This window comes from Drosophila innubila, chromosome X (genome assembly GCF_004354385.1).
Source record: "Drosophila innubila isolate TH190305 chromosome X, UK_Dinn_1.0, whole genome shotgun sequence".
In the NCBI taxonomy this organism is placed as follows: Eukaryota; Metazoa; Arthropoda; class Insecta; order Diptera; family Drosophilidae; genus Drosophila; species Drosophila innubila.
Genome location: NC_047626.1, coordinates 6506867 through 6573320, shown reverse-complemented (window position 1 = coordinate 6573320; position 66454 = coordinate 6506867). Strand labels below are relative to the sequence as shown.

At 34.9% G+C, this 66454-nt stretch overlaps 5 protein-coding genes across 6 annotated transcripts; 2 read left to right on the top strand and 3 right to left on the bottom strand.

Moving 5' to 3' along the window:
* Positions 1-11140: 11140 nt before the first annotated feature.
* Positions 11141-12273, top strand: LOC117790934 (metaxin-2). The gene has a single exon (XM_034630553.1). It carries the CDS (start codon positions 11258-11260, stop codon positions 12161-12163), a length of 906 nt encoding a protein of 301 aa, XP_034486444.1. The 5' UTR covers positions 11141-11257; the 3' UTR covers positions 12164-12273.
* A 24220-nt stretch (positions 12274-36493) lies between these two features.
* Positions 36494-38793, bottom strand: LOC117789061. 2 transcript variants are annotated; one of them, XM_034628088.1, is made up of 2 exons: positions 38432-38793; positions 36494-37057 (listed from the first exon to the last, which is right to left on the bottom strand). In XM_034628088.1, the coding sequence occupies exon 2, from the start codon at positions 37021-37023 to the stop codon at positions 36694-36696; it is 330 nt and encodes a 109-aa protein (XP_034483979.1). In that variant the 5' UTR covers positions 37024-37057; positions 38432-38793; the 3' UTR covers positions 36494-36693. The 2 variants fall into 2 exon arrangements, with proteins under 2 accessions (XP_034483979.1, XP_034483969.1); XM_034628078.1 differs by having other exon boundaries at positions 38443-38793.
* Positions 38794-42013: 3220 nt separating this feature from the next.
* Positions 42014-43175, bottom strand: LOC117785344. The gene is made up of 2 exons (XM_034623305.1): positions 43143-43175; positions 42014-43066 (listed from the first exon to the last, which is right to left on the bottom strand). Exons 1-2 carry the CDS (start codon positions 43173-43175, stop codon positions 42014-42016), a joined length of 1086 nt encoding a protein of 361 aa, XP_034479196.1.
* A 13691-nt stretch (positions 43176-56866) lies between these two features.
* LOC117793480 lies at positions 56867-57400 on the bottom strand. The gene is made up of 2 exons (XM_034633800.1): positions 57194-57400; positions 56867-57119 (listed from the first exon to the last, which is right to left on the bottom strand). The coding sequence occupies exons 1-2, from the start codon at positions 57302-57304 to the stop codon at positions 56898-56900; spliced, it is 333 nt and encodes a 110-aa protein (XP_034489691.1). The 5' UTR covers positions 57305-57400; the 3' UTR covers positions 56867-56897.
* A 7329-nt stretch (positions 57401-64729) lies between these two features.
* Positions 64730-65983, top strand: LOC117785327. The gene is made up of 3 exons (XM_034623283.1): positions 64730-64999; positions 65202-65312; positions 65567-65983. The coding sequence occupies exons 1-3, from the start codon at positions 64730-64732 to the stop codon at positions 65981-65983; spliced, it is 798 nt and encodes a 265-aa protein (XP_034479174.1).
* Positions 65984-66454: the final 471 nt, after the last annotated feature.

Below are 66454 nucleotides of genomic sequence, written 5' to 3'. Positions count from 1 at the left end.
AATTATGGAAATGTAAATTTGCTTAGCACTTCACGCGTTAGTCGCACAGTACAGTTAAATTCCTCACACCCCCTCACACCCCTTTACACCCTCGGATACTCTCCACCCCTTCCCTTACGCAGCACCTGCCGTCCAGCGTCAGCGAAATTTCATATTTAGTTTTTGCCTTCGCGCCATTAATTTTCAATTAACACGACGCCAGCTGCAGACATTGTTAGTGGACAGCACTTGGGGTGACTGTACCATGGTGCACAGTGGTACTACATATTTCTTATATTTTTAATAAATTAATATGTTAATTGTTTCTTTAATGAATTTTAATATAAACAATTTAAAATCTACATATTTAAAAAAAAAAGCGAAATACATTCAATATACACCTACATACACTAATAAAAAAGATGTTCTAAAATCAAGATTTTGGTCTCAAAATTAAGAATTAAATTAATTAAAATTAACATTATATTTTGGAGTTTTTTTTATAAAAACAAAATGTTCTTAAATTCAAATGAACAAATAATGAACAAATAAAAATAAGAAATATTTTTAAAATTATAATTTATTTATTATATTATTTTATTTATTATATTTATTTTTATATATTTAAACTTTTTTCTGACTTGGTATTTTTTATAAATATTTCTTTCCTATGTTTCCATGGAAAAAATTGGTTGCAAAGTAAACTTAGTGCGCGCTAGATACTAATTTTGCACCACTGTGCGTAGGGTTGTATGTACCGTTCTAGGGCACTGTTAGTGGTAACTGGAGTATTGTGCTCGGGGCAGGGGTGGGGTGGGACTGGGCCACGCCTTTCACTTGCCTGCCGCCTCATTAGCGTAGTGTAAATGTAATGCATAAGCAAAATGGCGCACAATTAACGCCCTATCAGCCCCTACACACTACCCCCTAAGCTACCTACCCTATCCCATCCTATAATACCCTATCCTATCCTAAGTCTATGTCTGACCTCTTTCTTGTTTGGCTTAGTTTAATGCCGTCTCCATCTTTTGTTTATTATACGCAAAATGCTTTCATTTGCAGCCAATTTGGCTCCTTCCGCTTTCAACCCCCTACACTGAAAAAAAAGACCAACTTCTAAAATCAAGAACTTTCATCTTAAATATGTTGTTCTTAAAATAAGATTCTTTTAAAACCAAATTACTAAATCTAGGATTATTAATCTACAAAATCTTAAACTCTTAATGGATGAAAAAAAATCTTAAATTGTTAGGAAAGTATAAATAGGTACTATTTCGAATCAAACAAATAGTGGCACAGTTATGTGAAGCAGTAGGCGGCGGTTCGAATCCCACTCCTAACAAATTTAAATAACATTTATAAAATTACTAAAACAGAATAAAATGTAAATTAATCAAATTTATTTTTTTTATTTTTTGAATTGAATTTTAAGAACATTAATTCTTAAAATATGAACTTGGTCTTATTTAAAATTTTATTAATATCAAGATGTGTTCTCCTAATTTAAGAATTTTATGTTCTCGACGCAGTTTTTAGACCAAAAATCTTAGTTCTGAGACCAAAACCTCTATTTTAGAACTTTTTTTTTTTTAAAGTGTACCATTCCCTTTCCATTCCCCTTTCCCTACCCCTTCCTCTCTCCACCCCAACCCCTGGGTCAACGTCTGTGGCTGTTTGGCTGCAGTTCATTTCATTATTTGCCACCTGCCTCAAGTTCAATCATTTTTCTGCTTTTGCTTTTGCTTTTGCTTTTGCTCTTGCTTTTCCGTTCTTCGTTTCTACTTTGTTTTTCTCCACTTTTTTTTTTTTTTGAAGCTGTGCATCAGCTTTTGGGGTCAGTCATTGTTTGGGGGCTGTCATTTTATTGGGTCAGTTCTGAGTGCCTTCGTTATTTTAGCAGCTGCCTGCTTTTTGTCCCAGGTCTCAAGACGACTTGCTTTTAATTGTATTAAAAGCGTGTCCTCTGATACTCCTAGACTTCTTTCCCATTCCCCCCGGTTTTGTTGTGTGTGTAAGAGCTTTTCACATAGTTGACGCTGATGTCCCGTTACTCTCTCTCTCTCTCTCTTTGGGCCAATTCGGCTAAGTGATTTTCATTAGCCGTTATCTGCGCCTGGTGCCAGCCATTTGCCCAGCAATAACAACAACACATTTTGGCCATCCTTGGCTTATGGTTTAATTAAGAACAACAACAACAACAACAATGTTGATGTCCAACGAGTTTTGTCCTTGAACTGCAGAATGTTTGATTTCTCCAGCAGCTGTTGGATGTTTCTGTTTTCCTGTCCATTCTCAAAGAGCTTTAACATTTGCTCCTCGACTCTTAGAAAGTCTTCGAGCTAAGACATAACACAAACATAAATAGAACTTCCTCCTTAGCTAAGTTAAAGAGATGCCTAGACTCTTAAAAAACACCCCAAGTGTGATTGGAATTGCAGAGAGGGGCAAGAACCTGTTCATGGGTTAAATCAAAATGCGTAGAGAAACGAACTCCACATCAGCGGACGTCTTATTCTTAAAAGCTAAAACATTAAGATCACTTCATTTATAACTCAAAATATTTCCTGGATTTAAAGCATAACAAGAGTTTAAAAGAGAAAATTTACGATAAGAAAAAAGAAAAGAAGAAGAACTGGATGTTTCCAGCTATGACCTAACTATAAAAAATATCCTACAAAAAGTGATCACCTTGTGTAATAAACCTTACATTCTTTCTTCCTTCTTTTCGATCTTTTTTTTCCTTCTTCCGATTTTCTGTTTTTAATTAAAGTCAGGAAATACCTGGTAACATCTGGATGTTGCTACTTGAAATCTTCAGGTACATTTTTTTCTCCCTTTCTTCCATTCTTCCCTTCTTAATTTCATCCTTTCTATCTTTCTATCTTTCCTTTCTTCTTTCTTTGTTTATTTCTTTCTTTTTTCCTTTCTTTCTGTCTTTTCTTCTTTCCTTCTTTCTTTCATTCTTTCTTTCTTCTTTATTTCCATTCTTCCTTTCTTCCTATCTTCCTTTTTTTCATTCTACCTTTCTTAATTTCTTCCTTTCATTCTTTCCTTCCTTCTTTCTTTCTTCTATCTCCCTTTCTTCCTATCCTTTTTCCTATCTCCTTTTCTTCTTCCATCTCTATTCCTTCTATCTTTCTTCTTCTTCTTCCTATGATCTCGACTTTGATCTTAGCGACTGGATTGAGCTCCACACTTGTTCGTTATTCTCTAGGACATTTACCGAGTACCAAAGAGAAATGTAGGTTCCTTCAATGAGTGCTGACATTTCAGGCTGGAATGGAGGGAAAAGCGTCTGTTTCAGCTTTGCTTTTAACCTTGATGGCCGCTGTTACATATTTTGCGGCTGTCGCTTTTCTTCACTTGGCCTTAATGTGCGTTGAAGCCATTCATTGCCTTCCTCCTCATTCTCCATACCTTTTTTTTTCCCACCCTCTCAGCGCCACTTTTCTCCACATCATTTGCCATTTTGCGTCTATTTTATGGCCTTTGGCATTCCTGAAATGTGCTCCACAGGTAAAGGAGACAACCCGCTGACATTTTCCTTGTCTTGCATACGCTGCCACATTCCTGGGGATTCTCAGCTTAAATTCCCCTCTCTCTCTCTCTCTCTCTTTGTCTCTCACTCTCTGTCGCTGCTTTCGATGAAAGCTTGTCGCTAACTTTGTGAATGTTAATTAAGCATCATTTACGCATTGAGGCCGCCATAATTTGCAGAGACAACAACAACAACAGCAACAACGACAACGAAAATGACAATGACAACAACAAGCACAATAACAACACTCTGACAACACTGAGAACAACGCCACAATGTCGCGACAAGTTCGACAAGTCCCTCGACAATCTCTGACAAGACCCTTCTCCCTCTTATAGTCAGCTTCTATCCTCATACCCCTCCTCATTCCCAATCCCAATCCCATTCGCATTCCCTTTTGGAATGGCCACCAAAATTAACCATTTTGCATACCGAGAACATTCGAAGATTAACCCAAAGCATTCCTTTGGACAAGTTCGTCTATTAAGCCAGTATTACGTTTATCTAAACTCTTCATAACTTAAGTTGGCTAACTGAAAACTTGACTTGCTAAGCTTAAATTAATTCTATGTTTTTTTCTGCTCTTCATTTCTCTCATTTTCTATATATTTCGTTTCTCTTTTTGTCTGCCATTTTAATCATCCTGTACATTTCGTTTCTTCACTCTCTCTCCTTCACTTTGTCGGTCTATCTGTTTCACTCTCTTCGATCATCTCCTTCTGACTGCCTTCATTGTTTTCTTTTCCTACTCGTTTGTCTATATTTCTGAATATCCATCTTCTTTTCTTTTAGTATTAACATAGTTCCTGTTCCTTTCTGAGAGTTCCAGCAATCTGTTGCTATCTCTCTCTGCCCTCTCTTTCTCTCCCCATTTATTTATTACTCCGAACACCCTTCTATCATAGAATACTCTTTCTCTCACTTTCCAACTCTCTCTTCCTAGCTATTAATCTCTTCTCTATAACTCTCAATCTAACTCTGATCTCGTTAGGTCCATTTCCATCTGTCACTTTTCAATCTAATTCTTCCTAATGACTTCCTTTATTTGTTTCGATAAAATAATATTTCTATCTTTCTTTTCTCTACATCTTTGTATCGTTTTTGCCTATCCTACATCTCCCTCGTTTTTACTTATATTTTTACCTCTATTACTTTTGCTCCCTCTCACTCCTTAGCTCGCTTTCTCTCACTCTCTCTCACGCGCAATCTCTTTCTTTTTCCTTTTCCTTTTCAAATGCTTTAATGATGCTTTAAATTCGTAACATTGAGTTTCAATGCAATTCTTTGAAGTGACTTTGAATACTCTTAAAAGTCATATTGAGACACCTATAAAATATTTGTGTATCCTAAAAAATACAGCCAATCTCTCTCATTTTCTTTTCTTTAAAAGCTCGTAAAAAGTAACTGAAAAAAGAAATGTTTTCAAACAGCAATTAAATTAAGTAGATTCATCTTGTTTATCACAGATATATATTGTTATCATAGCAAGTAGCTTTTGTCTTACATGGATGCAACATAAAGGTAATAAAGACAGAAGGGAGGAAGGTAGGGAGCATTCGCACAATGCTGCCAGACTGCTTTAAATTTCGTATAAGCTTTGAAAACAGTTATTTAGAGGTATTTGCCAGTGCAAAAGCAGCCAAAATGTGGCCACAAAGCGGCCGGAAAATGCGCCCAACAGCTGGCCAACAAATCCAGCAACAGCAACAACAACATGGCCAATGGCCAGCCAAAAGTACGAAGGCCACAAAAGCAACAAATCGCCCAACGGTAGACAACAGCAAATGGCCCAAATGGTCCAAAATGCTCCAAATGGCCAAATAGCAAATGAAATGGCAAAACAAAGATGAAAAGTCGGCAAAAGAAATAAAGCGCAATGGGCCAGGACATTGACAATGGTTGACAACGGCTTGCAAATGCCCTGCACACCCTGTATTGGCACCTACACACCCTGTTTGACAGTTCTTAATATTTAATTAAATCATACAAAAGCTGTATGGCATAGAAAATAATGAAAATGAGTCAGATAAAGAAGATGAAAAAAAAAGCTGAGTGCTATATAACTTAAAAAAAATACAGTTCAGTTTTAAATGGAATTTAAGTGCGATCAAAATTCTAATTTAGATAAAACAGCAAATCTAAAATATAGTTTAAAATATTTAAAAATAAAACTAATATTTGAATGTATATTAAAAAAAACTTAAGATGTCATTACCATCAAAAGCTGATTGTTAAGTTAGTTTAGCAAAAATACAACTGATTGTTCTGACCCTTAAAGGACAAACTAATCATAGAGTTAATATAACATATTTTAATAAATAATTTCTAATGCATTTTAATATATAAATATTATTAATTATGTTAAATGCTTAAAAACAAAGTGAACTGATGTTATGAAATACTGATAAAATTATTTACATTTTGAAGCAAAAAGTAAAGATTTGAAGGCTGTCAAAAGCTGATTGTTACACGTACGCATATAGCTTTCAATTTATAGATTGCAAGAGTTTTAAACAAAAACTATGCTCCTGCATGTGATTAAAATTGCTTGCTGTCAGAGACTGATAGCTACAACACTTTTCAGTGGGGTATGCAAATGACATGTAGGGTAGATGGACGAAATAGACGCATTTTGTGACTTGAAAACCAACTCGAAATGCAAATAAAACGTCGACTTTGAATTAAAATGGAAGTTGAAGCTGAGCAAGGAATAAGAATAGGAATAGGAATTGCCAAATAAAATGGCAGCATGAAATTTTGGTTGTTTTGCCACTTCGGTGCTTCAATTTACCGCCCCTCCTTCCCTCTCCTCCCCTCCCCCTAACACAGCAATCTCACACTTTCTCCCATATTTCCACCATATTTCTGCTCACATTTCCCCTAAATCTCTTTCTCCTGACAGCGTGCCCTGGTGCCCGACTGCCTGAGTCGTAATTCTTTCACACACACACAGAGACACACACACACACACAGACACACACACACACACATATAGACGGTGCTGCTTGTCGACATTTTGGTAATAAATTGAGTTTTATGGCAGTCATATTATTCTTTATTAGTGGCTAAGAATTGTTGCCTTTTGTTGGCTTTGTGCAAACGACGTCTCAACCAGGCAAATACCTTCCCCTCTCTCTCTCTCTCTCTTTCCCTCTCTCTCTCTGTCTGTCTCTAGTGGAGCAGTCACCTGCTTTGCCACATTTACATTCCCACATTCACAATTACACATTCACATTCCCTTACACAACATTCCCAGCTTTGTTGCCAGCGTCTCTCTAATTAATTCGACCCACACAATGAACTTTGTCAATGTTCAACAGCCCAAGAAAAAGCAGTTAGAAGCAAAGACCTTGCCCACCAACCTCCCTTGCCACCAAAATCTCTGTAGCCTTTGAGACAAATCAATCAAAGTGACACAGACATAAAGGCAAGGACATCTGGGAAAAAGGGGTGAGGGAAAACCTTCTGAGCCTCTCGCTACTAATTAAACATTAAATTAGCTACGAAAAGTTAAAACCAGCCGACTGAAAATGATATATGTTCTCCTTCAACGATGGTAAAAATATGCAATAAATTTAAAGAGTTCGATAAGTTTTTCTGGGAACGTTATTTTGTACAGGTTTGTAACTACCGATTTATTTAAATTTAATCTGAAACTTTTCCTTCTTTTCTTCTTTAAATATGATAATGAGACGTTACTCTGTTTTGTAAAAAATAATGCCAAATTGAACAAATATGTTGACTTGTATAGTTGCCATGGGTAGAGTCGGACCAACTTCAAAGTTGCATAACTTTGTCAAAACTGTACCGATTTTCAAGCGGAATGTCATTTTGATCTTGGTTTGGCCTTTTAATTCATTCTGCATTCAAATTTAATTAATTTTGTAAAAAAAATTATTTTCCTCCAGATCATGGATTCGATGCTAAGGGTCCCCCCTTTGAAATTTTGAAAATTAAAAATTTTAAATCTCAAGTTTTCACTTTTAATCTGATTCTGAGACCTTTCATTTTTCTGTAAAAAATCATGTCAAATCGGACAATAATTTTGACTTGTAAAGTAGATAGGTCAAAGGTTGGACCAACTTCAAACTGTCATAACTTGGCCAAATCTGAGCCGATTTTCAAACGGAATGTCATTTTGTTCATAATTTGGCCTTAAAATTTATTCTGCATTCAAATTTAATTAATTTAAAAAAAAAATTATATTTCCCTAAATCATGGGTTCAATGCTAAGAGTCCCCCCTTTGAAATTTTGAAAATTGAAAATTTTAAATCTTAAGCTTTCACTTTTAATCAACTCCTTATATCGTAATTAGTATAAAACAACACTTTAAACTTAATTCTGAGACCTTTCATTTTTCTGTAAAAAATCATGTCAAATCTGACAAAAATTTTGACTTGTAAATTAGCTAGGTCAAAGGTTGGACCAACTTCAAACTGTCATAACTTGGCCAAATCTGAGCCGATTTTCAAACGGAATGTCATTTTGTTCATAATTTGGCCTTAAAATTTATTCTGCATTCAAATTTAATTAATTTAAAAAAAAAATTATATTTCCCTAAATCATGGGTTCAATGCTAAGAGTCCCCCCTTTGAAATTTTGAAAATTGAAAATTTTAAATCTTAAGTTTTCACTTTTAATCAACTCCTTATATCGTAATTAGTATAAAACAACACTTTAAACTTGATTCTGAGACCTTTCATTTTTCTGTAAAAAATCATGTCAAATCTGACAAAAATTTTGACTTGTAAAGTAGCTAGACCCAAAGTCTGACCAACTTCAAACTATCATAACTTGGCCAAATGTAAGCCGATTTTCAAACGGAATGTCATTTTGTTCATGGTTTGGCCTTAAAATTTATTCTGCATTCAAATTTTATTAATTAAAAAAAATAAATTATTATCTTCTAGATCAGCGCTTCGATGGTAAGGGTCCCCCCTTTGAAATTTTAAAAGTTGTAAATTTTAAATCTCAAGTTTACACTTTTAATCAACTCCTTATATCGTACTTAGTATAAACCAACAATTTAAACTCGATTCTGAGACCTTTCATTTTTCTGTAAAAAATCATGTCAAATCGGACAATAATTTTGACTTGTAAAGTTGCTAGGTCAAAGGTTCGATCAACTTCAAACATACATAACTTTGTCAAAACTGTACCGATTTTCAAGCGGAATGTCGTTTTAATCATGGTTTGGCTTCTTAATCGATTCTGCGCTCAAATTTAATTCAATTTCGCTAAGAAATATATTTCATCGAGTTGGGAATTACAAACTTCAGTCACTTTAAGGACTTAATGAAGCAATTTAAAGTAATTTTAGGTAAAAATCAAATAAAATATTCAAAAATTTAAGAGTTGCAAGCTTACTTTAAGATATTTTGGTATAAAAAAAGGAAACCTGATAGCAAACGGAAACAGATGATCCTTGAACCTGGGCATGTCAAAACCGCCAACAGTAAGTGGAAAACTTGCATTTTATACACACATATGAGTTGGGTTTTCATCAGGCAAGGGGGTGAATCGATGAGGTGGAGTGGGGAAGGGGGAGAGGAAATTCTGAAATGTTCCGCTTGTGTAATTTATCATCTTCAAGTTCAGGCAGAAAGAGAGCAAGCTTAGGAGTGGAATGGGGATGGGGAGGGGGAAAGGGAATGGATGTAGAGAGATAGTTGAAGCTTTTAGGCAAAAGTTGCGCAACAGCGCCGGCAGGTGGCGCGTTTAATGATTAATTGACAAATTGGAGCAGAAAATTTATAAAATGTTCAACAGCAACTACCTTTGAAGCATCTCAACCTTATTCTCTTAAGCCCCTCTCTTTCTCTCTCTCTCTATCTCTCTGTTGACAGCTACAGCGACAGCGTTGACAACGTGACACTTCTCACTTGGGGGCAGGTAAAGTCCGAGAGGCCGAGAGGCGTTGACAGTAACAATTCTTGGTCTCTGCCTCAAGCACACGAATTTACCATCTAATTGTCAAACTCAAACATTCCCCCCCCCCCCCCCTCCCACCCCCTCTTTAACCTGGCTAATTGAACCCCAACGATAACACTTGGAATATTTAATGTTGACCTTGAGGCGCACTCTATTGTTTCTCCCAAGTGTATTTTCTCTGTCTCTTATCAATAAATTGAAACAAGTTGGCAGCTCGCAGTCCAGATACAATTGTAGATATCAATTGGAATATTTTATATTTACCTTGGGGACACACTTTTCTTTGTTCTTACAGCACTATTCATGTAAATAAACACAAGTTGGCAGCTCCACAGAACAATAAAACTCTTCAGAGACGCTATTAATGGCAATTCTAATATAAATTCACATTGAGGTGTTTCTTTATTCTTATTTCTGTGCCTGTTATTTAAATAATACTGTATCTAGTTGGCAGTCCTAAAACTAAATCAAAGATAAGCAAAAATTTAGAAAACAGTGTAAAATTTGGATGAATAAAGCTTTATCATATAGCTGTCATAGGAAATCTTTCGAAAATCAAAGTTAAGTTGGAGACATTTAAACTAATCATATAATATGGTTCTATACGTCCGGATGAAATTTGGTTCAAATCGAAGCACGTTTGCAAAGTTACCCTTAAATTGAAAACGTTTTTAAGTTTTCGAGAAATTTCAACTTATCTTACAGAGTATTCACGATATCATATATACATACCATAGAAACGATGTTTCGAATTTAATAATTAGGTATGGTAATTTTTGTTATTTCTTGATATGCGTCGAATTAAATAATTTTTTGATCCCGTACCTAAAAAAAGTACAGGGGTCTATTGGGTTTGTTTTAACGAATATGTGCGTAACAGGCAGAAGGAGGCGTGACAGATCCTATAAAGTATATATATTCTTAATCGGCATTAAAAGCCAAGTCGATGTAGCAAAGGCCGTCTGTCCGGCTGTCTGTCCGTCTGTATGAGCGCATAGATCTTAGAGACTTTAAGAGCTAGAGACACCAAACTTGGTATGTAGGTTCCTCTATATTGCAAACAGATTAAGTTTGTTTCAAAATTCGGCCACGCCCCCTTTATCGCCCACAAATCGAAAAAAAATTTCATATCCAAATTATACGAACAATTTAAAAGCTAGAGACACCAAATTTGGTTTGTAGATTCCTCTATATTGCCGGCAGGTCAAGTTTGCTTCTTTTTTGAATCGGACCACTTTATCATATAGCGCCCATAGGAACAATCGGTCGAAAACCAAGTTTTAGTATGAAAAACTTTTTTGTTTAATGAGATATCGCAACCAAACTGATTTAATATGCATAACAATGGGTTTAATATATCCTGTCCAAAGTTGGTTCAAATCGGAACACTATATCATATAGATGTCATAGGAACAATCGGTCGGAAATCAAGTCTGAGTATGAAAATCTTTTATGTTTTATGAGACATTGTAAACAATATGATAGAGTATGCATTTAAGTTGACTAAATATTTTTTAATTTTTTCCATTATTAGTTTTTGCCATAGTAAGTACGGGGTCTCCGACAGTCGAGTATGCTCGACTGTAGCACCGGCCGACTAGTTTATAATAATTTTGTTATTTCTTGAGACTTGGAATCGTATTTGGAGTTACCTTGTACATGCTGAACAGATTGTGTCTAAAATCGGAGTACTCTACATTTGGAATAGAAAAGTAGGCTATTAGAAACGGCTCTCAATTTGTTCATGTCAAACACAAATTCATTGAACTTGAATACCAAATTTTCGAGATAAGAGAAGCCCGAGAAAAATGGAGACAGGACTGGCAGCTGCGTTGACCACGGACCAGATGAAGGATTCCTCGACCGAGACTGGGAATCAGAAGGAGATGAAGAAGGAGATGGAGTTGGAGATGGAGAAGGAGTTGTGGCCAAAGGATGTGAAGTTGTATCAGCCACCGGAGGAGGATCAGATATTGCTGCCGGAGCGTGCTAGTTGCCTGGCGGTGAAAACCTATCTGCGGATGTGCAATTTACCGTTCACGGAGCGCAGCTGTGTGAATGCCGAGTTCATGTCGACGGAGGGACGTCTCAGTCGGTTGCCATTGCTGCGGCTGGGCGGCAAACTGTTGACGGAATTTGAGCCAATTGTGGGTCATGTGGAGCAGATGCTGGGCGGCAAGGGGCTGAGCAGCTGGCTGGATGAGGAGGAGCGCGAGGATATGCGCAGCCTGGTCACCTACATGGAGAACACCTGCACTCTCACCGAGTTCCATACGTGCTTTCTCGAGGAGAAGGTCTACGATGATCACACCCGTCTGCGCAATGGAGCTGCCCATCCCTGGCCATTGAGCACGTGGCGTCGCCATGACAAGCGACAGGAGGCACTGCGTCTGCTCCATGTCTATCAATGGGATGAGCTAAGCGGCGATCGGGCCAACCTAAAGCTCAACGAATGTCTGCAGCTCCTCGACGACATGCTGAAGGAGAAGCAGGACAGCTTGGAGCATGCCTTGACCATCCAGTCGTTCATCTATGGCAAGCAGCTCTGTGAACTGGATGCCCTCATCTATGGACACTTGACGGCCATCCTGACCACCGTGCTGCCCAATCCCTTGCTCGCCCTAACGGTACGCAAGTTTCCACGACTTGTCACCTATTGTCGTCGCATCGACGAGCAGTTCCATGGGGGCAAACACTTCGCTGGAGAGGATTAACTGGAGAATAGCAGCAGCATAATTCAGTCGACAGTATTTTTAAGTCTATTTCTTATTGTTTTGCCGTCTTCTATTCTTTGTTTTTACGTTATTCGCACGGTGGTGGTGTGTGGAGGGGAGGGGGGAGGGGGGAGCCAATCAAAAATATGCAAAACATTTACAATAAAACACATTTGGGGCAGATAAGATGCGTATCCTGTCGCGTATTCCAAGGATTTGGGCTTTCAATTTAACTTTTTGACTTGCAGGTTGAATTACTCATCCACCCTCCCCTCCCCACCCCACCCCCCTGCTCTTAACCATCCCCCCTGCACATAAAAAAGAATGTCAGTTCAATTTTATGAGTTGCCCAAAGGGCCAACCATCTCCGGTCTCTTTCTCTCGCTCTCTCCCTCTTTCTTACTCATTCTTCGCTTCTATGAATCAGTCTGGCAACCCCTAGCTTAAGCCTTATTCCTTTTCTTTCCTTTCCTTTTCTTTCTCCTTCCACAACCTCGTCATCAGCTTTTTCCTGCTTGCGTCCAGCTGAACTTTTGGATTCTACACTCTGCCTTTTGCTTTGCAATCAGAAACTCATCATGGCCTATTGATGTTTGTCTTCCTTCGGTTTTTTTTTTTCTTTTTATACCCCTTAACTCTCAAATACAAGGGCATATTGTATAAGTTGCAATGTAGGTAATGGAATACAATTTCTGTCGGTCTGTCTTATCTATGTTGTGTCGAAATTTTAGTCGCCTACCTCAAACGGTTTGGGTTGCCTGTGATTCATTATAATATATTTATATATATATAAATATATAAATTAACTCCAAAACTTAGCCAATTTTCTTGTGGAATATCTACTTCATAATGGTCAAATTCGTTGTTTATTTTTTGAATCAACACCTGGATTTAAAATTGTTCCCAGAAAGTTCGTTTCAAATTTCTTTTAGCCCAGAAAATTCAATAAAGTCTAACACTAATACTTTTTAAAATCGATGAGGAATCGCATTTTATCCTAAGAAGCATTACTATTTAAATCAGGGACCGTAACAGTTATAAGTTTTAAAAATAAAAATTGCAACTTAACAATTATTTTCAAACTTTTATTTGAAAGTTACAAAACAATAATTTTTTAATAAAAATAAAAAAAAATTTTAAATGATTTTTATAACTTTTTTTATCGGAAATAAAAGTTTTTAGTTTAGAACGCTAATTACGACAAAAATACGAAATTTTGATGTATTGCATGTTATCCTAACATAATTCTATCCGATTGATTAAGTTAGTTAAAATTTGCTAACATAACACTTAATTACGGTCCCTGATTTAAATTAAATTTTTTTTTGTAGTGGGGAATATTGCATTTAATTTTTGTCATGATCGGTTAAATATTGCAGTAGTTATGTTTTAATTAAGTAATAAGTATCTTTTAGTCGGCGATTCGATTATAGCGTTCTGAGTTGATTATTTTTACTTTTTATTTATTTTTCTCGCAGGGTTTGTGTTTTGTTTCACTGGCTTTTGGCTTAGTTCTCTGTTCTGGTAATTTATTGGAATTTGCCAAAAGGATTAAGTACGCCAATAAGCGTTGCTCAACGTCAATAAGCGTGTCTACCCTCTGCCCTGTACCCTATACCCTATGTTGTACCCTGTAGCAACCCACACTTGTCCCTACATTTCCCCTATCCTATGCAATTCTGAAAAATACGTGCTTCGCTTATCAGCTTCATCGTTCCCGCTGTTATCACGCTGGCAGCCCTTTGCTCTATATCCGTTTCCGTTTCCGCCACAGACCCGTTACCTACCCCAACCCTTACTCCTTATAAATGCTGCTCGTGTCGAATGATTTTGGCTGCTGTTGCTGCAAGTTGCCTGATTTGTATGGCTTAATATTTCAATTTTGGGTGATGCTGCCAATACATGAGTGTATAGAGTGTATATACTTCCTTCCAGCCACCATACATTAGGGGTATTCCTGAACTTGCAATTTAAGTTGTGAGCGTAATAATCAAAGTTGAATGAACAAGAATTATACTAATAATGTAAATGTACTAAATTGTATAATGTTAACTGCTGGATTCGAGAAGCTTTTTTAATTCACCCAAAGCTTAAATGTGCTTTTAAAGCTTTAATCATAATTTATCGGCAGTTTTGCATTGTACGCAAACAATTATATTTGCTTAAAAGCTGAGCTTTCACCTTTAATTAAAGCTTTAAAAAACTCATCTTCATAAAAATATTCACCAACATATTTTCACTTAAAGCTTTAATGTGCATTTAACACTCTTTCGATAAAGAAGCTAGTTTTATTAGGACAAAATGAACAAATTCATATAACAAGTTTAAATGTGCTTTTAAAGCTTCACTCTTTACTTGAAGAACGACAAGATATTTCAAGTTCGTTTCAAAATATAATCAAGGTTGAGCTTTTACATTATGCAAAGCTTTTTATGAAGAATGCTACATAGAATATTATATTAAACTAAAGATAGCTTTAATGTGCTTTATATGCTTAAAATAATTATTTTTTGTAAAGCCTCTTCAGTTTTTCGGTAGTTTTATCTATGTTAAGGTATACTGAAGCGTATTTACAGAGTATTTGGACCCACTCCAACTTGCATATTAGCTATAATCAATAATATTATTTTTATATTCCGTTAAAGTTGAGCTTGAATACCCCTAATGTAATGGCTGCACGAGTATAGTGCACAATTTGTTTTCATTTTGTGCTCTTACTTGTACTACGAATTTGTTGTTACGTATTTTGTTGTTATAGTTGTTGTTGTTGTTGTTGTTGTTATTGTTGTTGTTGGTGCTTTAGCGACTTTTCTCAACAGCCGCTGGCTTCAAGTTTTCAACGCTTTATCTTTTTGGCTATATCTGTTGCAAGGTTCGAGGTTCGAGGTTTGAGCTTCGAGCTTCGCTTTTCACAAAACCCAGTTTCCGCTATGAATCTGACTCTTTGCTCTCCCTCTCTCTCTGTCTCTCGCACACTCTCTCTCTCTCTGTCTCCAGCTCTTCTCTGCTGTCAACTTAACCGCTGCCACTTGCCATTGTTGCTGTTTATTTTAGCTGTGCAGAGGGGGGGGGTTAAACTTTGCCACATGCCACGCCCATACAGCCAGTTGGGGCAACAAGCAAAGTCTGTGTCGCTTTCTCTTGGTCTCTGTAGAAAACTTTCTATAGCCTACAAATTTTCTTTTGGCCCCAAATTTGACCAAATGGACGGGGCAAAACTTTTACTTGCGGCTACTTTCACCGCTCAGTTGCCACCTGCCCTCCTCGTTGCCACACTTGCCCCAAATACCCCACCCTACTGCTGGTCTTCCTGATCCGGACACGTACATGTCCTTGGTATAAATTCCCACGCCACAAACTTCGACAGCTCAGCTTCAGCTCTCCCCGAGCAGTGATTAGGCAATATTTTTAAGAAAGAAAGAAAGAAAAGCCAGCAGAAATGTAAGTAGGAAAAGAATGGGAAGGAAAGAAAGGAAAGTGGAGGAAACCACATGAATTTGGCGTGTCATTGAACAACTCAATTCTTTTGGCCAGGGTTTTTACTAATATGACAGCAAATACCACACACAATCCACTTTGCACCACACAATGAAATACTTTGGCGATTGTTAAGCAAATCATGAAAATTTCTCTAAACGAATTACATTCAAATTATCGGTGGAAAAAAAGCGAAAAAAGCGTCTAAAGGGAAAAACCGGAATAAACCCAAAACCAACATCTTTTGTGCTCTTTGAGCTTTTCTAAAGAAACGGAAAATGTGAGCAAAATCTAATCTAGACTAGATGGAAAGAGTGTGTGTGAGAGAGAGAGAGAGCAGGAAAAAAGGAAGAGCTTTAAATAAATATTAACACGATGGGTTCTTAAGCTACCCTTTAAATCCCAACCAATACGCACCCGCACCGCCTTCTGAACCACTCCGCACCACTCCGCACCACTCGGCACCACACACATCCTCATCATCACCACCTGGTGGAGGGCTTTGTAGGCTTAAGTCGAAAATTGCATTGTTGTAATTTATATGAAAAGTTTCTTGAATTGAGTTTTATGAATTTCGAAATCATCTCAATGGGGTAGCGTCAAAATCCCCCATAAAACCATATTAAGCTTAAGGTTCCTTATGAAGTATCGAATAAAGAGTGTGATTCGAGTCTGGGAAATTAGTCAGCTGCTTGAAAATGACACAGCTTGCTAAAAAAAAAATGATTAAAGTGTTATATAGGCACCCAGTAATATTTTTGAGTTTTATTTTAAGCGAAAAAAACTAAAATCATTTTTGATCATCATTTTTGATTTTTTTTATCAATAATAATGATTATTTTTTGATTTTAATTGTTTTTGATCATAAATTATGATTGTTTTTGATTTTTATTTTTTTTGATCAAAAATAAGTTTTATTAAATTACTCAAAACTAAAGATAATTCTTGATGAAAAACATACAAAAATTTAAATATAATCATTACCAATTAATTTTTATAATATAACTTATAATGATTACGGTCCCTGCTTATTATCTATTAAATTTTAATTTAAAAGTAAGCAATAGTTTTTTTAATTAAACTTCAGTAATTTTCTTACTGACGTAAGGTCAGTATTATATAAACACAAACAATGTCAATAAAATAACCTGCAATTTTTTAAAAGTTTTAAAAGTTTTCGTGTACTGTTAAAGTTTATAAGGAGCCCTATTATTATTTTATTTCAGCTTTATTTAAAATCAGTAGTAAACTTATCTGGTGTGTTCCACAAATCTCTAGAGTTTTTAAAGAGAATTGATTTTGAAAACAACCAATTGAAATGTAGGTGTTCCTTAAATTCCAGAGATTTAGTACTTTTGAACATATTTTCGAACTTAAAAAATCGACTTACTTCCAGTTTCAACAACATTTTTAGACTTAGGAATATTTTGTATAATTAACAAAATTAAAAAAAATATATTTTATGTTTTTTTATTCAATTTAAAAATTAATTTAATTAAATTGAATAAATATTTCATTTTGTCAAATCACTCAACAATTTTTTAGACATTTGAAAGCAATGCTTGTTTTTTTTCAGGAACTCCAACGAATTATTTTGGGTTGTTTTGGCGCTGTTAGAGGTTTGTAGAACAGCTCCGTATGATACTATTTTTACTTTTAATAAATATTTGTGACTTAAAAAATCAAGCGATAATGTTGAGTTAGGTGGTTTAATAATTATTTGAGAGATATTTTGAAGTAAAATCTATTCTATTCTTGTCACTTTTAAAAACTTTATGTTGAAACTTAACTGTCCTATAAAAAAATTTGTTGAGAGTGAAATAAAATTGGAAAAAATTCGTAGTCAATTGTTGAATAATGTTCAACTGTGATAAGACTTATCTGGGACATATATAAAAAATGAAGTCAATTACAATTTAACGGGATCGAAACACAGCGAAGGCATTGCTCACAGTTAAAGCTAAAAGTTTTGGCAAATGAAGCACAGCAACAACAGCAACAACAACAGCAATATGTCAGGATGGCAGGAGGTGGCACTAAATCAAAACAATGACAGCTTAACTCAACTATGCCACATGCCTCATGCCACCTGACAACTGCCAGCTGCAAGTTGCTAGTTGCTAGTTGCAACAACAGAGTAGCCTGCAACCAGAAGCAAATCGCACTGACAGCATTCAACATTCAACATTTCACATTTCCACGTGCAACATGGCCTAATCCAAGCGGACGTTGTTGTTGCTGTTGCTGTTGCTGTTGCTGTTGCTGCCACAGGCAGAGATAAGCTGCAACTGTTGTGCACTCAGAGCTAAAGCTTTTGGGGGCAAGGGTTACAGGGGGTTACGGGGGGCTTAAAAGGTTAGGTCTATGCCCCAAACGGATGATTGGTCCGACAGGCGTTGACAAAGTCGCTGCCTGACCCAGTTTTTGGTCCAGAGTTATGGTCATAAGCATCAAGTCCGTTCTGGCCATTCGAGCATGAGTGAGAAAAATGCACACACACACACACACACACACACACACACACACACACAAGCACACTTGCACATTTTAAATGCATCCCTCCCTCTCTCTGATCGATGTTTATCGATGTTTATCTGCTGCCACTAAATTTCGATAACAATAAAATATGATTTCTTTTGGCAACAGCAACAACAACAACACCAACGACAACAAACAAGCTAACAAAACACACACAAAAAGAAATTAAGGAACTGCTCGAACCCGTCGACCCTTCGACCACCTCCCTCTCCCTCTCCCTTCCCCATTCCGACCTTACCAACCGGCTCTACCCTTGGCCCTACCGAGCCAAAACCCTAACGGCAAAAACAAACAACGGCGCAAAAATCCAACAAAGCGCTGAGTAAATATTACAAAAATGTATTTCTATACACACACACACTCTCACACACACACACACTCTCACACACACACACACACACATACCCAAGGCAAGGCAACAAAAAATATATAAATAAATGGCAGACGTGACAAAAATGCTTAAGTGAAAAGTTACGAGCGATAGAGAGCCAAGAACAACATACGCAAAGTGCAAGAGAGAGACAAAGAAAACATCAGAAAGAAAAAGAGAAAATGAAAGAGAGAGAGAGAGGCACGGGCAGAGGCAAAGGGAGAGAGAGAGAGATACTCTAGCGAGCCGCTGCGGAAATCACTTTTTCACCCGCACAAAAATCAAAAAAAAAAAAAAATATATAAAAAAAACAGCAACACTGCTGAAATACCCTGAAATAAATTCATGTAAATAATGGATATATAGTGAGCTGATAATAATTTAATTCTGTGTAGAAACTTAGTAGTAACTAATTCAGTCAATCATTCTCTCAGTCGGTCTGTCATAAAGTCAATCAATCAATTTGACATGCAATCACTTGCTCAATCAGTCAGTAAATCATTCTCTGCATCAGTCAGCTAATCAATCACACTCTCAATCAGTCAATCACTGTCTCAATCATTCATTTAATTAGCCAACCTCACATTTAATTAATCATTCAATCAGTCACTCAGTCAGTTTGCAGTAAGTCAGTAAATCAGTCAGTCAATTGGTCGGTCAATCACGCATTCAGTCTATGAGTCATAGAATCAGTCAGTTAGGTTTAATCATTCAATCAGTCAAATTTTCTACCAATCAGTTAGATATTTACACAGTCTATCAGTCAGTCAGTCAATCACTCTCTATATCAGTTTGTCAATAATCTATGCATCAATCACCCATTCAATCAGGCAGTCAGTCAGTCAATCACTCCTTCAATCAGTCGAACCATCAGTCTTTTATTCACAGTCACTCAATCAGCCAGTCAATGATTCAATCAGTCAAATTTTCTACCAATCAGTTAGTTAATTACACAGTCAATCAGTCAATCAGTCAGTCAATCACTCTCTATGTCAGTTTGTCAATTATCCATTCATCAATCACCCATCTAATCAGGCAGTCAGTCAGTCAATCACTCCATCAATCAGTCGAACAATCAGTCTTTTATTTGCAGTTACTCAATCAGCCAGTCAATCAACATAACTGTTTCTTTATCTAGAGCCTATTTTTGTTACAAAGCTCTCATTAAAATTATAATACCCTTTGCCAAGGTCTACAAAAAAGCAGCGAAAAAAGTAAAGAAACTTTTCTTCGCGTGCCGTTTTTATGCGTTCTCTTCATGCCGCCAACTTCCACTTGCCACTTCCACTTGCCACTTGCACTTCCTCTTGCTCCTTTTGGACTCACACACTTGCTTTGCTTTCGTTTCTGGTTCTGTTCCTTTCTCGTTTTTGGCTGTGTTTTATGTTGTTTTCTTTTGTTTTGTTTTGTTTTCGTCTCTGGCAGCGCTGCTTAATATTTTCTTGTTTACGCTTTGTATGGCACAGCCGTTGTTTATCATCCACAGTCGCATTTCCCCCCCACACCCCAGTCTGTTTCCGCACCTCCTTTTCCCATCTTTTTCCTTGGCTGTCGAGAACTTTTCATGCACGCTCGCAACCGGCAAGCGATTTCCCGGCACGGGTTGAGCCGCGCACCAAATCGATTTCCGCTTCATTACCTTACTTTGCTTCCCCTCTCTCTCTCTCTCTCTCTGTTAGTCATTTCCCTTTCCCTTTGCCGCCTACTCTTGCCGCATTTCTGCCGGCTCTTTCAGCCGTATCAATCATCTTTTCAGGCAGCAAAAATAAGATGTATGCTCCAGTTTCTTTTGTCCCTGACCCTCCCACTACATTTCTCCTCCCCCTCCCCCTCCCCCTCCTCCTGCTCTCTGTCACACCCGAAGCTCCACTCATATGTCAAGGACAGGGTCTACGCAAATTGTTTGTTTCTCTGTTTTGTTTCGATTCATTTCATTTTGTTGTGTTTACTTTGCCTGCCCTCTGCACCACTTCAAATGTCCTTAACCACCCCCTGCACCCTCTTCCCCTCTCACTCCTCAACAGTCTGTCCCCTGCCTTCCATCGTGTTCATGTCATTTCTCAAGTTTACACAACATATTTCAAGTGTTTGATGTCTTTCGCACCCAACGCGCATCAATTTCTTGACTCACAGCCATATTTTCATTTCTATCTTCTTCTCTTTTTACTTTTTCTCTTTTTACTTTTTTCTTTGTGTTGTTGTCGTTGTTGTTCTTGTTGTTTCTCATCATCGTTGGCGGCAACTCAATTAAAATGTAAGCCAAACCGCAAAGCGAACGCGTAAAAAATATATATAAATATTGCGCATACGCCCCGTAAATCCATAATTGCATTTGTTTGACATCGCTTGAGCCGTGAACTGAGCCACCAACAGCAACACCACCATCACCAACACAAACAACAACAACAACAACCCCAAAATAAAAAAGAGCACATCATACATATTGTATATATATCGTTTATATATTTATATGACGCACATGCGTCTCTCCGAAAACTCTTTCGTCGCCATTTCGCCAACAATTTTTCAAATTCACCTAAAAGCCACAACAGCGGCAACTTTTTTATTAGATTTGCGAGTTTTAATAGCAATTCAATGGCCTATTGAAATGTGTGCCAGACAGCAGACAACAACGATATTCTGCCAAATATTACGCTGCAAATTTAATCTCAAGCGCAAAAATATTGCCTACTTTTAGGCGTCATTTGGCATAGTCAATATGACACTTAAATGAAAATTTAATATTTATATAACATAAAAAAACATAATATAATTGAATAATGTTTTTTCAGCTCGAAAAATAAGCTACATTTTTTATTTGATTTAGTAAAATGTCAAATAGTAATTTTTATTTCATAAATTTTTCTTTTAAAATAATAATTAATACGATCACTGAAGTAAACATTCTAAAACCTGATTTGTTAGATGATATTTTTAGTATGGAAAATTATCACAATATTATTTGCTTACTGCTAAAATCCTAAAATAGTTTCTTATGTTTTTTTTAGTTTGTTTTATTCATGCTGGAAAAAGTGTATTAATTTTATTTGTGTTGGCAGAGTTGAAATTAATTTTGTTTCGACCAAATTCTTTAAATTGTTGTGCAGATAATAAAAGAGTTAAGTTGATTTTGTACTGCTTAAAAGGGCATAATATTATATATTTATTTAGGTAGAGTTGTAAAAAAGTGTAATAATTTATTTGTAATAACGAAAATAATTGAACAACTTATTATAAAAAACTTCTACTTGTGTAAAAAAGTGTATTAATTTATTTGTAATAACGAAAATAATTGAACAACTTATTATAAAAAACTTCTACTTGTGTACAAAAATGTATTAATTTATTTGTAATACAGAAAATAATTGTACAACTTATAATAAATACCTTCTACTTGTAAGCCATAATCCATTCAAAAATCTATGTGATTTTTCGAAAAGGTTTTCTGGCGATTTTCGGGCGAAAGCGATATTGAAGCAAACAAATCTTTTGAGAGAGATTTCATATGCAGACGCGACTCGTGTTTTTTTTTTTTTGTATGTGGATTTTCGGTGCAGCATTTGCACTTCAATTTGAACGTGCAATGTATTTTTAAGCACTCAAGCGGGTCAGCATGTTGGCCTGAGTGTTGTTGTTGCTGTTGCTGCTGTGGCAACAATTGCCAGTTGCAGCTGCAGCTGCAATAACGATGATCACTAGCAGATGATGATTGCCACTTGAGCGCATTTTTCTGTTTGCTTGCATTGAGTGTGTGTTATGCATGTGTATGTGTGTGTGTGTGTGTGTGTGTGTGTGTGTGTGTGTGGGAGAGTGCTCAATTATTTGTTGCTACTTTATAAACTGCGCCTTGTTGTACGTTAGACAGAGAACTAGTGAAAGTTTCCACAGCAATAATAACAGCAGCGCATAAATTGACCGGAAAGCTAAGGGCAGCCACGCCCACTTTGCCACTACGTGCATTGCATTGTGGGCGTGGCAGCTGAACTCAGTCAAGCTGTCACTTGTTGTCAGACTCGACTACCCATTAAAAATATTCAAACAGGGTCAATATAACTGCAACACAAGGCAAATCTTGGCAGTCTGGCAACTCTATTACATAAAGTTCCCTATGGGAAGTACTATAATAACTAGAGTAACGTAACTTTGTCTCATACCAATAAAGTACTTTATCTAAATATTCTGAAAATTTCATAATAAATTATTAATACATAAAAAAGTTTATCAACAAACTAATTTAGATTCAATCAATTTGACTGCTAGTTTTATTTGTTTTTCATAAGGTGAAAACTATAAGAGCTGCCATTACAAAATTTAAACTAAGCATTCTTAAATATATTTTTTAAATATTCGAAAAATTTTAGAATAGTCGTTTAACAAATAAAAATGTTATAGCATAAGCAAACTTAGCTTTAATCTACCATAAACTTTAAGTCATCTTATCATAAACTTTAAGTCATTAACAAGTCATCTTTTGTATCCCTTTATTTTCTTACTACTTACAGGGAATTTTCTAGTCGAGCAAACTCGATTCGAAGGCAATTGGCTTGTTTTTGAGCTTTTATTATTGCTTGTATCAGCTTGTTGCTCGCAGAACTTTCTAAATCGCAACCAAATTGAATGCATTGTTTAGTCCAGAACGCAAGGGAGCTGAAAATGATGATACTGTACTGTACAGGACAGTGGTTATTCTAGTTGGATAATTGTAATAGGAAACTGCCATATTCAAACAAACGATAGACCGAGCAATTAACTCAACGAACTTGAATTCCATACAGACTACTATAATGATAGGAATAGGACTCACAAGAGAACATTTAAGGTAGGACTTCTTGGACTGAAACCTGCGACTCGAGATCGAATACAAATCGGAGCGGCTTTTTAAATAAAGATTTGTTTTGTAAACAATTAATTACTTGCATTTATATATTTATATTTCTATTCAACAAAGTAATTGTGTTTAATAGAATTTAAAATTGTTATATTAATAAAGACTAAGAATATAAAAAAAACAAAGGGGGCTCCGCCCATTGCTCGCTTCGCTCGCCTACCCCCTGCTCACTTCGCTCGCGGTGAGGTGCGGCTGCAGTCGAGCATGCTCGACAGTTGGACACCCTGAGCCCATGTACTCTTTCATAAAAATTGATTTTCGTCCAATTGTTCCTATGGCAATTATATCTCAACAAACAAAAAACTTTTTCATACTAAAACTTCATTTTCGAAGTATTGTTTTTATGACAGCTATATGATATAGGGGTCCGATCTAAAAATAAAAACAACCTTATTTGCCTATGGTATCCAGAAACCTACATACCAAGTTTAAAGTCTCTAGCTTTTATGGTTTCTGAAATCGACGCGTTCAAAAAGACAGACGGACAGACAGACAAACGGACAGACAGTCGGACATGGCTCAATCGACTCGGCTGTTGATCTTGATCAAAAATATACACACTTTGGGAGGTCTGCCACGCCCCCTTTTGCCTGTTACATACATTCTGCCAAACACATTATTCCCTTTTTTGCCCGTTTTCAATGGGCTCAGGGTATAACTAGCAAGTATCAGTATCTAATCATGGATTCAAGTGTAAAAAATAGCACTTTTTAATATTATTTAACTATTAGTCTCAGTTGCAGTTTAAAGGATTTCTACTAAATACTTTTTGAGTTCAGAACTAGGCTCTTTGCTTTAATGCCAACACTGAAATGTAGACTTAAAAGTGGTAGAGTCTTAAGATCAATCTTTTAATGCCAACCATGAGTTATGTGTACACTGGGGCGAAAAGCAATTTAGCCATCAATTGTATAAACTTGGTAAATTGCAACACTCGACAGAGAAATAGAGGGAGAGTGAGAGTAAGAGTGAGAGTGAGAGTGAGAGAAAGAGGAAGAGAAAGCCCTTGGGCCAATTGAGCAAAGCACAAATCATAGGCATTAGGAGCGTGTCATATACGTGGCTGAGGCATCAACACCTTTGGGTAGCATAAATTGCGGTAACAAGTATGGCAGTTAAGTGGCTAAAACAAAAGCCGGCAATAGATCAAACCGCTGGAGTTTATTAAACCAACAGAACGGCATGTGGCCAAATGAGAGGCTTTTGGTATTTTCTATTAACTGGCAGGCGTTTAATTTACAGCCAACAGCAGCAGGGAGAAGGAAGTGGAATGAATGCAGGGGGCAAACAATAAATTACACAGGGCGACAAGAGCGGAAATGAGTGCCAGTCTGCCCGTCAGTTGGTCGGATGTGGCTGCCTTAGGGTTAATGGTGGTGAGGCAGGGTTAGATATAGGCAGACTTCACTGTATCGCACTGTGTACTCTGCCTGTTCACTGACATGTCAAACGATGCGCATTCTAATTAAATTTTAATTGTTTACACTTTTCGACAACTAACGGAAATGGGCCCAAGAAATTGCCCAACAGCTGCTTCAGAGAGTGAGAAAGTGGGCCAGATACTTTGCCGATTTCTTAAACAACTTGTGGCAAGTCCAGTTTCAGGTCCAGCTATTGTTTTTTCTGTTCCATTTTCAGTTCCATTAGCCTAAACATTGCTGTCGTGACCGGCGCGTTTAATTGTCTCTTGGCCTGATTTACATGGCCAAACACCCAAAAAGTTTACAACACAAACAGTCTCTCTTTGTCTCTCTGCCTCTGTCTCCCCCTCTCTGTCTCTCTCGCTCTCTCTGTCTTTACTCCCACTTCTGCTCTTGCTCGTCTGTTCGAACGTGACTCGCATGAAAATTGAATGCTTATCAAAGTGTATAAAATTCATAGAAATTATGACGCGCTTGCAAAGACGTTCGACATTCGAGACAAAAGTCTCCCCCTCTTGCTTTCTCTCTCTCTCGCTCTCTCTCCCTCCCTCTTGCTTTCTCTGCTAAGCCCGGTCACTGGCACTGTGTGCTTAAGCATTTTATTGTCTTTAAGCTTCATTAAGTCAAATGGTGCAAACGTTTAAGTCAACGCCAACGTCAACGCCAACGCGGCGTATGAGCAACGTCACGCATTAAGCATACGCATTAAGTATACGCAGCGTTGACTATGGACAGCGACAAGCATAATTCGCTTCTCTATAGAATAGACACTATCCCTTCTGTTTATTATCTCTTTCTCTCTCTGTGCCTCTCTTTCTCTCGGAATACTATTACAGCTCATATTTTACACCCATTAAATCTATATATTATATTTTTTTTATTCTCATTGAACTCTCAGATTCATTTAAGTCAGATTTATAAAGTTTTGTATATTAACATATTAACTCGACTTAATTTAAATTAAAGATAACAAATTTTTTGTATCACTTTTGCTATTTTTTAAAGTGTTTTGTGCATTTAATAATTATTTTAAAAAAAGTAACAATTTGATTTTAAAATAAAAATGGCAATATAAATTCTATATTAATTTTTTCTCATTGAACTCTCAGATTTATGAAGTTTTGTATATTGACATATTAACCCGACTTTATTTAAATTAAAGCTAACAAATTTTTTGTATCACTTTTGCTATTCTTTAAAATGTTTTGTGCATTTAATAATTATTTTAAAAATCAAATATTTTTTCACAATTTTTATAGCTACCAAAAAAAAAGTAACAATTTGATTTTAAAATAAAAATGTTAATATGAATATTGTATTGATTTTCTTTTTTTTTAAATAAAACATAAGAAATTAATAAAGGTGAATAAATACAAAATGTATATTAATCTACACAAGTCCATCTGAAAATATCAGAAATTTTCCCATTAATTCAGTATATAATTTACCACTTTAATTGTGTTCTACTCATAATTTTCAGCTTTTGCTGACTCTAAACCAGACTACAGGGTATTTCAGAGTCTATCCGAATCGTTGCTGAGTTGACTGATTAGCCAGAGACTTTAATTAGGATTACGCGTCTACTTAATGAACTCGGTTTGAAATTATGGTTACCCAGACGTATAACCTATATAGGAGTTGAAAAGCGAGAGAGAGCGAGAAGCAAAGAGTGAGAGAGAGAATCAAGTGTAAGAACACACCACATGTGCACTACCTGGCAATTAAAAAGTTGTGACGCCGCTAAACGGTAATTCTTGAAACAGAATCGAGTTAAGATTCTAAAGCAAATTAAATTAAACACAAAACGTGGGCAATAGACGAACTGAAGAATGCAGAAGGTGACAGATGATAAAGAAAAGTAAGAGGATGAAGAAAGCAGGGTAAAACGTGAATTTAAAAGTCGAGTGCGAAAATTGTGGTCGCTTATATCGTTTATTAAGTTTAGCAACTTTAAGCTGCGGGCACAAAAGTCAAAACCTCCGTTGTAGTAAATTAGAAAAGGGGCGTGGCTAGACAAGGTGATGGCTTGAAAATTTCCAGAGTAATTAAAATTGAATTAATATTGCCAGACAGTCACAAAAACTTGGCAAAAAAACAGCTTAAAAAAACTGATGCTCAGCTTAACTTGAAATATTTACTTTAAAAAGTTGAAAATCTTTTAAAAAAAAAACAATTTAAAAGGCATAAAGAAGATTTAAAAAAATTGAAAGCAATTGAGAAATAAAAATTTATTGATATTGACGTTGATTTTATATTTAAGAAAAGTTTCAGCTAATTATTTTTTAAAAATTAACTGTTTTAAATACTTGAGTATTGGATGTTTAGAATATTTACAGAGCTATAGATTTTAATCAATGCTCAGAGATGTTTCATACTTATACACTGAAAAAAAGATGCTCTGGTCAGAGAGGCCGCTTCAGTTGTGAAGCAGCAGGCGGCGGTTCGAATCCCACTCGTAACAAATTAATATAACATTTAAAAAAATTACTAATACAGAATAAAATGCAAATAAATCAAAATTTAAAAAAAAAAATATATCAAAAATAATTTTTTTTAAATTTTACTTGTTTTAATTTTAATTTTAAGAACATTTGTTTTTAAAATAAGAACTTGGTCTTATTTGAAATGTTCTCTTAATTTAAGAATTTTATGTTCTCGACGCATTTTTTAGACCAAAAATCTTCTTAACTTGATTTTAGAACATTTTCCTTATCAGTATATTCATTAAACAACAATAAATGAGAAAGAGAGTAAATTCTAAAGCATAGATTTGAGACAAATTTAACATTACATTCATGTATTTATCAGACAGAAATAAACAACTGTTAAATGCTCTTACTATAATTTCTATAGAAATTAAGCTGACAAATGGATGAGGTTTGAGTTGAGACTCAAATTGAGAGTTGAGTCGATTTAGTTATTTGTTGCGATCTGAGAAGCTGGAAGGAGTCTGGCCAAAGGATTATAGAAGCCATTGACCATAACGCCGTGACACGAGTAGCCAGAAGATGATGAAGAGGAAGAGGAAGATGATAATGATAAAGAAGATGATGAAGATGATGATGATGATGAGGGTTTTACTTGCTCCTTGTGTTTCTTGTGTCATTTGCGGTTGCTGCTGGTTTGCTACATTGGTTTTTGATTGTGTTTGGCTGCTTTATTTATTTATAGCTGAGAAATCGAAGCTGGGAAATGGGAAAACTGGCTTGCTTTCATAAAATATTATATCTTGTTTTACGCCTCACTCTTTTTTTTTCTTTTTCAGTCTGCCTGACGCACTTATAAGTACGACAACTTCAACTCATGTCGAGTTTCAGCTGCTGGCAAAGTTAAATTGCAAACAACAGCAACAACAACAACAACAACATTAGTTGCAACAAGCAATAAGGAGCAAAGAATTCTTGTGGCAGCAGCAGTTCGCTGGCTTTTTGTATAACTTTTGATTAATAGAGCAAGTAAGTTAAAGAGCGGCGTAAGGGCCAAGGCAGGGGGAGTGGCAGTCAGTCAGTCTGTCAGTCAGTCAGTCAGTGGTAACTGGAGTCAAGTAGAGTCGACTCCTGCCATAATTGCGCCACATGCACCAAAAACAAAGAGCCAAACTGTGGCAAGCCAAACTCTGCAAACACCAAACCCAAAACCGAACCAAACCGAACCGAACAAAACCCGAAAAACCCTAAAATCCAACTTCAAGTCCAAAAGTCCCCAGGTTCTTCAGTCCTTGGGTCCTTGAGCTGATGTTGCTCCTGCTGCTCCGACTTCGACTGTTTCTGCACATGACAAGCAAACTGAGCAGAAAGAAAAAAAGTAAGAACTCTAAAGTAAAGTTCCCGACTATAAAGATACCCGTTACACAATGTAAATTTAATTATGCGTCTGGCATATTTCTTAATCATGGAATTTTCTATTTTAGACTCCACAACTTTTATTAGTACAACAAAACATATCTTAAAAGGCTTTCAAACTAAAAAAAAAACAATTAAAACCAAAAAAAAAAAAATAATAATAATTAAAATTAAGATATTGAATAGTTAAAAAAAAAAAATTTGAAAAAAAAAAATGATAAAAAACACCCGATATATTTAACTGAGCTTAACAAAACCATATAAAACCAAAAAAAAAATATTAATAATTAAATTTAAATTATTTAATAGTTAAAAAAAATGTTGCAAGAAAATGTTAAAAGCAACCGTTATATTTAACTGATCCTGATGCGATTAAGTTAGATGACTAATTATAATGAAAGGGAACGTTTAAAGTCGCTATAAAAGTATGTATAGAACTAAGATTTTCAACTGTGATGTTCTAGAATATAATTCACGACTGTCCACAGATTTTAGAGTCTCTAGCTCTTGAGTCATAGTGGCAAAAATTAAAAAAAAAAATGTAATATCGATTCGCATATTTATTTGTTCCAGCTTTTATAATCTCTGAGATCCAGATATACTTTTTGGAGTATACCACCTTATTCTTCCTATTGTATATAATGCAACGAATAGAATATACCCTTGTACTCTACTTGTATCGGGTATAACAAACTTCTTACGCTAAATTGATTCCGTTGAAAACAAGTGCTTGGTAGTGCCGAACAGAGGATAGCAGCAGGCTCTGGGGAAGTGCAAAGGGGGTAACAAGCAGGGGTAGGGGTGGCCAGGGGTGGTGGGTGGCTAGGGGAGGAATAGGCGCCCTGCTTCGCGGTCTTGTTGGCATTGGCGTGAAACAAATGCTTGCCAGGATAACAGACAAATGCACTTATGCAACAGCTTTGCATTATTTAATTTCACTTCATCAAAAAACCGACAAAAAGAGCAAAGAAAAAAGCCCAACGACTAGCAGATACCCTTTGAATTAAAAACAAAATATTACTTTATTTCTGACTCAAATTTAGAGTTTAAAACATGATATAATTGTGATTACGCATGATTTTTGTCAAGTGTTGCATAGTGTGCCAGCAAAGCATTATACCCGCATTCTAGCTAGCAAAAGGGTATCTTTTTTTTGGCTCCTGTAACCGTTTGTTCCACAATGGTTTGCCATATGCCAAATCCAGCAATGGCACCAAAAAGAGAGCTATAGGAAATTTGACTGAGCACTGTAAGAAAAAACTATAAATCTACACCTGCCAAAAAATTCGCTTACAACCCAAAACCGAATTCAAAGCTTCGGGCAGACAGCCAAATACTTTGGCATAAATTAACTTCTCGGCGATGTTGGAATGCATTAAAAAAGGTGTTTTGTTTTCTTTTTTTCGGAGCTGTATGGTGATTTAACTATCACAGCCACAACTGTTTAATACAACAAAAAATATCAGCGACTGTTACTGTGAATACAGTCTTTTTTTATAATAAATCTATTTTTATTTGAAATTTTTATTTTGAGGTATTTTAAAATTTTTATTTATTTTTGGTACTCTTCCTAATTAATAGCTTTAATTTTAATTTAAAAAAAAAAAATGCATTGCTTATATTTTAAGTATTTATAACAAAAAGCAATTTATTAAATTAATTTTCATTTTATATAAATAATATGTACATATATTATTTTCCTAGTTTTTAAATAAAATAAAAAAAAATTTTTTTTTTTAATTTAATATTGAAAAAACTTTTATATATTTGAATCTTTTGCTAAAATATTTTTACTTTTACCATTAACGAATCGTTCAACAAAGAATCGATATGAGGGATTTTGTTTTTATTTAATACGAATTTTTAGTTACTGAAAGACTTAAAATAATTAATTATGCTGCTTAATTAAAGCTTTATTGCAAAGATTTTGGAATTTATAACAAAAAAATACAATTTACTAAATTAATTTTGATTTATTATAAATAATATGTACACATATTATTTTCTTAGTTATTGAATAAAATAAAAAACTAATTTTTTTTAAATTTTAAGATACAAAAAACTTGCATATATTTGAAAAGTTATAATCTTTTGCTAAAATATATATACATATACCCTTAGTATTTTGTTTTGATTTAATACGAATTTCTAGTTACTGAAAAACATAAAACAAATAATTATGCTGCTTAATGAAAGCTTTATTGCAAAGATTTTAGTATTAATAACAAAAAAAAAAACAATTTACTAAATTAATTTTGATTTAAGATAAATAATATGTACATATATTATTTTCTTAATTTTTGAATAAAATAAAAAACTATTTTTTTTTTAAATTTTAAGTTTTAAAAATTTTTTATATATTTCAAAAGTTATAATCTTTTGCTTGAATATATTTACATTTATCATTAACGAATCGTTCAACAAAAAATCGATATGTGGGATTTTGTTTTGATTTAATACGAATTTTCAGTTACTGAAAAACATAAAACAAATAATTATGCTGCTTAATTAAAGCTTTATTGCAAAGATTTTGGAATTTATAACAAAAAAAAAACAATTTTATAAATTAATTAATTTCAATATAAATAATTTGTACACATATTATTTTCTTAGTTTTTGAATAAAATAAAAATCGAATTTTTTTTTTAATTTTAAGATAGAAAAAGCTTGCATATATTTTAAAAGTTATAATCTTTTGCTAAAATATATATACATATACCCTTAGGATTTTGTTTTGATTTAATACGAATTTCCAGTTGCTGAAAGACATAAAACAAATAATTATGCTGCTTAATTAAAGCATTATTGCATAGAAATTGAAATTGAGAACATGTCCTTTTGTTTGATAAAGTACATTGATTGACAGACTGACTCATTTCAAACTGTGTCAAATGATATCATTTACAATGTCTAAAGCACGAGTTGAGATTCCCGGTTGACAGTCAGGAAGATTAACATTAAAATGCTCATCAGATTTCTCCATTTGATGTCTGACATTTTAATTGGTAATGGGTTGCCTTGGTGCCGAGTCAAGCTCATTCAGATACCTGGATACACAAGTTGGGATCAAAATTAAAGCAGTGCCCTAATAAATTATCCGTAGATGCATGCCGAGTGCGATTACGAGTAGTTATACTCGTACTCATACTTGTGCATATGTATAGTATGTAGATGTAGATGTATACTAACATAGATAGTTGGAAATACGTAAACTCGTATCTAACTGGAGTACACATTCCGTAATGCATGCACACTTAAGCCCTCAAGAGTGCCCAACCAAATGGCATGACAGAGATGGATACAGCCAGATACTAACGTATGTATAGTGTACACTCTACATACATGGAACAGCTTACCCACCCCCCAACCCCTATCCACCCCTACCACTTCAGGTAGAGGGTAGATGCCAATGCAAGTGCAAGACACGAACGAGAAGCTTAGCAAAATACTTTCATAATAATCTTTATGCCACCATGTTTCGAAGGAGGCCGAAAAAAAAAAAAAATAATAAAATAAGATATGCAGACTCTTTCACCCTTTCACCAAAAAAAAGTAGAGTACGTCAGCATTTGTCAAATAGTTGCAACCTACAAATACCCTATAACTAAATAAATTATGCCAGCTCGTATCTTTACTAATTTTTACGTAACTATTTTTATTTCTTCTTGAATGCTTTTTTAATCCTTAACATCAGCATATAACTTTAATGTCTAGAAGTATTCCAAATTTCAGCATTGTAATTAGTAAAATTTCAGGAAAATTTTATAGTAAATAAAGCAATTAAAAAAATTATAAGGTCTTTATTTGAGAATGTTTGATTTAGACATGGTATAAATGTGATACACAATGTCTACAGGGTATATTTAGTGGCATAAACTAATACAGAAGTAAAGAACTTCCTTAAGTTATGCACTGATATAAAAAACCGGTAAGTGAAATAACCTAAAAAATTTGATTTTTAAAATAAGACAACTTGAGGAGAAATGTAGAAAATATAAAAAAATGATATATAGTCTAGCAAACAGATTTTTTTCTCAAATCTCAAAACAAAATTTGTTAAAAATTTGTTATTTAATCTATATTAAGACTGCTGTTCTTTTTTTTTTTATTTTATTTATGCACGACTAAAAGCACTCGGCAAAGAAAAAATTACCAAGTATAAAAATTAAGTTAAATATTAAAAATAAAAATTAAATAAAATACTAATTATGAACTGTAAAGAAAAAAATTAAAATTAGAATTAGATTAGAATTTTCAACTACTGTCTGTTTCAAAATTAGTTACAAGCCTGACATACCCCATGTAGCCATATTTTTATTTACAGGGTATCGACGAAAAAACTGAAAACACGAAAAGAAACAGCTAAGCGAGCATAAACTGAAGGGTTCAGGCAGCTGGGACTTTTCCTGTGAGGTGGAGAAAAGGGGTAAACGGGTTAAGGGGTAAAGGAGTAAGGGCGAAAGGGGGCGTGGCGCGCACAGGTTGACGTTGTTAAGTACACTGTGATTTTGTTGTTGTTGCTGTTGCTGTTGCTTAAGTTGTTGCATGTCCCGTTATTTTTCTGCCTCCTTTCTTTTCTTGTCTTTCCTTTTTATTAAGTCAATGTCGGCTCACAGTTTGCGCCTTATTTTTTCTTTTGTTTGTTGCAAAAAGATGGCCAAAAACAGCTTCTGGCCCAGGATAAAAGACGGTGAGCAATGATGGAGCATTAGGGATTAGAGATTGGAGCTGATAGGTATTACTTAGAGCCAAACAAACAAAACTCAACTTATGTGGCAAAGGAACCTTCCAGATTTTTCCTTTAGGTTGCAATCGATTTAAATTGTGATAACAAATAAAAAAAAAAATATTGACGAATTCATAATGTTAATATTTTTAATGGAATTATTTATAATTATGCTTGTGTAGAATTTATACTTAACAAGTGATTTTATAAATATTATATTATTTATAAATACATCATTCAAATCAATGCATATTTTTTCTAATATTTTCAAAGAGTCTTCATGAAGAGCTAGCTCAAAATAATTTTGAAACTCTTACATAATTTTTCAACGTATTGCAAAATATTATTTTAAAGTAATTAAGGAAGCATTTCTCTTAACTGATTCCTTACGAATAAAATAATTACGAGTGTTGCTCTTAACTAAATCTTTCTCATTCCCGTAAAGCTCTCAACCAAAATTGTTTAAGGAAAACAACATTTTGATAGACAAACGCCATAAAATTCCAACTCAATTAATGATACCTCAACGTAAGCGCATTAGGAAACCATTTTCAATAAATACTTAACGAATTATTTAGTTTTTTTCATAAAATTCCAATTCACTTCAACTCATTTGACTTTAAGTTAAGCTCTTTAAGAAACCATTTTCAGCATTTTCTAAGAATTATACAGCTGGAGAATGCGCCAAAGCCCATTTCCATTTATCTGGAAAAACTCATCTTTCATTCCTTGAGAGTTTCATTGTTCAATAACGTTCATACCATTTTCATTTCGCTTATCTTGAGATATTTTCATATCTATCTTCGATATGCCTCGGTCAGTATGAGTCATGAGTTGGGTCATGTATTTTGTTTTTGTTTTTGTTTTTGCTGTTGTTTTTGCTGTTGTTGACGTTGGTCGAAAAACTCTTTTAGCTCCTCGCAGGCATTTTGCTTGCTCCTCTCTTACTCATTTTCCTCCTGTTTTTTTTTTTGCAACATTTTTCACTACGTTTTTGGGTGGGGAATGCTAAAAGCAATGTTGGATTATTGGTATATGCCCCCATGTGGACGAGTGTGTGAGTGTGTGTACAAAGATAGTACAAATCTTTAGCAGGCAATGGAGTGCGTATATCTGTGGGCGGCACACACACACACACACACACACACATACGCCCAAAAGTTTATTGCTCCCCCTTTTGGTCCAACGGCATTTACAGCCTCCTCTCTCCTACCTCCTCTGTCCTTCCTTCTCTCAGTCTATTGCTCTCACTCGCTCACTAGCCAGGTGAGTTTTATATGCAATAATTTTTCTTTCTATACCCTGTACTCATTGAAATTTTAAGAAAGGGTATGATAAACACAAAATTTTAATTTATTGAGTTGCAACAGGAGCTTATGTAATGAAACAAGCCATATGTATCCCCTGTACTTCTCATTGTAAAGAGAGACTTACAAAAATTGCTCTCATTATGTCACTTTTTGACAAAACCTCTACATACATATACCCTGTATTTACAAAATTTGGTAAGTATGTTAAATTTGTAGGGTATCTTGTGGCTGTGCTTGTTCACTTTCGAATAAATTTACAGAGTATCTCTTTGCTGTGCATACACACAAATACTTGTACACCTAATCGGTATTACGAAAAAAATAAAGGAAACTTGGTAAATGATAAACTATGTTATTCCATTTTAAGGGTATTTCATAAAACCTTTAAACATTATATGTAAAACGAATCAAATTAAGCTAGGTTTATATATCAGACAAAAGTTCAGGGTATTTAACGTTTGCACATATGTATGCATACACATTCAAATATTTATAGATTAAATTATACAAAAAATAAGTATTAATGATAAATAAATAAATAAATACATACTACAATATATGTAAAGATAATTAACTGTTAAATTTACAGGGTATTTGTTCACTTATACACATACAGTTGTTCAATAATTTATAAATTTATAATTTATTTATTTTACTATTGATAATTTATAAATATTTCAGCTTTATTTTAAAACAGTGCAAAAATAATAATAATATCAATATCTCAAGTTAAATTCTTAAAAAAAAATTAAAAGTTTATTATTAAATAATTGTATGTCAAAAAAAAAAAATATATATATATAAGTATTTTACCATGCATAATTTTTAAATATTTCAGCTTTACTTTAAAACAGTGCAAAAATAATAATAATATTAATATCCCAAGCAAAATTCTTTAAAAAAAAATTAGAAGTTTTTTATAAATAAATTGTATGTAAAAAAAAAAATCTGAAAAAATATAAAAACAATGGAAAATATTAAAAAAGTTGTTTGTTAGAAAATTTAAGCAATATTCAAACCAAAAAGTCGGGTTTAAAAGTTACGGATATATTTTCAGACTTGATAAGAACTGTTGGAATTTTGGAAGATAAATTCGCAGGGTATCTCATGGTTGTGCCAACTTGTCAAATTGTTTTCAGCATTTTTGGAAAGTTTTCGGGGCGACTGTGCTGGATTTAATAAATTCTAATGTTTGCTTACCATGGCCAAAAGGCTTTCAACCTGAAACCGCACACACACATGCACACATGCCTATGATGGGAGTGTGTGATGAATGTGTGTGTGTGTGTGGTGGGTGGGGGAGTGGGAGTGGAGAAGGTGAAGGAGGGGAATATATCAGCTTTCAGCTGCCACAGGAGCTGTGTTAGCTGTGCAGCTGCAGCAGATTTACTTTTATTGCAAATTGCAAGCAGCACAAGGCAGACAGGATGCAACCAGGTCCTTGCCACACACTACACACACACACATAGACACACTCATATAGAGGCAGAGGAAAGAGAGTGAAGAAGAGAAGCAGCAGCTGGCAGATGATGTAGACATTCAAATAAATGAATAGAGAGTACAACTTTGGAAGCCAACTTGCAGCATTCAGCCAAAAACTGGCCGCGGGGCAAGTTTGTGTAGCATGCAACTTGCCCGAGTGCTGCACAAATATTTAGCTTGCATTTTGCTACCTTTTCCTTAACTGATTTTCTTCTCTCTTTCTATATTTTTTTTGGTTTTTTTTAGATTTTTGGCTAAGTAGCAAACATGCAACTCCAAGTTGATGCGGCGAGACGCCGTCTGTTTAATTAGTAAAACGATTTATCCATGGGGCAAGAGTCAAATGGGGCATGCACCACATACCAAGTGGTGTTGCCAGCAATTTTGATAGTGCGTCGCATATGTGAGGGTGCGGGTGCGGGGGGAATTGTGAGAGAATTGTGTTGGAAATTGCTTTTAAAATTTGATTCGAGGCCTTAACGCAGCCAAGTCCATGGCTTTAACCAGCTGCGTGTGCGTCGCACTTCCTTGGCAACGTTGACCGTTGGCAACGCGATGGCTTGTGGCGCCACCTGTGGTGGCACCACCGGCAGCAGTTGTGGATTCAGTCGCGCCTCCTGCTCGGCCATCTGATCGACATACGTCTGTGTGGCACGTCCCACGCATTGGCGATACTCCTCCATCACGTTGAAGCACATGTACGACTCCTGATGATGTTGCCGCAGACAGCGCAACAATTTATCAGCCACCTTGGTGCACGGCATATGCGTCTCATCCCCGAAATGACGACCCGTGTGCTCCACCATGCGATCGAACTCCTGCACAATGGCATCCGGTGACCTGTTCAACAACAAAAAAACTCAGTTAATTTTCAATTTCTTAATATTAAAGAAAAAATTGAGTTGTCGATCAATCGGCAAATAAAACATCGTGTTACATAAATACAGTTTCCCAAACACACGTTTTTTAAAAGGATAAAAACATCAAAGAGATAGACAGTGATGGAAAATAATAGAAATTTTAATGCAGAATCAAGTTAAAGGTCCAATAATGATAAAATTGACATTCCCCAAACGGATCGGTTAAGATTTGTCCAAGTTATAGCAGTTTGAAGTTTAAAAAAAAAAGTGTCAAGCAAAAATGTGGACAATCGGAAATCGTTTAATTTTTAACAGAGTTATGACAGTTTAAAGTTTTTGAAAATGCGTCAAGGGAAAATAAAGAAAAAAATGGATAGTAATGAAAAAAAAATTAGTTTTCCAAATTTGATGCAGAATCAAAATAGAGGCCAAATGATGAAAAAATTGACATTCCGCAAGGAAATCGGTTAATATTTGACCAAGTTATGACAGTTTGAAGTTTTTGAAAATGCGTCGAGGGGAAAGTATGGAAAAAAATGGACAGTGATGAAAAAAAAATTAGTTTTCCAAATTTGATGCAGACTCAAAATAGAGGCAAAATGATGAAAAAATTGACATTCCGCGAGGAAATCGGTTCATTTTTGACAGAGTTATGACAGTTTAAAGTTTTTCAAAATGCGTCAAGGGGAAAATATGGGGAAAAAAATGTACAGAGATGAAAAAAAAATTAGTTTTCCAAATTTGATGCAGACTTAAAATAGAGGCAAAATGATGAAAAAACTGACATTCCACAAGGAAATCGGCTAATTTTTGACCAAGTTATGACACTTTGAAGTTTTTGAAAATGCGCCAAGGGAAAGTATGGAAAAAAAATGGATAGTAATGAAAAAAAAATTAGTTTTCCAAATTTGATGCAAAATCAAAATAGAGGTCAAATGATGCAAAAATTGACATTCCGCAAGGAAATCGGTTAATTTTTGACCAAGTTATGATAGTTTGAAGTTTTAAAAATGCGTAAAAGGAAAAGTATGGAAAGAAATGGACAGTGATGAAAAAAAAATTAGTTTTCCAAATTTGATGCAAAATCAAAATAGAGGTCAAATGATGAAAAAATTGACATTCCGCAAGGAAATCGGTTGGTTTTTGACAAAGTTATGAGAATTTGAAGTTTCGATTTTGTCGATTTTGTATGTATTTTAACTTCACTACTTTTAAGTAATGAATGAAATTAAATAAAAAGTATAATCAATATTAAAGAGTGTGGAAAAAAAAAGTATTGTAATATTATTATATACTTTTTTATAAATATTATATACTATCGGATTTATAAATATATTTTGAGAACAATAATAACCTTGTACTCACATGCGCTGTATATCCTCAACGGCGCTCAATAAGCTGCCCTTTTTCACCTTTGCCTGCATTTGATGCGACTGGTTCTGGTTCTGGGATTGAGATTGCGATTGAGATTGCGATTGCGACTTCATCTTCTGCCCAGCTAAATGCTGGGGTGCTTCATTTGGTGCCATCAACTACCATCAACGTTAGTGCTTCCTCTTTTTATATATTTATTTTTTTAGATTTAAAAGTACACGTTATTTTTTTAAATATGGCCAGAAAACAAATTAAAAATTTTTTATATCTTTGTGTTTGATTTTCTGAGATTTGTGTCTAACGAATGCCATTTAAATTGAGAAAGTCGTTGCTACCCTTGGACTTAACAGTCAATATTTGATTCAACAGACTTACAACAGAATCAGAGGCAACCCAGACCAGTTATCGGGATACAGGCACCTTAAATAGAGTTTATCCTTAGAAAATATAATCAAGTTTTGGTCTTAAAAAGTAAGTATAGTATAAAGTTTACAATTCAATTAATACGCCCCACTTTTATTAGGTGCTCTCTACAGAAAAAGTAAAGCTTTAAGATACTACTTTATATTTCGAAATATTTACAAAAAAAATTTTGAAAAACTATATATGTATCGATGGTTTGTCAAGTAATTGTTTAGACAAAATTAAAAAATACACATATATTTTTTTAGACAAAGAAGAATAAGATTTGATTATAGTAAAGCTTCTAGAACAGGTTAAACAAAATTAAATAAGACAGCTATTGGATTTAACTATTTTTGAAAAAAATAAATAAAAAAAAAAAAATAATCTGCAGTATTTTTCAGAACAATTAATTGACTATCTAATATCTAAACTTTAGAGATCTTCTTTTCCGCAGATTCTAAAGTTTCTAAACTGACGAGTACAAATATCATATGAATTCTAATACTTTGAAAACTTTCTTAAAGTTCAATAAAACTTATTGCAAACTCTGAATATTTATGTCAGCTCTAGGAAATTGCTAAATATCTGAACGGAAAAATATAAACAGTCTTCTGATACTTTGCTGTTGCTTTTTTTCTAGCCAGCTAAGAGCAAAGACATATATTAATTTTATATTTTGTGGTTTTCTTTGAAATGACGAAAGTTTTTGTTTTTGTGGGGAAATAATAAAAATTTGCATTAGCTGCATATGATGTTTTATTTAGGTGTTTTCCACAGTGCCAGCTGTTTTTATTTTCAGCAATTCTCCAGTTTTTTGCTGTTTTTTAGCCCAAGTCTTGAACCTGTGTCTGTCCTGCTCCAGTTTGTGTTCTCGTTGCCTGGCAGTGTCAAAGTTTTGAATTTAAAATTTTGGTTTAATTGCGCGTTTAGATGCAAAGTTTTGCGCAAATGAAGCGCAAAAGTTGAGCCACAATTTGAGCAATTTGAGCCGAGACTGAGCCGCTGTCAATTGCAGGCTGCACTTCATCAAAAATTGTTGGCCAAAAGGCGCTGCGTAGTTTGTACCTGGCCAACAACTTTTCTATGGCCGAGCATAAGAATGGGGAATGAGAAGAGCGAAAGAAAAGAAGTTTGTTTGCTCATTGTTGTTGGAATTTCGTTATTGGAATTTTCATTGGCCACAAAAATACTTTTTCGATTAAACTTTAACGGCGCGTGAAATGCCCCGGAAAATGCGGCAACAATGGCTGGACAGAATGGCCCACTCCCTCTCTCTCTCTTCCTCTTACTCCCCTTCATCCACTGCGTTTGGCAAATCAGAAAATGATTAATTACAAAATTGGGCACAGAATCCCGAACTTGACCTCGTCCTTTGCTCAAATGCCAAATGCCAATTAGCGCAAATATTTCTTTGCCCTATCGTTAATGGATATAAATTTGTATCGTTTCTCAGCACACAACCAAGTCTCTGGAATGTGCAACATCAAAGGGGCATGTGCCACAACCTTAATACCATCTAACAATTCCCATATCTGCTACACTCCGGGGGCAAATTGTAAAACCAACGCGCCGAAAAAATAGAATTGGTCATTTTGTCTTGCTTCTAATGCTTCGACGGTGTGGCAACTGCATGTGGCAGCTTCAGATTGCCCCAAGAGAACGGCACTAAAAAAAAATGAAGCTCCAGTTAACGTAACCTCAAATAGAACAAATGCTGCAAATGAGTTTTATAGTTGCAATTCGAGAAATTTGATTCTCTGCGGACATGTTTTTTCATGTGCCTGTCAATAGTTAACATGCAGTCTAACATGTAGCTAAAATTGTTAGTAGCTTAAGTTAAATTAACAAAATTTAATTACACAATTTGATCCTATCTATGATCCTAGAAATATATAAAATAAGAACAAAAGCCAATGAGTTAGGAATAAATAAGCATGTTATTAAAATGGATTAGATTGTATTACAATATTATTAAAACAGGCTGTGCATATTATAAGTAAAAAAAATAAAAGTAAGCATTTAATAGGGTTTTAATACAATATGAAAGATTAAAGTTAATTGACTTGAGTTTAAATTATTACAGACAGTTTTGGGTTATAGAGAATTAAGCAGTTTATAATGAATGGCTATTATGTTAATTAGTATTAGATGTTAATAATCCATTGAAAGATCTATTGATTAATTGCTTGGTTAATTGAGTGATTGACAGATTGATAAGTCTGCTTACGATCAGGGCATTTCTTGCATATAATGACTGATTGAATGGTTGATTGACTGGATTGTTAGTGAATTGATTGATTGATTGGTTGAATGATTGATTGAATTAGTACGTTGTCAAAGACTTAAATGTCTTTAAGCCTCAAAAATTGGTGTTCATATTGATTGATTGACTGGATTGTTAGTTAATTGATTGATTGGTTGAATGATTGATTGAATTTGTTCGTTTTCAAAGACTTGAATGTTTTTAAGCCTATACAATTAGTGCTCCTATTGATTGATTTAATGATTGATAGATTGAATGGTTGATTGATTAAATTTTTAATGAATTCATTGATTGGTTAATAATTGTATGAATTATTTTGTTGTCACAGACTTGAATGTCTTTAAGCCTCTAAAATTAGTGCTCCTATTGATTGATTCAATGATTGATTGATTGAATGGTTGATTGACTGAATTTATAATGAATTCATTGATTGGTTGAATGATTGATTGAGTTAGTTTGTCGTCACAGTGTCATTAGTGCTCTTATTGATTGATTCAATGATTGATTGATTCAATGATTGATTGATTGAATGGTTGATTGACTGAATTCTTTAATTAATTGATTGATTGGTTGAATGATTGCTTGAATTAGTTTGTTGTCACAGACTTGAATGTCTTTAAGCCTCTAAAATTAGTGCTCCTATTGATTGATTCAATGATTGATTGATTGAATGGTTGATTGACTGAATTCTTTAATTAATTCATTGATTGCTTGAATGATTGATTGAATTAGTTTGTTGTCACCTCTAAAATTAGTGCTCCTATTGATTGATTCAATGATTGATTGATTGAATTATTGTTTGATTGACTGATTGACGAGTCTCTGATTACCTGCAGACCACTCTTCGTGGCTTTTGAATGATTGAATGGCATACTGCTTGATTGATTGACTGATTCAATTAGAAGCAAGTCTCCGAGGGTTGCCCAACTTGGGAAAGCGTCGGCACACCTCGTGTCGGCAACTGTGCATATAGGGATTCAGCTGATGGCGATTGCACCAATGAAGACTCGGAGCCGCACGCAGCACCCGCTGAAAGTCCATAAACTGATCGAGAGTGATAAAGTTGCGTCTGGGACAGTGGGCATCATGATGGTATTGACACTGCGGATCATAAATCCAGATGCGGCGATTGCAATACCGAATATTGTTGTTCAGCGATGGAGCACGCTTCAAGAACATCTCAAACTCCGGACGGAACAGCAGCTGTGTCAGCGGACTGAGTGGGCAATGATCACGGAATTGAAGCAGCGCCTCGAACGGAATGCTATCGAAGCGTACACAGTCCAACAGTTCCATGGTGTGGGTATGACGGGATCGATAGTCGTGAAAGAGCCACAACACGGTGGCAATCAGCACCTCCATCTCCGAGTTCACGCAAATGTTTGTCGAGCTGAGCAATTTGACCAATACATTCGGCCACAAGTGCAGATACTCCGAAGTGCCGATCATGGTGAGGAAGAACCGATTCACCGATAGAATCTTGCGAACTGGCACATACAGATTCATCGCATGCAGACCGCAGAACATATAGAAACCGATCTCTTCACGTGCCGTGCGCGGATCTCGAAACTTTTCATTAAACTGCTCCAGCAGTACCTTAATATTCAGATAGATTGCCGCACGATAGACGCCCATCAATAGCTTTGGCGGCACCACCTGACTTGGCCTCGCCATCCACTTGTAGATGGTGATGAAGGACTCGAGGCTGACGTGACAAGCGGGCAATCCATATGCCATCCCTGGTTTACCGCGCACAAAGAACTTCGTTGCCCGCTGCAACAAATCCAGATCACATGGCAACTCTGTCGGCCCAATCACAATGGTCACCACACTCTTGGGCCGTGGACTCAACTGACGGGCCGTTGCCAAGGCCTTTTGTTGATCCACCAATCGCTTGCGACGCTCCTCCAAATTTGCCGGTTCCACGTCTATATACAGACGTAGCACCTAATATTTTAATTACAAAACAATTCACATTTAGTTTTGTCGAAATCTTCTATATATACTTTATAATACAACTAACCCGTCTATTGCCATTGCCATTGCCACTTGCCATGCTTGAATATTATAAATTTTAATGCAAACGAATTTACTTTTAAATTCAATTATTCAGCAAATAAATTAATAATTTCAAGCAAAATTACTCCTAAGCTGCCAGAGAGCACAGGCACAAAAGGCTGAAAAGCTCTATGCCAGGGCTACACTACACTTCTGTCAAAGTGCTGCCAATAAAGTGATAATTATCGAAATCATATCGATAGGCTGCAACTCTATAATTGTAAGCCAATCAAACAACAAAACTAAAAATATATTAATAAAAATGTTCAAGTGCTTCAATTTAATATACGATCAATACACTTCAACTATAACTAAATTATGATTTAAGTAAGTTTGTTTCCACTGTAGTATTTAGCAAGAAGCAAGATTTTTTTTTTTGACAAATGGATTTCATTATTCTGCCTGAAATTCACTTTTGTGGATGTATTATTTTAAATAAGGTGTTGCCTCAGATTGTAAATAGATGTTTCAAAAATTGTATAATTTATTAAATATATTTAATATTTTTTGTCCATTGTGAAATTGAACTTATGGCTAAAAATACAACGGCTCTTTGCGATTTTTTGAAAATACGAAAAAACGTCTTTACAAAAATTGTTTTGGGATAAAATATCGTTTACTTTAATTTTACCAGGGAATCAATTCAAAAAAAATATTGGTTCCGACATCGGTACGTCCCGAAACAACTACTCTATTCGCTTTTGTTCTTTTGATTTCGGTATTTCGGTAAAATACCATTTTTTAAAAACTAAAACATTAAAAAACAATAATATATTTAATTACAAAATTGGTATAGTTCAGAAAACCCGTTGTAAAAATGTACCGTAACCGTATCGTTTCTTAAGAAAAGATATATTTCATATTGTGTACTAAAAATGAAGCGGTTATTTTCGGATAACGGTTGCGTATCCGGTATAATTGCTTGCATTGAAATATTTGTGATTTATATGGTGAAAATAACGGCCATCTTTAACTCTGAATGTAGACACTTTGCAGCCCTTTCGATCAATGCTAAATATAAAGATTATAATCAACATGAAAATGAAGCGGTTAAACTTTTGCTGTACCGTTTCAACCCCCACATAATCCCTAACCGTTTCTCATCTGGAATTGTGTTGCATGGAGCAGCTGGGGAAAAGTCACAGCAGGAGCGGAAAAGTGCAGCCAAAGACACGTTCAACATTTCGAGTGGCACGCGAAACCGCACAAAATGTTGTAACTCCCACAACGCCGTCTGATCTGATTCCCACTTCTATCTCTATCTCTCTCTCTCTCTCTTTGTCTCTTTGCCTTTCATTCTATTTCTATGCTCGACGAATTTTTCACACATTCTTTTACGCTTTTTATAGTTTTTTTTTTTTTTTGTTTCCGGTTGCAGCATATAAATTTTCGTTTAAGCTGAAAAGTTTCACATACTCCTGTCACGTAATGCATGACGTTGGAGGCGTTTACACCAGCAGCGAGAGTGAGTGAGATAGAGCGACAAAGAGCGAGTGAGGGAAGGGTGGTAAGGTGAGGTATGGGGGGGAGGGTGTTGCATGAAGTTGCATGGCGTGCAAGTTGCTAATTTATGGCTGACATTAGAATGCAATCATATTCACTTAAAAAACTGCATAACTTTTAGCTTTTCACTGTCTGCGCTTCTCTAACTTCTTCTTTCTCTTATCTCTTTCTGCTTTATTTTTTTGTTTACAATTTGTTGTAGTGACTTGCGTTTAATTGCTGCAATTGGCGATTTGTAAAATGTTAGGTACACACTGGCTTCAAAGCCACCATAATCTCATGCAGCGTTGCCAGACTGCTGCATTTAATTTAAAACGCCTGCGCGTGCAACTTAAACATGCAGAGTTTTAAAATGCCGAATTTTAATAAAAATATGCTGTTCTTAATATTCTTTTTGCATTTAATCATTCACAACCACTTGCCATTTAAAAAAAAATCAGAATGCGCTACAAAATAAAGAAACATTACAGCAAAAAAAATGTATATAATTTATAAAAATTTTATTCATTCTTTAACACATGTATTTTGTTAGATAACTCAAAAATTATATTTGTTATACGTATGACTGGAAAAAGTTAAAAGCTGAGTCAACTTTACATAAACTTTGTAGTGATAAAATTAAACATGTATAAAAAATTATGGAAAAGAAGAATTAATAAAATTATGAAAACGAGTTAAGCAATCCCATTATAATTACTATTTGTGTATAATTATTGATGTGTGCTTCAGAAACTCTTTTAACTTTTAAGATTAATAAATTTTTTTTTTGCGTTTCAACACATTTATTTCCATTCAAAATAATGTACATTTGTTGGATAAGAAATTTAATTTAGATAAAATAAATGTATAAGATAGCACCATTATGTATATATATAAATATTAAGTTTCAAAAGACTTATTGTATTTCATAATAGTTTTAATCCATTACTAGCGCTTTAATGCCAAGTGTGGCAGTCGTGTTTACAGGCTACAGCAGCGTTGCCAGACTGTTGCAAGCAATTGAAACTGATCACAAACTAAAATACACATTATGGACATGTATTTTAATATGCTTACACATGTATGCGTGCATATGTGTGTGCTTTATGCAAATAAAGTAGATTGTAGGTGGTGTTAAAGGGTGTTCCGGGTGGATGCGGGTGGCTGGTGGGGGGTTTCGCAAGTAAGCCTGTGTGGAAGCAACTGACCCGTGACATGTGTCGCCCGTATGAACATAAGCCGCAAAAGGATTTTCGACAGCGCCGTTTTCCAGCAAAATGTGAAAACCGGAGAATTATTGCCCTATCCTGTCCCTGACCCGCATGTCTGCCTATGTGTGTGTGTGTGTGTGCGTGTAGAGGTGTGTGTGTGTGTGTGTGTGTGTGTGTGTCATTCTCTCTCCTATAGTTGTTCTCTCATTTTCGTTTCTCGTGCTCATCGTCGCATAATCCCAAACAACGTGACCCCAGCTGACAGTTTACAATTTACACAGCATCCCTGCTACCCCTTACCCAGTCACTACTCCACCCCCTCCTACCCACAACACCCACGCCTGTTCACCGGATGCGTTTCCCGCTCTCTCTCTCTCTCTCTCTCATATGGCGAGGTGTTTGGTTAAGCACATAATTAATACGAAATTTGATTGCCTCTGTCGCGTTGGGACACAGTCCCTATGTGTGTGTGCGTGTGTGTGTGTGTGTGTGCCTCTCTTTCTATGTGTGTGTGTGCTTTTTTGGTAAAAGTGAAAGTCAAATTAAAGCAAACTTCAATGTCGATGTTGCGGTTTGCCGCTTAAACGCTTGCGGTTTAATTAATCGACTCATAGTCAATGCCTCGGTTTAAATCCTCCCTTCTTTTTAGACCGTGTATCTAAAATGCACAAAGGGTCTATTCATTTTATCAAAAAAAATAATAAAAAAAAACAAGCTGACGAGTCGTTTTAAACATACAGTATGTCCAGAAACACTTTATACACTGAAAAAATAATAATTTTTTGACTTTAGATATGAAAATAGTAGCTTTTTATTCATAATAATCCAATTTTTTTAATGCATTACAATTAAGTAAAAAGTATTCAGTTTATATCTAAAAAAAAAAAAATTACAAAGCTATGAATATTTATTTTATAAAACAACAAAAACAGTGATTACACATCTAAGACACAGTCAAGAAACCCTTAACACATTTCGTTTTCGAGAAAAAAAAAAAACAGAATTTTTTTCTCGTTCTTGTCTCTCTGTAGCAGTATTGCCAACTTCGGAACTTCTTAAAAGCTGTTAATTTTGAAGAGAAAGTCGAAGAAAATGTAAATTTTTCAACAAAGAAAATCTTATAAAAATCTGATATATTTTTTTATGTTTATAAAGCATGTTTCACAAAACTCTAAGCAAATTTAATATATATCTTTCTGAAATATATCTATGCAATTGTTTATAATGCATTGCTTTAATGTTTTTTTTTATTGCCTAAAGTTTGTTTTTCCAAGTGTACACTTACTTTTTTGAGTCACAGTATGTTCGAAGAGTGAAGGCTCTGAAATTTCAGAAACACTGAGAGTTCTAAAATGGAAAATTCGCAGGTCTGTTTTCTAAACAATTTTAACAGATTAGGTACAGGGTGTCTTCTTATCGAGTTCACTCTGATTATATTTTGTTTTACCAGCTTTTCTGGTCTGACTTGCTGTGGTTTCTCCCGTTTTTTCTGTTGCCTTTTAATATCTGAAACTGGCGCCAGTTTTGTGGACGCCGTTCAATGCTTGACTTGAGAAGATGATTCCCATTCCTGATGGAAAACAAAACTTTAACTTTTGTTGTGGTAGCGTAGCCACTTCTTTTGGTCCCGAAAATAAATCAAGCACCAAACTACTTTTGCTTCAAATGATTAATTAACTGCATTTTGTGCTCGACCACGTCCTGCAATGAGCCTGGTCAGGAGGAGGAAAGGAGGAAGGGAGGAAAGTAGCCTGGCCAGGAGGAGATCACATTCTCTGGCTTTGGGCGTGGGCGCCACTTCAACGTCTCCGTTAAGATATTATTAATGTGCTTGTTAGCGTCGTCCTGTCCTGTCCTGGTCTGTCCTAGTCTGGTCTGGTGTGTCCTGGTCTGGCCCGGTCTGAGAGCTGGGCTGACAGTTCTCCAATGCCAGAGAGTGAACCATGAATTATGTACGTCTTTTTTTGTTTCCCCTTTCTCGTTCAAACTCCAATTCTTTCTCTTTCCGCCCACAGAATTAACATTAAGTGTTGAGGCGGACGCTTTTCTTGCACTTCCAATTTGAAATTAATAGATCGTTGCCAGAAACATGTCATGAAAAGCGGTCGTAAGTGTGTACATAAATATAATTTCATGAATTAAAATTACACACTAAAAATGACTACAAATTACTTTTCTTTCATTTCGTAAAGCTCAGAAATTTATGAAAAGCAGACAATAAATTTAATATAGTATTTGTAAATTACCTTAGTCTAATATAATTTCATGAATTGAACTTACACACTAAAAATGACTACAAATTACTTTTCTTTCATTTCGTAAAGCTCAAGAATTTATAAAAAGCATCTAATAAATGTAATATTGTATTTTGGAATTACCTTTGTCAAAATGAAACGTAACCGTAACTGAAGTACATTTTTATTTTCAAGAACCAACAAGGGGGCTCCGCCCCCTGCTCGCGTCGCTCGCGGTGAGGTGCGACTATAGTCGAGCACGCTCGACAGTATGATTTTCGACCAATTGTTCCTATGGCAGCTATATGATATATGGAACCGATTTGAGCCAAATCTGGTCAGAATTTACAAAACCAACATTAACGCATATTCTATCAGTTTGGCTAATATATATTTGAACGAACTTCGGCCAGGATGGACAAAATCAAGTTAAATGCAAATTCTATCAGTTTGATTAAGATATCTAAAAAAAAATAAAACTTTTTCATACTAAGACTTAATTTTTGATTGAGTCTCTATTGCAGCTATATGATATAGTGAACCGATTTTACACAAATTTGGTCTGGATGTATAGTACTAGCCCAGATGCATATTTTATGAGTTTGTTTTTGATATTTCAACAAACAATAAATTTTCTCATACTAAGACTTAAATTTCGATGTATCGTTCCTATGGCAGATATATGATATAGTGGTCCGATCCAAAAATAAAAACAAACTTCATCTGCCTATGGTATCCAGGAACTTACATACAAATTTTGAAGTCTCTAGCCTTTATGGTTTCTCAGATCGACGCGTTCAAACAGACGGACGGACGGACAGACGGACGGACAGACGGACGGACGGACAGACAGACAGACGGACATGGCTCAATCGACTCGGGTGTTTGTCCTGATCAAGAATATATATACTTTGAGGGGTCTGCCAAGCCCCCTTCTGCCTGTTACATACATTCTGCCAAACACATTATACCCTTTTTTGCCCATTTTCAATGGCAAATACAATTTTATGATTGGGCGGTAAATAATATTAAAGCACATTAATAATTTGATTGTGTAACAGTTACATTTTTAATATATTTATTTATGTTCATTCACGCATTATTTTTAATATAATTATTTTCAAATTAAATTCGCCTTTGTGGCAACTCTGTGCACATTGCTTGCATATTGAGTGATTAATAATTGCAATAATTGGATTTATAATTTGTAAGAACAGTTTAACTTACTTTGATTTCATTTAAAGCGACTTTGGCTGTCGTATAAACTTGGTAACCATTTGGCATTTTAATGCTTTTGTTTTTGTTAGATTTGCAGGCAGGGTGGCAACACTAGAAAGAAATTAAAGCAGCCGCAAAAGTATCGTGTGAAGCAATTGAAATTTAAGATGCTTTAGTTTGAGATGAATCCGTCTTTCATCTTCAAAATCCAATTAACGTTGCCAAATACATATATATATATATATATATGTGTCTGTCTGTTTGTCCGTCTGTCTGTCTGTGTGAACTCCCAAAGGATAATAAGCAGCTTAGACTAAGAGAGTCCAGCACCAAGTATAAAGAACTGTAAGAAAACTTGTTAGCGCCAAATCGAAGAAGCGTATGGCAAAAAGAAAGAAAAAAAAATAGAAGAAGATTGGCAATAAGCAGATGGAGAAGCAATGGATGAAGTAGCTGGATGGAAGGATGAAGTGCGGTCACGTGGACGGTCATACGGATGAGCAGATTTCCCTCAGGTATCAGACAAAAAGGCTGAGAGACCAAAAATGGCAACACTCGATGCGAGTATGATAATGATACAATTTCGATAAAGCTTAACAGGGATTAGGCAGGAGGCAGCAGGAGCAGACAGGAGCAGGAAAAGAAGGCAACACTGACGTCCTCGATGAACGATGATATCAGCTAATTGGCAATGCCGCCTCTCGCCCAAATGACAGCCAAGAATAATGTCCAATAAGCAGCAGCAAACTGCAAACTTGCCTCATACACGTACATACATATGTGTGTGTGTGTGTGTGTGTCGCCAGTTGCAAGTGACAATTTATTAATAAACAGGAGCTGGGAATGGACTTTGGACTCGACTTTGGACTGCCAATTACCGCTGGGCAATAAATTGCATGTCACTGGCGTCGCGAAATCCAGAAACCGACTCCCAGACCAATCCTCTCTCTCTGTACTCCCAATTTCCCAAACCCAATCAGAGCGTGACGGAGAGCGAGTGGCAGAGAGAGAGAGAGTGGCAACCAATGTTGCGTTTAATGGACTCAATAAATTCTGGAGTCTGTCTAACGATGGAGTCCGCCTTGACAGGCGTCGCAACGTTTATTAGGCATTGGCCAAGTTACATGAGCAAAGAAAGATGAATTACTTGGTAGCTGACCCGCCTCCTGACCAGCCACACAATTATTCAGCCAAGAAAGCAGCTCCACATTCTCTCATATTCTCATATTCCTCTCTCATTTCCAACGAAAACTCAAATCTGTGCAGCTTCAAGAGTAAATCTAATGTTTATGAACTATTTCTAAATTAAAATTGTTCGACTTATTAGAATGTCAATCAATTTCAATCGAATTGATTGATAATTATTATACGCTTGCAAAGGATATTACCAAAATTCTTTCATGCTTATGAACTATTTCTAAAGTAAGATTGTTCGACTTATTAGAATGTCAATCAATCTCAATCGAATTGATTGATAATTATTATACGCTTGCAAAGGGTACTACCAAAATTCTATCATGGTTATGAACTATTTCTAAAGTAAAATTGTTCGACTTATTAGAATGTCAATCAATCTCAATCGAATTGATTGATAATTATTATACGCTTGCAAAGGGTATTACCATAATTCTATCATGTTTATGAACTATTTCTAAATTAAAATTGTTCGACTTATTAGAATGTCAATCAATCTCAATCGAATTGATTAATAATTATTATACGCTGGCAAAGGGTATTACCAAAATTTTATCATGTTTATGAACTATTTTTTAAGTAAAATTGTTCGACGTATTAAAATGTCAATCAATCTCAATCGAATTGATTGATAATTATTATACACTTGCAAATAGTATTACCATAATTCCATCATAAAATGTGCATTTAATGCGTAAAGTATCCCTTTTAATAAAATAAAGGCATCACTTCTTCGGCTTGTCAAAAACAACATTTCTTATTTGGCTATTATAATAAATAATTCATTCAATTCTTGATTGTCAAAACTCAAATTTGCGTATTTAAATGTCAGCAAAGGGCTGACAAAATGTTAATTAGATTTTTGTGTTCTAATCGTAAAAGGGTTGTCGAGTCTGTCAATCAAAGTCAATCGAATTGATAAGAATTTTAAGTTTATAATAAAAGCAACTACATTATTAAATTTTTGTACTGCTAGAAAAGACAGCTTTAAATCAATTGAAGATTTGACTAAATTACTTACTTTTTTTTTAATGTAAAACGATCTGAAGTGAAACTGACGGATTTGTCAATCAAGCGCAATCAAATTTATGGGTATTTTTTTTTTTTAAATAATTATACAACATTTTATTTCCCTTTCCCTGACTAAACTTAAATCAATTGAGAAATTCACCCGATGTTTATAATAATTTAAATGCGAAGACGTCTGTCAATCAAAATCAATCGTACTGAGAAAAAAATATTTTTTTTTTTTACCTTTTTTTTCAATCTTAGCACTAATAAAGTGCAAAAGTTAATGGCAAAAAGTTAATTACATTATTTTTTTGACTATTTGCATTGTAATTGAATCTGTTAGTGAGACTTACGGTTCTGTCAATCAATTTCAATCGTGTTGTTTTTTCCTTTTATTATTAATATTACTCTCAACTCATTTAAAATGTACGAACAGCTTACTATATTATATTATTTAACTAATTGGCAAACCTATCGATAATGAGACTGTCGCTCTGTCAATCAATTTCAATCAAATTGATTGGTCATGCTCTTATAAAAATTAAAAAATATATATGTTTTAAGCCAAGCAAAAAGTGCAGCTTAACTTAATATATAATTTTGGCCAGCGAAGAGTTAAGTAAACAATTAGTAACTATTTGTGTTGTGAAATTGTCAGTTGAACAGTGTCACTATCAATCATTGTCAATCAATCTTTGTTTGTGAAAATAATAATACGCTTTAATTTGCAGGCATTTTGAATGAAAATGGCATTTGATTGGCAGCAAGACGAAGCGATGTCACGTAGAGCGACACAGTGTGACCAGACTCAATGGAATCGTTTGCACAGCCGTATCACACACACACACACACACATACACAGAGCCTCCCTCCCTCACACACACACACACACACACACTCAAAGTCAAGCAGCAACGAAATCAAATTAACCAAAGTGCGCAAACAAAATGAAGAATTGGTAAGAGGTGAGGGAGTAAAAGAGATGCCACTGTGTGTGTATGTGTGTGTGTGTGTGTGTGTGCGTGTGGAGTGCATTGAATGCAGTTGAGAGGCCGCAACCGCAGCCGACAGATGGCGCACCAGTGCAACTCACAAACGCTCGAACGTTTGTTGCGTTCTCAACTGTAAAGTAGGGTAGATTACATCTGATAGTAGCTTTGAATGATGTGGCTGAGAAGATGCAGCCGGAAAATGCTGATGCTGATGCTGTGGCCAGGAGGAGGCAGCAGGAGCAGGAGGAGACAAGTCGGTCTGTCTGTCTGTCAGCTCAAGGAAAACTCAACAGAGAGGAAACAGTCAAATAGGAAGCGCAGTCGAGTCAACCCTTACAGCATAGAAAAAAACCAAAAAAAAAACAAAAAAAATAGAAAAAAGAAAAAGGACAACGAAGAACGCACAACTAACTGTAAAGCGAAGAAGAAGAAGTAGCAGAAAAAAAGAAGCAGCTGAAAAAGAAAAGGCTAAAAGGCCGGATACGTTTCAATGACATCCTACGGACCAAAAGACAGAGCGACAAAGACGAGCGTGTTGCCAAACCAGCGACTGGGCCAGTTGCTTCAGTAATTGGTAAAACTCTTCCTCTCTCTTTTTTTTTGCTCTTTCTCCATCTCTCTCTCTCTCTCTCTCTTTTCATTTGTGGCCTTTTGTTGTCAGTAGCCTGTGTCTTTGTCAGTGCGTCACTGGAGCGTGCCGTTTTCTACAGAGCACATCCAGAAACTAGTGGAACTTTCCCATTCCCTGATCTAACTCCCTCTCCCTTCCCCTCCCCCTGGCACCATCAAAGCATGCCAAGACGTTGTTAATGCCAGGCAAATGCCTTTTGCATATCAAAAGTGAAACTTTGACATATAATTTCTCGCATGGATTTTCACTTTGACGGCATAAACGATGACAATGCCGCCTTTGAGTTTCCACTACACTCCCAAAGTCACAATTCTTATTCAAATGAAAATAGACCAAGAACAGCCAAAGGAGCAGGGCACAATTCAAACTGTTGTAGTCAAGAACCCGACTATGAAATACCGTAACTTACTACAGTAAGTCAAGTAACTTTTTTGGCATTTTTAAAAAATTCGCATATTTCATATGGAAAAACAAGGAAACTATCCATTTTTTTTTTTTAAATTTTATTAGTAGTAGTTCATATGAAACATATATAAAAACATATTGTATTTAGCATTAAAATTTTTTTTTTTAACATTTAAACATAATATAAATATAAATAAACCTATATAATATTTTTTTTTTATTATAGTTGCTTTTGGTTCTTAGAATAAATTTTATTAATATAAAAAACATTTTTTTTTTTGCAAAAACCAGTAACTGTAATCATTATAAGTTGTATAATAAAACTCAAGAAATAAAAAAAATAAAAGTTACTTAACACATTCAATATTAATTTAATCTAACACTTTTTAAATTAAATGGTATACAAATTACTGTTATCTGTTATTTTTTTCGGAAAACACTGTGATAAAAATTGAAATTGAAATAATTTGTAGGTCTAGCTCTTACAGTCTCTGCGAACTTGGTGTTCACACTTTATCGACACTGAAGCTGATCAGGAATACTTAAATTTACTTTATAGGTTCGAAGATGTCTCCTTTTTCCTGTTGCACAGATTGCAACAAACACAATATACCCTTATACTCGACGAGTAACGGGTATAAAAAGCACATTCCACACCCACACGCAAGGACACACATACATATATGTATATATGTGTAAATATACATACATATACTTATCTATAGAAGTCAATGCGCTCGTCACTAGAAAAATACCTGGATAGCTGCTTTTTATCGCTCTTAGCATCTGGCAACTTGATGTTGCAACTCCCACTCCAATTCAATAGATGGCGCAACTGTGAAACATGGCTTCGATTCTCATAGACACCTATACACATACATAATTGACACTTGTTAACTGTATATCCGCACTTTATGTGTGGCAGAGCAGGCGAAGAGAGAGAGAGAGAAAGATAAGTGAAGTATTTTATGCAAACTCGACTGTTAACAGATTAAAAAAAAAAAAAGTAATAAAAAAAAAACAAAAAAAAATTATAAACAAATAAATAGGTACTTAAAACAGGTGTGCGCTTTAATTTAAAAAACTTGTAAGCCTCTTTAACAAAATTGTTTGAGATTGCAAAGTTGGTCTATTTACTAAACCACAAGAACAGAGAAACAGAATATTCCGAAACGAAAAAAATTAAGATACAATTAAAAAGTGAACAAAATATAAAATAAATTGTTTGTTCCACAAACTTTTAATTTTTTAATACAAATTTTCAGCCTAAAACTTTTGAAAATAACAGAAAACTATTTGCCATTTTAGAAAATTGTAGCTTTATTTTTTTTTGTTAGAAAACTTTTTATTTATGTTGCAACTAACTGAAGCTCGATTTAATCTTGTCAAAAAAAATCAACAACACTCAAAAACAAAAAATATTTTTATTGTTATAAATTTTTTTCTACATTTTCAATTAATTAAAATCTTTTTAAAAAAGAAATCAAATTTTGATGATAATTTAAATTTATTTGAAGATTTAAATATGACTTATTTTAATCCGAAGTCTCAAATAATTGCGTAATATTAGAAAACCATAAGATTTATGTAACCATTTTTTTTTTCAAACCGAACCTTTTATTTTAGAAAGCGGTTCGGTTTAGCTTCGGGTTCGTAAAGTAAATAATTACAAGTGTTCGGTTCATGATCCGGTTCAGACTGCTTAAAAACCCGAACCGAAGCGGTTCTACGAGGTTCGGTTCGGTTCAGAACCGGTTTCCAGTCTTGGTTTGCCTTATATTTTATGCCGTATGGTTGTTGACTGCATTCAATAGCAAACTGAACAATTTTTATTTAAGTTTGCCCCCACCTTATTTTTAGCCACTGTCCACAAACAATTGTTCAGACATATCGCAAACACTTTCGGCTGTAATCTGCGCCTATAAAAACTTGGTTGGAGTCGTTGCCAACATCAGGACATCACATCCTGCAGTGAATTCTGCCTTTGTCACCCTGTAATGTCGATGATCGGTGAGGGGTTGGTTGCATGTCCTGTTTTAAGTGCAACCCGTTGTGGCAGGTTGCCAACATGCTGCCAGCCTGGCTCTGATATCAAATGACTGACTGTTATGGCGCCCGTCGACTTTTAAGCTGCTCGATTTGCGCCGTATCAATCGCAGACATTTTCACAGAGCTGCCAACTCGTTACACGCTGAGTGTGTGCTGGAGTGCTGGCACTTTTGGCTATAAAGTAGCTAGAAAATTTCAAGAAATATTTGCATATCCAGCTATTTTAAAATATTAGCTGACTTTGTTATATTTTAGAGCTCTAGATTACTTAAATATTTAAGCTGTCAGTTGGAAAAATGATTGTAACAATTTATATAAAAATTTTTAAAATTCAAAAATTCTTGTAATTATTATATTTGAGAGCCAAAAATAATAAATTCAACTAAATATTGTCATAAATTTTTTTTATCTTCAGTTTTAAAACATATGTAGCTATATTTCTTTAACAAATTGGCTATTTCAAGAACTACTTGCTTATCTAGCTATTTTAAAATATTAACTGACTTTATTATATTTTAGAAGCTCAGATTACTTAAATAATTAAGCTGTCAGTTGGAAAAATGAATGTAACAATTTATATACAAATTTTTAAAATTCAAAAATTCTTGTAATTATTATATTTGAGAGCCAAAAATAATAAATTCAACTAAATATTGTCATAAATTTTTTTTATCTTCAGTTTTAAAACATATGTAGCTATATTTCTTTAGCAAATTGGCTATTTCAAGAACTACTTGCTTATCTAGCTATTTTAAAATATTAACTGACTTTATTATATTTTAGAAGCTCAGATTACTTAAATATTTAAGCTTTGTCAGTTAGAAATATAAATCTAGCTATTTGAATATTTTAACTGACTTCATTCTATTTTAGAGCTCCAGGTAACTTGAATATTTAAGCTTTGTCAGTTGGAAAAAAAAATACTTCAGTCAAGTGCAGCTCGAAAAACCAATTTACGGAAACGAGTGCATTTAGATTTTACATGAATATAACAATTTATATAATAATTTTTAAAATTCAAAAATTCTTGTTATTATTATATTTGTGAACCACAAATAATAAATTCAACTAAATATTACCTTACTTTATTTTTATCTAAAGTCTTATACTCGTAGATAAATACGAAGAAACAAGCATAAGTAGCTATATTTCTTTCTTTCTTTAGCATATTGGCTATTTTAGCCCTTGAAGTTCTGGCAGCACTGATTTGATGAAAGCTGAAATAAGTTTCTTTTTATGAGTATGTCAAAAGAATTGCTTGACTAGATGTATGTATTTATTATTTGCAATTGATTACAAAGATTTCACAGTCATCTCCGTTTCCGATGAGGTATCAGTCGTGGAGACATTATCATAATCTTGCTCGTCCCCAACTCGGTGGAGTCCAGCTCGAAGTTCCTCGATGAGACAGTAAAAGTTGGGATCAGTTGGACCGTTGAAAACGGATCGGACAAAAAGACGCTTATCCAAGGGACTCGAAAACTCCACAACAAATCTGCGAAACTCGGCGCCATTCTACAGATGGTACAAGTATTATCTTTCATTGTTAGTTACAATATTTGAGAGTTAACTCGTGGTTCTGCACTTACATCTTCGGGGCGTGTTGAGATATGACTTTCGGGTTCTGCTTGAACATCGAAAACAACCCGATATGGTTTATTTTCTTTTTGTGCAGAATTTAGATTCATTTTCTTGTCCATTTTTTATGTTTTGCAAATGAAAATTGTAGAAAATCGTTGGCAAACGTTTTAACAGCTGACAGTCCAATTAAATGTCCAGTGTTGCCTAACGTGCAAAAGCATTATTCGATGTCTAGCGCATGTTTTACAACACTTAAAGTTGACAATCTGATTTTTTGTTGTATTTTGTTCGATTTGTATGATTGTTTTCAAGTTTGGCACGTGTTTTTCAGCTTTTCCAAGTGTTTTTGCTTAGGCAACAATATTATGGCAAACAAAAACAGCTCAAACTACCCCAACCCCCTGTCTGTGTGTGTGTTTGTGTGTGTGTGGCTTGTTTGCATATGTGTAAATTTAGAAATTATGTTTTCTTGTCTTTTAATTAATAATCTCAAGGGTGTTGTGGCTTTTGCTGGAGTTGAAGGCAAACAGATACAATACGACTGTGTGTGAGTGTGTGTGTGTGTGTGTGTGTGTGTGTCTACAAGTGGGATAACGGGGCGTATACAATGTGAACTTTCTCACAGACAATTCCTCGTTCTTGTGCCATCTACAGTCAGCGACAAAAGTAATCGCTATTGTTGTTTTGTCAATTAAAAAGTCACAAAAAAATTGTAACAAAGCTATAATTATTTTTAAAATATTATTCATAAAGTTGTTTTCATTATTTTTTGTGCTGTCTTCAATTTTTTGAAATTATTAAAAGAAATAATATTTTAGTCGACTTAAATATGTTAAATAAATGAAAACATTAAAAAGAAAATTATAGAAACATTTCATCATTTAATTAAAATACTGGCCAATATTGTTACAAGTGAGAGCAGGCGCCATTCAGACGCACAAGCAAAATGCCAAAATAAAAAAAATACATGCACTGCTTGCTTGATTTAAGGTTTCTTTTAATTTATTGCTCACACATTTGGATTGATTGATCTTGATTGAAAACGGCATATACTATAAAATAAGTATGAAGATTTTTTAAAGAATTTTTTTATTTACAAATACTTTTGTGGGTAACTGTAAAGAAGGATTTCTTGTCATTCTATCTACAAATTTACCCACAAAACATGTGAAACCAATGCCAGCTGCTGCTGCTGCTTTTACTTCTAATACAGCTGCTTCTTTCCTCCCTCCTCCTTTCTCTCTATACATACCTCTTCTCCACTCTTTGTTGAGGCACTTTTATGGCCTGCTTGTGTGTGTGTGTGTGTGTGTGTTTGTCCATGTGTGTGAGTTGACAATGTGATTTACATTTAATTAAAATCGTATTTACTCGTTAGATAAACAAACAGAGTAGACGCACAATTGGCAGTCAGGATGGCAGGATGCGAGGATGCGAGGATGCCAGGGCTGCAACAGCACGCATTTTCTCCAGTGCTGCCTCATTTCACTTCAGCATCAACTGTGGCAACACAACAAGAGGAAGAGCAAGCGGATTAAATTCTAATATCGTAAAAAATGACGCACAACATCAGGTGTTATTCTTCGTCTAAGATGTTGTCACACTGTCAAATATAGCAGCTAAATCGACCGCAGGCCACAGACTTGAAATAAGCTTTGGTTGGGTATGCGCGACTAGCGACTACTCTGTAAATATTATGATTTACTACAAGAGCTTTTATGTTTATTCTAATGGTATTTTGAATTTTTTACTTTGCATACCATTTGCAATTGCCTGCTCGACTTACAGTTACCCTGTAAATAGTTACACAGCTTTCTTGTTTATTCTACAATTATACACATATAACATTATATTTTAAATTAAAAACGGTTTTTTCTTGTAAAAAAAAAAAAGTATCTATAATAAACTGGAAAGGTCCAGGTACGACCAGAAGTTTCCCTATAAAAATGTGGAACATTTTCTAGCTAAGCAAAGCTTTTATTGCGATTTTAGAGATTACAGGGTGTAAAAAAAATTAAATTTAAGAGCACTTTACTTTTCTCAAAACCAACATACCCCATTTTTCTTCTTGATTACAGATATACCCATAGGCGTTACTCATGAATCCAAAATGAAGGTCAAGTCTTACAAGATTTGCAACTTAGAGCAACATCGTTTGCTCTTTTAAGGTCTGTCTTCGACTCCTTACAAATAAATGAAATATCTATTTTAAATTAAATTTTTAAATGCCTTTAAGCTGCTACCTATGTAGAAATTAGGCAGCTGACTCAACCTCCATGTTCACTTTGCTGTGTTCTTTGAATGCCTCAGCTTTCGCAATCCACGTAGACTAGATAATAATAGGAATGCTTCATATGCTTTTGGTCTTTGATGTTCTGAACAATTCTGACTACTAACTCTCACCTCCATGTTCACTTATTGGCTGCAGAGGCTGTAAGATAAACATAGAAATGAAAAGAAATTGCGCATCAAAGAATGTAAATTTCCTAATTCGAAATTAAAATATGCGTGAAACTATGACCTCGAAATTTACTCTCACCTCCATGTTCAGTTTTACGCTAATTGCTCATTATAATTTAAAGCTGTAGAGGAGGAACAGCTGCAAAAATTAAAAAAAATCATATCATATTATTAATGTAACCTTCAATTCAAGTCTTTTCTTTTCTCCATGTTCACTTTACTATATAACTGCTGTCTGACAAAAAATTATAGTTATAGAAGTAGATAATGTGCAGGAATAACTTTGAAAATTCACAAAAAGTTGTTTTAACTTCATGCCCACCTCCATGTTCACTTAGAAAATGAATTTCTTTTCATTGCGCATCAAAGAATGTAAATTTCCTAACTCAAAAATAAATTAACGTATGCGTGAAACTATTACCTCTAAATTTATTCTCACCTCCATGTTCAGTTTTACGCTAATTGCTCATTATAATTTAAAGCTGTAGAGGAGGAACAGCTGCAAAAATTGAAAAAAATATATTATAAATGCAACCTTTAACTCAAGTCTTATCTCCATGTTCACTTTACTATATAACTGCTGTCTGACAAAAAATTAAATTTATAGAAGTAGGTAATGGGCACCAATAACTTTGAAAATTCACAAAAAGTTGTTTTAACTACATGCCCACCTCCATGTTCAGTTTACAGTTGCTCTTTTTCGCTCAGTCTCAGTTATAGATAAACTGAACATGATACAAATTTTATGTAAACCAAAATCAATGGCAATTACTTAGTTTTTGCAGGTGATTGAAATGTAAGCACTCCATTGCCGACATCACCTCCATGTTCACTTTGGCATGGCGTGCAACCACATTTCCGGCGTTTATTCGGTATTAAATTGGCATGCCAAATAGTGGGGATTATATTTCCAATTGCAACGGAAACGGATATGGCAAAAAGCATTGAATGCGACTCTGTGGCCTGTGAAAAATCTCCGAGCACAATTCCAAATCAACTCGTAAGTCAGTTAAATGTTGTAAATTTGTGGCAGTATTCTCTCTTGTCTCTTGTGTGTGTTGCAAGTGCCACATTCATGTTGCCTGCGACATTTAAAGGCAAATCACTTGTTCTTGTTATGTTTCCTCTTTTTCAGACAAGTGTTGTTGTTGTTAATCGATACATTTTGTGCTTTTAACTGAACTAAAAGAGTTTCGTCTACATCGTTGTCCCTTCTTCTTCTTCTTCTTCCTTCTTCCACTATTCTACCTCTGCTCCCGCTGTTATTGTGGACTCCCTTTTGGGCTTGTAAAACAATGACAAGGACAAATTTCTGAGCGAGGCAAACAGACAACGGACAGCACATTGGAATTGCTTTGGTTATCGACAGACTCTGTAATACTCTGGAAAACTTCGGGGAGAAGGGTGTAGACGGGTAGGCAGTTCCTTCAAGTGTCAATACAAATATAAATCAATGCTGTTTTCTACAGACCCCAAAGGTAACCGGTGTTTGTTGTTGTTGACTTTCCTGTTTCTGTCTTTAGACCGGTAACCAAGAGCTGCAAGGGTCTTATAGGTTTGTGGCAAGTTATGCAGCAGCAAGTATAGTCTGTCTATCAGTCCTAGATAGAGCTGCCACTTTTGGTGACAATACACCTCAAGTGGTACACCCCAAAATCTTAAAATATCGATTTAAAGGAGAAATTTTTCAAATAAAGCCTTTAATTTTTTTTACACATAATACATCTTTTGCTTTCGAAGTGTCCTGAAAATTTCGTGATATTCAGATTATAAAATTAAAAGTTATTCTAAAAAGATTTTATTTTTGTATAGATACTTGGGTATAGTGATGTAAATTTGTGTCGAAACTTCGATGTGTCGAAACTTCGATGTCGATGTTCGTCGATGTTTACAAAGTGAAACTTCAATGCATCGATGAACATCGGTATATGCAAAAACATCGTAAAACATCGTTAAATAAAATTCGATGTGCGATTTTTTACATCACTACTTGGCTACTGGGCATCTAACAGTCGAGCAAACTCGATTGTAGCATTTTGGCTTGTTTGTTCTTGCTGTCGTGTTGCTTTAGGCTGGTCCAAATTTGATCAGGTTTTTAGTTAGGCAATCAATTTTAACAAGCGTACAAGCTTTGTCTGTCTGGCAACGCTTCGTATGTGATGCCTTCGGGGAATGAATTTATCATATTAAACAAATGACTTGCTTCTTATTTTCCCTGCTAATTGCTTGTTCAATTACCCTGTGCAATGGCAGGAAAAGGGTATGCTAATTGGTAGTATATTTGGAATATCTTATGTTGGCTGTCTGGCAACTCTGTATCGTTAAATTGGTGTAAATTTTAAGTAACAGAGAAGGAAGATTTGTTTTTTTCTCTACTAATTGGTTATTGTACAGGGTAAGCCATATTCAAAATGGCTACTTGAATGTTAAAATCTTCTGCTTGACATCTGGCAGCCCTGCATCGTTATCTGTTAATTGTTTGCTGGCTCTGATACTCTAAAACATTAAAGATGGCAATAATAAAAATAATAAAATGATTGATAAAAATTTGATAAAATTTATGAAAATCGCTTAATAAAATGAACACAATTATTGCAACTCTTGGCTGTTTATAGGGTATTTGCTAAATTTTCAGGATTTTCAAGTCGTATAAAAGTAAATTGCGCGGACTCTATTTAATATAATATTAAAATTTTTTATAAATATCAAATAATAAACAACAAACTGCACTTCATAGCTTTCAATAGGGTATTTGCAAGTCGAGCATGCCTGACAAACGTCACTTTGACGCGATTGCGTAGACAGATTTGTTTTAAACAAGTGTTTCAGCTAGTTTGTCGTTGCTGTTTAACAACTTTTGTGAAATTTGTTCCTCATTTTCTCATTTAATTTCGAATCGTGAACCTTGCGACAAAAGTCGTTACCACCCCACCCCTTACCCGCTGCCTTGCACCCCCTCACCCCTTGGCGGAGCACCCTCAGACCCCCTCAAAGTGAACCTAGAGCTGAACCTCAGTCTGACAGCCAACGTGTGTTACTCGTTGTAATTAGAGAGAAAATTGCAGGCCGCGCAAAAAGTTTGCAGACATTTTTTTTATTTGTTTTTTTTTTTTTTATATATATACTGCAGTTGCTGCTTTTACTTTTGTTTTTCATTTGGTTGCTGTTGTTGTTTTTGCTGTTTTCCAGCAGCAGAGGAAAGCAGCAGCAGCAGTTGTTCAATTTAATGGAGCTGGGGAGGAACATTAAAAAAAAAACACAAGTAAGAACAAGAAATTACAATTATCTTGTGTTTGTCGCAGTTTAAATACTCTTTCAGATTTCTAATGCTATATATCTGTATTATATAGTGAGCTGATTCTAAAGTGTACAGTTAAATGGTATTTAAAATATTTCTAGAAATAAAATAAGTTTTTCCAAATTTCTTTATAGTATCTTCAATAAGTTCTCAGATAGATAGTATTTAATAGATTTAAATAGATCTATGCTATTCAAGCTAATGTACATATTTGATGCTCTTGAAATACACTCGCTTTATTGCTCAACAAGTTTATTAATGAAATGATAATACTTTCCCTGATACCCTTTTATTGTATGAATAAAGAAAAACGAAGGAACAAAAATTGCACATGAAAATAAAGCTCGCAACTTTTGCGGTGGCGTTGAAAACGTTCAAGGAATGAAAAAATTAATGCTGTGGCTTTAAATCGGTTCAGCGTAAACAGCACGGCAAGAAAGGCGATGAAATAACTGAAACTTTTATGGATTAGACATAAATTTCTAAATTCTTTTATACTACGCTCCACGTATATAAAGTTTTGACGGAGTAATTTACGGCTTTGAGACTCTAAAAATGCAATTTTTAAGTTTTGCGCGTATAAAACATGACAGAATTTTAATATATATCAAATAAGCTGTAGCTCTATGAAAAGACAGTCTAACTAAAAAAAGACTGTGAAAGTCAGAGGAAAAGAAAGCCCAACTCTGAATAAAGTATGCCTCCAAATCATGACTTAAATTATTTGATTTCTGGTATACCTAAAAAAGTATGCCTCCAAATCATGACTTAAATTATATAATTTCGGGATACCTAAAAAAAAAAAGGAATCCAGTAAAAAGTTAGCTGGAGGCATGGTAAAATTCCAAGATGGAACACTATAATATATTATTTTCGATTTTTTCTATAAAAATTAGTTTTTACTTTTATTTTTTCTTTATTGAAATCAAAAATTGGGAAATTAAAAAAGTTTTAATTTTCATTTTAGATAATAATAATTTTTCTATTAAAATTTGTTCTTACTTTTATTTTTTTTTTATTGAAATCAAAAATTCGGAAATATAAAAAAATTCCCATTTTCATATTAAATAATATTATAATATTTTCTATCAAATTACATCTTCCGGCTTAAAAAATTTTTGTTTTGATTTTTTTGTTGCTACTTTTAAATATTTTTGGTATTTTAATTTGTATTTTCAAATAAAAAAAACTTTATTTTAAATTTTAAATGTAAAAATTTAAAAATATTGTTGTTTTCAATTCCTAAAACAATAACCTAAAAATAACTTTTGTTAAAATTTAAAGAGAAATTAAAAAAAGAAAGCTTTTAATTTATGTAAAATAAATAAATAAAATATTTTTATTAGAAAAACTTATAAATAACTTTTCTTAAAATTAAAAAAAAAGAATAAATTAAAAAAAAACTTTTAATTAATGTAATAAAAATAATTAAATCGGTTTATTTTAATTTTTTACAATACAAATTAATAATAAAAGATTATATAAGGATTTTATTTGGGCCAAAATATTAGATTAACCTTGAAAACTTTTACAAATAGTTCTAGTTTATTTATTTTGTATTTGCTGTCAGATCAGATACTTTAATCTTTTGTAGCTGAAGCTTCTGAAAATTCAAGCAGGCTATGCGACAAGTAGAAAGTATCTATAAAGTAGCCCGGGCAAAGTAAGATCAAAACTGTTGACTCTATGAAACTGTAGAGCTCATTTTTATAAAAATCCTCTGCTCGAAATAATACTAAAATAGAAAATTTTGTAACTTTGTAAAAAAAAAAAACAAAGCAAAAGTATGGATTATTTGGGTGATAATCGCTATCAATTGCTGTTCGTGGACGACGATGCCAACGATCAAAGCGTTGACCAAAAGCAGCTGCCACAGATGCCACAGATGCCACAGATGCCACAAGCTGTCGCACAGCCAAAGACCAAACGCACCAAGACGCCAAGGGACAAGGCCAAAAGCATTGTGGAGATGGCCAAAATGCTCGAATTGCAGTCCAAGTCAAATACAAATACAAAGCTGGAAATGGGCCAAGTCAAGGAGCCGCAGCAGTTGAAGGTGCAGCAACAATTGCAGCAGCAGCTGCAGCACGAGTTGCAGCAGCAGTTGCAGCAACAGTTGCAGCTGGAACAAAAGCAACAGCAACAGCAGCAACAGTTGCAGCAACAACAGCAACAGCAGCCACAAGAGCGTATTTATAGAGGGCGTATTATAAACAATAGCAATCGGGGTTATTATGGTGGCTATGGTAACTATGGAGGAGCAGGCGGCTTTGGAGGAGGAGGAGCAGGAGGAGCAGGCGGCTATGGAGCTTATGCTGGTGTTGGCTATGGCAGAGGAGGAAGCGGCGGCGGCGGCGGAGGAGCTGCAGGTAGGCCAATAAAAAGTAAGTTAGATCGCCATTCCAGCTCGGATAAAACGGGCATCAAGGCGATCGTTAAGCGGAATGGCGGCGGTGCCCACAACTGGGGATCTGCGCTCAAAGATATTGAAGAGCAGAATATGCCAATAAAGCAAGCAACACTATCAGATAACGAAGACAACCAACAACAGCAACAGCAACAATCACAACAGCAACAACAAACACAACAGCAACAACAATCACAACAATCACAACAACTGAAGCAACAGGAGCAACCGCAACTCGCTGAGGAGGAGGATGACACCAAGTACATTACAGTGGAGCAATGGCGTGCCATGCATGGAGTGCGTGCCAAGCCCATTTATAATATACGCAAGCCCGGCGAAGGTGAGCCCAATAAGCCCGATTGGAAGAAGATGACCGTCTTGCAGAAGAAGAAGCAGCAACAGGCCAACAAGTCCGAGGATGACAACAATCTGGAGTACGATGCAACCATGTATCCACAGCGTGTGGGACGTCTACAGCGTATTATGGACATTGAGTTCAAGTTCAAGGATGATCGACGTCGCAGTGGTTATCTCAGTGGTTGGTCGGGACGTGCCTACAACAAATCGGAGTCCGAGGGCACTGCCGAGTCCATCAATATGGCGGATGAAATGGAGTTTCCCACACTTGGTTGAGAGCTCCAGCAACACGAAAACACTTATAAAACACCACTAAACCAGCTCAAAGCACACCACAAAAACCACCAGCTACTGCCTCACCAAATTGCACTCAAAAACCACTTATTTTTGGGCTAACATGTACCAAAAAAAAAAAAAAAAAAAAAAAATATAGAACAGTCCAAAAAAAAAAAAAAAACACTACAACTTTCATCACAATTATTATAATAATAACTTTAATACAAAATTATTAACATTATTGATAACAATTAACATGTAAACGATTAAATTACTCTAAATAAACTTGAAAAACACCTAAAAGAATTACACATCATTTCGAAACTATTGAGTTCTAGAATCAATGTATAGCATAAAACCTAGAACTTCAAGTCTGTCTTTTAGCCAACAATTTGTTCTGTCAGTTGTAATATAGTATTGTTTTTATTGAGCTGCATTCATTCTCTATTGTCCAATCGGAAATTGTGCTTA

Excerpts from the sequence above, each read along its gene's own strand:
- LOC117790934 (XM_034630553.1), top strand. The coding sequence starts at position 11,258 with ATGGAGACAGGACTGGCAGCTGCGTTGACCACGGACCAGATGAAGGAT.
- LOC117789061 (XM_034628078.1), bottom strand. The coding sequence starts at position 38,606 with ATGGCACCAAATGAAGCACCCCAGCATTTAGCTGGGCAGAAGATGAAG. Across the intron at positions 37,058-38,442 it reads GTTGAGGATATACAGCGCAT|GTCACCGGATGCCATTGTGC; the intron begins GTGAGTACAAGG and ends GTTGTTGAACAG.
- LOC117785344 (XM_034623305.1), bottom strand. The coding sequence starts at position 43,175 with ATGGCAAGTGGCAATGGCAATGGCAATAGACGG. Across the intron at positions 43,067-43,142 it reads ATGGCAATGGCAATAGACGG|GTGCTACGTCTGTATATAGA; the intron begins GTTAGTTGTATT and ends TTAAAATATTAG.
- LOC117793480 (XM_034633800.1), bottom strand. The coding sequence starts at position 57,304 with ATGGACAAGAAAATGAATCTAAATTCTGCACAAAAAGAAAATAAACCA. Across the intron at positions 57,120-57,193 it reads TCTCAACACGCCCCGAAGAT|AATGGCGCCGAGTTTCGCAG; the intron begins GTAAGTGCAGAA and ends TACCATCTGTAG.
- LOC117785327 (XM_034623283.1), top strand. The coding sequence starts at position 64,730 with ATGGATTATTTGGGTGATAATCGCTATCAATTGCTGTTCGTGGACGAC. Across the intron at positions 65,000-65,201 it reads AGGAGCCGCAGCAGTTGAAG|GAGCAGGCGGCTTTGGAGGA; the intron begins GTGCAGCAACAA and ends GTAACTATGGAG. Across the intron at positions 65,313-65,566 it reads CGGCGGCGGAGGAGCTGCAG|CAACAGGAGCAACCGCAACT; the intron begins GTAGGCCAATAA and ends CAACAACTGAAG.